Consider the following 72089-nt stretch of genomic DNA (forward strand, 5'->3'; position numbering starts at 1 on the left):
GGTAAACCTAACCAGGTAGAAACAATCCCTGCTTATTCAGCTTTTTTCCCGGATATCTGTAAAATCTTTACACTAGAAGGAAAGATAGATTCTAGTCTTCTGCACAAATTAGGAATTCTTTCTGTAGTATTCCTGATGAATGGTTATATGGACTTCTTTTGAATAATTTCATTTGATGCTTTGGTACAATTTGTGGTAGAACACTTAGGACATATGGGAGAGGATTTAAAAAGAAAACAAAAATATCCCATATTCTGACAACTGAGAAACAACATAGAGGTTCTTTCTCAAGTTGAGCTGACTCTGGGCTCTTTTGTGCAACGGCTCTGGTTCTTTTTTCTAAAGATGCATTTCTTTTTTTGAGGTATGCGGGCCTTTCACTGTTGTGGCCTCTCCCGTTGCGGAGCGCAGGCTCCAGACGCGCAGGCTCAGCGGCCGTGGCTCATGGGCCCAGCCGCTCCGTGGCATGTGGGATGGCCCCAGACCTGGGCACAAACCCGTGTCACCTGCATCGGCAGGCAGACTCTCAACCACTGCGCCACCAGGGAAGCCCTAAAGATGCATTTCTAAGAATTCATCTGCTCCCTTTTCTAGGTGACAGCCTCTGAACCAAGAAGTGAAGGCAGCTTTTATGTTTCTCCTTAGACTTCCCTAGATTAAGCAGAACTGTTAACTTAAAATATTCCTCAAAGCACACAGTTTCCTTTGGAGCTTAAGAAGTTTGACATTACCCATCTTAAAACCTGCCTCCAAATGATTACAATCTTGAGATCATAAAGCTTCCTATGTACTGTGTATTAGTCTGTTTAACATATTTATACTTTATTAAAAATTAATATTTTAAATTACTTATCAACAAGTAAAATGGGTGGTTCAGAAAGCCACACTGTGCTTTAGCTTTGAACATTGCCTAACATACTGCCAGATGCCAGCCTAAATGGTATGTTTTCAGAAGCAGTTGCCACAGTATTGTTATTATGTTGTCATTAAAACAAAGTTCTTCAAGTACAAATGTCATTCTCTTAACCACCTTTGATAAACATTTTTCTCTACTCTATACAAGGCACCAGGATAGATACCATGAGAACCTAACAATCTCAGTTCCTGCATTCCCAGAATTTACTATCAAGGGAGGGATTCAGACAAGTAAATGGGCAGTTACAGGGCAGTGCGTGTGACACTATGATGGGCCATAGGATCTCACAGGGGTCACCTAACAGGTCAGAGGAGGCTTCCTGGAGGAAGTGATACCTAAGTTCAGGTCTGAAGGAACAGTGAGAATTAGCCAGGGCATGGGGGAGGGCAGGGGAGGTGTGTTCCAGGGTGGTCTAGGCACAGAACACATGAGCACAGTCCCAGGGGCAAAAGAAAGCACATCATATTCAAGGATGGAAAGAAGTTCAGTATGACTGAGAATGGAATTAGAGGTTGGGGGTGGTAAGGTCTGCTATTTGAGAAGGCAACTGAGGCCAGAGCATGAAGGACCTTGAAACACTTGGTAATAAGTTTAGATTTTGTTCTAAAGGTCAGGAGAATCTGCTAAACAATTTTAAGCCAGGGAACAGATTAGAGGTGGTCCACCACCAGACTGTAGGTAAGGAGGCCAGCCTTAGGCATCGATTTATTTTGATTTTCTGAACTTCACTTTTTCATCTTTAAAATGAGAACAACAGCATATATCTCAAGGATTTTTATGAGATTTAAATGAGATATCAGAAAAAAATGAAGCTAGATCAGTGTCTGGCTTATATTAGGAGCCCAGTAATATCTCCTGACACCTCATAAGTCTATGGTGTTATATTTTTATTGGTATCTTATTTGTTTTACATGTTGATAATTGAATTGATATTGAATTACTGAATGATTCTTTAACTATAGCAAGGCCATACTGCCATTCAATGAATGACCATGACTATAAGCCAAGGGACAATCAATGTTCTTGTACAAGTTAACAGAAGAGCCACGTGTTAATGTTATCGAACCACGTTCCTTTTGCCCTACACGCGCTAGCCAAAACGTTGAGATGCTGAGGTGTATTCATAAGGCAACCAAGTCAGGAGAAGGTAAGTCTCAGATCTGCCTCCCTCAAGACAAGGGGCTTGGGTTATTTATGGAATAAAGAATAAAGAAGCAGAATAAAGGTTTGGGGTGTGGAGGGAGTGGGGAGCATGGGGAAAGGTGATTGGAAAAAGGTGTGGTAATTGCTGTAGCTCTGTGCAGGTGTAACTGAGCTATAGGCCTCTGCACCTGCTTAGCATGATATGAGCGTGGAGTTTTTGGTCCTCTGACATCAAAAGATTATCAAGGGGACACTCGCGCATGCCCAGCTGGAGGGTTGGTGGTCCTATCCAGTCTTAACCAGCTCAGCTCAAACTAAACATAGCTGACTCTAAGTACCTGGAAAACAACTGGGGCAAACATCTTATTGTTTAGGCTCCATGCCACTTGGAGGGCATGTAGGTCTTTTGTAGCAAAAATCAAAATGACCTTGATTAGTGAAGGCAGGTTACAGGTGAAATGGATTTAACTAATGATTACCCACATTTTGACTAACTTTTAGGACTATTGGAAGCAGCAACACTGGCTGTTTTTTCTTAGTCCTTTGTCCTTTTAACTAAGCAAATGTGTTACTTTCTCAAATTTAATATTTTCTTTCCAGTTTATATATTGTGTTTTTAAGACTGCTCAATTGTTGCTAATGTAACAAACCATATCCATGGTGGAACAGAGAAAAAGGGGGGGGGAGGGGAGAAAAGGTGGAGGGGGTGGGCAACCACAACTGAAGAATGACACTTTGTTTTGCTTTATGCAATGTAACATAAATCTTTCCTTTAGGCTATGGAAAACCATATGCCAATCAAAAATTTAAAATTACACAAAACAGTAACCTACTGATAGTTGAAATCTTATTAGCAATATGCATGTTTGAAGTGTATGTTTTATCAATAGATGAAATCATCTTTGGGAATGTGATTTTCCCTAGACCTATACAAGTAGATTTATATTTTTCTTTATTATTTTATCAAGTAAGTTTGCTTAGCAAAACCAAGCAATAGCAACTCTATTATTCTTGAGTATTACTTTAAAAATAATCTGGCTAGGGAGTTCAGCCTGGGATCCAATGTTCTAACCAGGCAGGGATTCTTATAAGGTACCCCAGGCTGTAGGTAATTCTGAAGTCATACCAAGATGGAAGGAGCATAATGAATTCTGTCCAATACCAGTGGGAAAGTGGAGAAAACAACATAGAAACAAAATTCTGGGACCTCTTTTTCCCAGGAATAGGCAAATTATTTAATAGAAGGCTAGATATTTAGCAGAAACCACCTGGCCCTTAAAACAGAAACTGATGCACAGAGCAAAACATTACATTCTGTGTAACTATAAGGTTAATGATAGTAATTCAAGGATTGACATTTATTTTTCACATTTCATGGGCAGAATTAGTACTGTATGGCAAACTAACCATTGGGAGGTTAAAAATCACAAGATGATAAATTTCTGCTTTTAAAATAGAAAGGATCAAAATGATTTAGGCTTCTCTTTCTTTTTATTCTACTTTCCTTTTTCCTTTTCTTTCCCTGGGAAGTTCACCATACAGTATCAATCACCCCAAAGACATTTAATAATAAATTGGTGATGATAAACATTATGTACATGTATATGTAAGACACGAGCTTGGGTTTACCAATTGAGGGGGAAGGGCCCTATCAAAAATACTCCTTTATAAGGGATTACCCACTTTTTTCACATTCTCCTGAAACTTTAGCTAACACCAAGCATTCTTTCTCTAGACTTTTAACAATTATTTTCTTCATCATTTGATTTTAAAGTAATATTTCTACTTATAGGTGCCCCAAATATCCTCCCTATCACTTAGTGCCCCAAATTACACTGTTAGAACTTTATTCCTTTAGTTGAAAACTAAGTGGCTTGCTACAATATAAATATCCCCATAAAAAGGTAGCAATTAGTCTTTTGCATCATACTGGGACTCATGAATCCAGGGTAGAAAAGGAAACTGAATGCCCCATATTATTAGGCATATCACTGCAGAAGGAGAAAGATCTGCTTATCTATGCAGCTGCCAACATAGATAAGCTGCTACCCAGAGAACTGGCTGAGCTCAGCTACAGGTGCAGAGGGTTCCAGGTAGATGGCTCCTTTTATCTCCATGGTGTGAATATTTGTAGGCAACAATGCTAGAAGATCTGCATTTGAGTCCTGGGGCAAAAATCTTCTAGGCTGCAACCAGTGGGAAAGCTTTTTCTGGCTGACCCCAAACAGACCCAGTGTTCAAGCCCAGGTCTGGGAAGACCCCACATGCTGCAGAGCAACTAAGCCAGTGCACCACAACTACTGAGCCTGCGCTCTAGAGCCCGCAAGCCACAACTACTGAGCTTGCATGCCACAACTACTGAAGCCCGTGCGCCTAGAGCAGGTGCTCTGCAACAAGAGAAGCCACCGCAGTGAGAAGCCCGCTCACAGCAAGGAAGAGTAACCCCGGCTCGCCACAGCTAGAGAAACCCTGTGAGCAGCGACAAAGACCCAATGCAGCCAAAAATACAATATCAATAAATAAATAAATTTATATAAAAAAATAGAATGGAACTTTGATGATAGAGCTAAAGATCTTTTTGCAATTAGTATAGCAGCTGAAAACAAGAAGTGACAAGAGGAGAATCTAGGGGAAAATCTGAGTGGAGACATTTGCCAGTATACCCAATCTAAAGACATTTTTAATATCCAGTGAGGTGGGCTCCAAAGTTAACACTGTTAGCACATTTTAAGTTACACTTATACATGAATATTTCCAATGATAGCCACCATTTATCAAGCACTGCAGCAGGTGTTACATTAAGCTTTTCTCAGTTAGTTTTCATAATAACCTAGGTATTGTAATTATCATCATTTTAAAGATGAGGACACTGGGGCTTAGATTTAACTAGTTCACCCCAAATTTTGGAGATAAGCAATTGTATTCATTTGCTAATATCAGAAAGCCATCTCGGTGGCTTAAATAATAGAAGTTTATTTCCTCATAGTTCTATAAGTCAGAAGTCTAAGATCAAGCTGTCATCAAAACTGGTTTCTTCTGAGGCCTCTCTCCTTGGCTTGTAGATGGTCTGTAGATGGCCGTCTTCCCTATGTGTCTATGTCCTAATCTCTTCTTAAAAGGACACCTCACAGTGAGATTACGATCCACTCTAACAACCTCATTTTATTTTAATTACCTCTTTAAAGGCACTATCTCCAGTAACAGTCATATTCTGAGGTACTGGGGGTTAGAGCTTCAACATATGGATTTTAGAGGGACACAATTCAGCCCATATCAGCAATTTTTTTTCCATTTTTAATGTAGGTATAGATTTACCATAGATAACATGATCGAATTACAACCATAAACTAGTAGAGAAGCCAATGAAACAGAAACTACTCTAGGTACATCAAAACAAGAAATCTGTTGCAAGGAAATGGTTACATAGGTGACAGAATCGACAAGACAACAAGAAGCCCAACACAGTCAACCTAGAGATGAATAAGCACAGGAAAGTATTCATTCTCCTAGGATTGGTGGGACAAAGGGGGTAGCAGGAATCCCTGGGGCCACCCAGTGGATCTGAACTGCTGTGAGCCTGCCCAGGACGAGCCGGGACTACAGAGGGAAGGCCTGCCCAGGGCGAGCTGCGACTACAGAGGGAAGGTCTGGCCAGTGATGGTGCCATGGAGGAGGCAGGTGCTAAGGAGATGCCACCTGAAACATCTTGAGGAGGAGAAACAACTTGACTTCCCCCCTCTGCTGGTGCCTGCCTCTAGAGGGACCTCCCCCAAAATTGAAGGGCATGAGAACCACAGAGATGTGGTTCCCGTAATTCCCTATGATAAAGAGCAGAGCAGGGGAAGGGCAAGAATGGCTATGAGGGCAAACAGCCAAAGACCAACACCACTATGTAGAGTTTGACAGGCTGCACATGATGTTTCCCGACTACTGGTTTTGTGGACCTTACAATGTTACCAGTTAAATCCCATAATTCAGCTTCACTGAATCTATTGTGAAGCAACAATACTGAGTTGTTTAGACCTGGTTTAAGGCCAGGATGCTAATGCTTGCTTGTATAGATCAGAAAAGCCCCATATTCTGTACTGATGGGCTGTTAATCCTTCCTAGTTTCCCTTAGCCCATGAGACTGTTCTCTAAATGAGCAAATGCTTGCAAAGATCTTTGAGACTGTAGAAATATGACTTATCTGACAATTGCCTGGTTCACTTGCTACCTGTCTTTTGCATACTTTCTCCTCTCATCTGCAGTTCTTTAAGGGAAGAGCATATCTTTGCGGAAACCTGTGGTTCCCAGCAGCATCAGGATTGATCATAACATATACGAGGAGCCCTTTGTGGGGAGGGGACCGGGAGAAGGGGAAGTACATGTTTCACGTGGCTAGAATCCTCTGCAGCACAGAAGATGCACAGGAGAGAGGCATGGAATGTCAGACATGTGAACAGAATCATCTAGAGCCACTGGTTTTCTATGCAGAGACTCTTTCAAGACCTGGGCTGGTTTTGCCTGCTTAATGTGCTCTGCATTTCCTGCAGTCAGACTCCACTGCATGGTTAATGACACAAGTTCCAAGAAGCTTGGGGATTCTGCTGGTAGACACCAGAGACGCTAACCTTGTCAAAGCAGAAAGAGACGACATACTTACGGTACTGTAAGACACTCAGTTCCTAAGCCCCTCAGGCAACTGGGAACCAAGAGATCTGATGCAGACACAGTAATCACACCCAATTTCCCTGAAGGCAGTAGCCACCAATCCTCCCTCCTAAAAATGCAGATCAACAGAGGACTCAATTCCGAGTAATCTAGTGAGACAACAGGTAACAGAGGTAATTGTCCTAGGGGTGGGTGGTGGTGAGCAAGTAGCCATGTGCATAGTAGAGCACACACCAAGTCATCTCTCTGGCCAGCATGCCTAACTATAAAAGGTATATATATCAGAGGGACAGCTCATGAAACCACTGCAAAAGGAGGTTCATTCATTAGTAAATACAATTCAGCCGTCAGGATACTGCCACACCCACTGAGAACTACTACATTCACAGGATCGATATTTGTGACCCAGGAGAAATACTAACTTAAAACAGGCGACTCAGTCATCACAAGTGTAACTCCTTGTTTCTTATTGGGTCTCCGCTGGTCAGGCTCAGTCTACACCGAGCTGCTTTCTCTGCTAACTTGCAATGGTCACTGACTCTAAGCTACCATTTTGGTAGGCTGTATATATATTTGTATTTGTTTCATCCCCAGCATCCAGCAACAATGTCTGGCACATGGTGGGACAAATTAATGTCTAGGATGTTTTTTGAGTCTGCACATAAAATGTTTGAAGTATTTAGTCATCATATTTAATGAACACTGTGGTTGAAATTATTTTTACTTTCTTAGCAAATGGAATCATAATGTGATTTCATAATGTGAAATCATAATTCAGCTTCACTGAATCTATTTTCAAATTCTGTCTCAGATTTTTTGGAATAAGGGTTATTTAAGTATAAATGGGAATTTGGGTAAGAGGCTTCAGGTTTGGAGTGTTCCAGAGTTCTGTGCAGGCTACAACATGTTAGTCTTCAATTTAGGACACATGGGAGTGGTTGATATTTAAACTGGTTTTCAAACATGGCTGCTCATTGGAATCACCTGGGGAGTTTTAAAACTTCTGATGCCCTGGTCCCAGATTCTAAAGTAATTGGTTTGAGGTGCAGCATGGGCACTGGGAGTTTAAAAAAAAAAGGTCCCAGGTGATTCTAATATGCAGCCAGAGTTGAGAACCAAAGTAAGACTCTTCTCTTCGGCAGAATACTTAATATTACTGAGGATGAGTCTCAAGTGACCTCATCAACTTGTTTTCTTAAGTTACCAATAAAGGGAGATATAGTCCATCCTTCATGGAAGTCAGTGTGTTTTCTCATGGACACCACGTTTGGCAGATCGGTGACACAGATTCATGCAGCCTGCTTTCCTTTCCTCTTGTTTTTTTTTTCTTTTTGCAGTACGCGGGCCTCTCACTGTTGTGGCCTCTCCCGTTGCGGAGCACAGGCTCCGGACGCGCAGGCTCAGTGGCCATGGCTCACGGGCCCAGCCGCTACACGGCACGGGGGATCTTCCCGGACCGGGGCACAAACCCGTGTCCCCTGCATCGGCAGGCGGACTCACAACCACTGCGCCACCAGGGAAGCCCCTCCTTTCCTCTTTATAAAGGACACCTCCCATGTTATGCTTTGGGGTTCTCTCCATCCTCCCCCACTTCCGCCACTTATCCTTGGCCCTCTGCCAGCTTTAGAGTGGAACATAATCCTGTATTCATCCCTCTGCATTGTGGGCTTCCAAGAGCATTTGATTTTAAGGAGCTTCCTACTAATCACTATTAGGAAACTGGTATAGAGCAATGAAACAGCGAAGTTACCAAGGTTCCAGAAGTTTCTAACGATCTTGATAGTGGCAGTCTCTTTCATAGCTCATGCCCCGCCCATCTGAGATGGTGACTAGATTCTGGGGCCCACCAAACCTCTCCCCTGACTTCCAGTTTCTTTCTCTCTTAGACAAAGATCATGCCAAGATTCAGCCACCAACTCACCCCCACCCCCACTGCCTACTGCAGCATCTGGGCAGGTGGATCCTGGTCCTAAGTGAGCCGTTTTGTTTGTATGAACCCCTCCAGCCCAGGGGACGGACACCCGCATCACTGCCTTTTATTGTGTCAGCCTGCCCGCCTAACCTCTTTTAAAACATTGCCTCGGGCTTCCCTGATGGCACAGTGGTTGGGAGTCCGCCTGCCGATGCGGGGGACACGGGTTCGTGCCCCGGTCCGGGAGGATCCCGCATGCCGCGGAGCGGCTGGGCCCGTGAGCCATGGCCTCTGAGCCTGTGCGTCCGGAGCCTGTGCTCCACAACGGGAGAGGCCACAACAGTGAGAGGTCCGCGTACCTCAAAAAAAAAAAAAAAAAAAATTGCCTCTATGGAAAAATGTGTTTCAAACTGGAAACAACTCACATACAAACAAACTTTGGGGACTCAATCTGTTTGTAAGTTGGAGATACTTATGATGAAGCAAATATTATTCAAAAGAAAGAATTATAACATGAATTAACCCATTGTTTCAGCCTTAAGTGATAAATAATATTAGCAATAAAACTAAGGTGCTGGAAAGTGTCAGAAGGTCTGTTGGGAGCATACTGTGTGGTGTTACTATATTCTACCACAAGCTACTGCCTACTATCAAGATATGAGGAGGTGCCTGGTCCTCAGAATTAGCATAAGTCTGTAATAATAGTGTAAAGAAAATGACCCTTACTATGAGTCAAACACATACCAAATACAATTTAATCCTCACAAAAACCACATGGATTAGGCTCTATTATTACCCACATTTTACAGATGAGTAAACTGAGACACAGAGAGGTGAAATAACTTTCCTACAGCATAGGGTTCATGAATGTTGAAGGCATGAGTTTCAGTGGGCAATAGGACCTCTGAGGCAGCACACATCACCATGTGCAGGTCATGACAGTCAGGCAGAAGATGTCATCTGAGTCATGTTACACCTAAAGATGAAAAAGGAGCACATTGCTTTGGCCCTGCAGTTCCTGCTGATGAACGATCAGAGAGGGCGGAGTTGTGTGTGTGACTGCATGCACAAGAGCTTGGAAGTACACAGTTAGACATTTGGCTCATTTAAATTTAACTGTACTGAAGGATTGGACTTTGAATGCCTTGCTTGTCTGACTTCCCCAACACTATTCTTGCTCATCTCATCACTAAGATGGCCATCTTAGAAGACACCCTGAAGTCTAGACCTTCTTCCAGTCTTGAAAACAACTGAGCTTTTTCTATTTAGGTTTTCATAAAATAGTGAACTTTGCCTTTTATGAATTTCCAAAATCAGCTTTAAATGTATTTCCCTCTCTGAGAAGAACACCCTTTAAAGGAAAGATAATCAAACCTCTAACATTAAAAAAATTATATTTTGGAAGTATTAGCAATTTAACCCAAAACAAACTGTGAATAAATAATTTATAAGCCTCTTGAATGAAGAATCCAAGTTCTTAATTTTTGGAATAGTTTTTATTATCTGTTAAGATTCAGTTATACTTCTCCGAGGAATAGGTTGTACATTTCTATGTCCTCAGGGCAAAATGATAATCACTGGTCCATTAAAATAAGTGACCAATTCACCATAAACTAGTATAGTTTTTCTTGGAGATCAAGGAATGAAGTATGAGTAAGATGCACATAATGTGAATAAAATATATGAGATCAAGGAGTTACAGATTCAAATTTCCACGTTAAAAAAACCATAGGTTCACAGTTTTAACCCACAATTTTATAATTTAAAAAATCTGCGAACACAGCATTTCCATCACTCTGTTGATGGCAGGCTTCATTTGAACCAGTGTGATGCCATTTGTGGGCTCTGAAAACCCCCTTTTGAATGCTTATCCATATGTTTTGCCTCAGAAATTTTAATGTGTTTGATTATTGGGTTGTACTCAGGTCCTGCTGTGGATGTCATATAATATGTAGCATGTATACAGTATTAATTTTTAAAAATGGAAAAATTCTAAACTGAAAAAAAAACACTCCAAGGACTTCAGACAAAAAATTTTAGACCTTTTAAAAAAGGAGCATTTGACTGACATATGAATTCAGCAAAATGCATCACTTAATCTGCTTTTAAAAATTTACTCATTCTTATCACAAAGAAAAATGCTTTTTTCCTATATCTAATGTTGTATCTATATGAGATGATGGATGTTCACTAGACCTATTTTGGTAATTATTTCATGACATTTGTAAGTCAAATCATTATGTTGTATATCTTAAACTGATACAGTGCTGTATGTCAATTATATCTCAATAAAACTGGATAAAATTCATTCATTGATTGAGTTAATTAACATCATTTATTGAATATCAAGGCTGGGATATAACTGTGATTAAAACTAGAACAATATAATGAGGAAAACAAAACATTAAATTGTCACACATAGGAATATACATACACAAACTCAGTTTAGTACTCTAAAGGACTTTTGATATCACCCAGCCTACAAAATACATGTTTTAAAATACTTTTAAATTGATTATGCTGGTATCAAGTCATCATGGTGATAGAGCTAAACGGTTCTTTCAATGCTTTAATGTAAATGCATATGAAACAAGGATGTGTTTGCCAGCCTACAACATGGAAATGGAAGATAGCAAATGAAAAAGCCATTTGCTCAAAAGAAAGGGCATTTGGGTGAGAGAAAATATACTGAATTCTATCTGGAATGGCTGGCATTTGTGTATGTTTATTTTTTATTCGTGAATGTTCATTTGAATGTCTAGTTTACAGTGTGTGTGTGGAACAACTTGTTTGACCCTTGCAGCCTAATGCAATATATAAATAGCAATCATATAAAATAGGTGTTATTATTACCACTGTCTTATAGATGTGATAACTGAGGCACAGAGAGGTTATATAATTTGCTTGTCTCAACTAACAAGTGGCGAGCCCTAAATTGAACACCATACTGCTCCTGTATGCTAACCATGCTTATAAATGTGGAGCATGAATCAATGGGGAATTAAGGTGAGAGGGACAGTGTGGGGGAGTGAAAGAACTTTGGAGAACTGGGTTCAAGTCCTAATTTTACTACTTACTAGTTATGTGATTTTGAGCCTTAGCCGTAAACTATAGATAATAATTACTGCTTCTCAGGGTGGCTGTTAAGGCTGAATGGACATCCACTAGACTGGCAAAATTAAAAGTCTGAAAATAATGTGTTGATAAGAACAGAATAATGGGAATGCTCCTTATATATTATTGGTAGGAGTGTAAATTGGTAAACCTTTGGAAAATAGTTTGGCGTTATCTTGTTAACCTGAATAAGTGTTTACTCCATGACCCAGAAACTCCACCCAGAGAAACTACACTAGTTTATATATACAAGAATGTTCTTTGCCACATTACTTATAATAGCCCCAAACTGGAAACAAGCCAAATGTCTACAGACAGGTGAATGGATACATCAGTTGTGGAATAGTGACACTATAGAACATAAGAAAATAGTGAAAGTGAATGAACGTGAGCCAGGCAAAACAACACGGTTTAATTTTAAATCCACTGTTGAGTAAAAAAAAAAAACGCAATTCTCAGGAGACTACATGTGGCGTGATACCATTTTTATAAAGGAATAAAACAAGTACATTTTAAAATATCTTGTTTAGAAATAGAGCCGTGTGAGGTTAAATTATTTTTGAATAGTAAGGGAATGATAAACTCAGAATTCAGATAGTTGTTATCTCTGTGGGAGATAGGGTATAGATAGATGTGTGTGGGGGGTGCTCATCTGAGATGAACACATCATATTAATGATATTCTGGTTCCTCTATCAGCTGGTGGGGTCAGAGATGTCAATTTTTAAAAACTGTTTTTCATAACATATATATTACATACAATCTTTTTGTAAATATCAAATGCTACATAGTACTCATTAAAAACCCTATTTAATGCAACTCTAAGTCTTTTGAGGAATCTCACTCCTTGCTCCCCCTGTTCTCAGCAACTTGTCCAAAAGTAGACACACATAGTAGATGCACAGGAAGGATTAATCAAATAAACTACTATTACTTTGCTACAAAGAAAATAAAAAGATACAATATTCATGAAGTGCTTTGCAAATGAAAAATGCTATACAAACAGTAGGTATTATTAAAAGAAAAAAATTTACAGTAATATCTTTTAGTTCTTGCTCCCTTAAGACTGAATTGCTTTAATTGGTGGTCTTGCAAGGAAAAGCCTGCCAACACTTTCCATCAGAGATGCATAACGCATTGAACCTGCGCCCTCAGACACACTAGTTTCTGGTAGAGCACCCAAGTTATTTCCAACCTGTTCCTTGTTTACGTTGTAAGAGTGAGTGTTTAGTAGTAGGTGGGGGTGTTCACAGTGGAAGGAACACTTGTCAGTCTGAGAATACTGAAAATGATGAGGAAAAAAGAACCACGCACTCTTCTTCAAAAACACTTTTCTACGTCCCTACGGGAAAAACCCAAGGTGGCTGTTAGGCTATCAACATTTTTAGAGACAAGGAGGGAAAAGATGTGTGTGGTGTGCAGAAACATGTAACATGTGTTTATAGTTTGTGCTCTGTGTCTGAACTTTGTCTTTCACCTACACGTTGCAAAGCGAGGTAAGAAGCTAGCCCTTCATCTTTTCACTGATGGCCCACTCTACCCAACTTTACTATTTCATATGTCTTTTACTTAGACTTTAAATGTATTCTCAGTTCGGCCTTTTTATTTTTGACTATCCCTTTTCTTATGCATCCAGGCATCATTCTTTTCTCAAGAATAAAGGGGAAGAACTAAGATAGAAATTCTTTGTATAATTATCAAACAACAATTAGAGTTTATTGTGTGTGTGCCTTTTAATCCTCTACTGTATTTTCCTTCCTCAAAACAGAGCCAGCCCTGAAGTGTGGTTATAAGTCTGTTTACACTACCCAGATATCAAATTGACTTGCTAATGGTAACTCTTCCTTGGTATCCATGGGTTACTGTGTCATGTGATTTGACATCAAGTACAGACAGTGCTGATTAGGAGCATCCAGCTCTGTCCATCTCCGTGCATCACTGAACCATCTGGTCATTTATTCACTAATAAGCCCCTAATGGCCCAAATATTCACCGGCCTGTCATTGTGACATGGCATAAAATGCCTACATCTTTCAACTTGCTTTGACATGTTGCTTGTTTCACATCAAAACCCGTCATTTACAGGAAAAGAGCTCAGAGGGGTAAAAACTTGACCTAATCTGCAGTGTTAACACAAAGACAGAGGCTTGGTATCTAGTAGCCTGACGGAAAGCATGTAAATGGGCAGGAATTCATTTTGTACATTTTTTTTCCATTCTCATTTTACAACATTCTTTAAGTTTAGTATCATTCCTAATATGGGATTTTATGTGGGCTCTGCATCGAAATATCTATCCTGTATCTGTTTAAAGAGTGCTTTAAAAGGAAAAAGCTTCCTGGATACATGGAGCTTGCCTGTTTACATTTAAATGGGCAGGAAAAAAAATAATACAGAATGGACCCAAAAAGCAGCTCTATGCGATTCTTAGAAGATTATGGTTTGTTATTTTAACCCTCTCTTATTCTCTGTTCTTCTTTTCCAGTTTAATATGATTTCCCCCCACATTATATCTGTATATGATAAGAAATTTGAGATTATCCATGTTTGGGGCATTTGATATTATCACCAGAGAAATAGTGAAAGGCTGGAATCCCCACTTTCAGTCACAACCATTAGGAAAGACAGCCCCAAACTCTACAAACAGACTGGCATAAGCAGAGTTAAAATAATAAAAATTAGAAAGGGGGTAAGGAGGGGGGAAATATAGCCTTCTAGTGCATTCAGTGCTGTTGAAATCCTGGTCGTTATGTGGAGTTAAAACATCACGTAACTGAGGTTCACTAGCTGCTTTTAGGTGGTTTATATTTTATAGATGTCACTAAAATGGACATTTTTCTAAAAAAAATCTCTCTACCCCATGTGTCTGTCTCCTTTTATTGTTTTCTTTTTTAAAATAAAGGTTTTTAAATGGCATGCTGGCCCAGTTTAGGTTTAGAACACCATTTTCCTATTGTCTTCCCTTACCCTTCACCGAGGTCCGGGGCCCCACCTCTTCCCCCAGGTCTGTAGGCTAAGAGAATGCAAGTATCTTTCCGAGGATTTCTCCCAGCCCATATCCAGAGGCCTGTGGAAACCAAAGGGGGTGGAGGTTGTGGTGGAGGCATATCTAGGTCTTTCTAATTTGGCATGCAAGATGGCAGGGGCAGCCTGGTTTATTTGCCACAGGCTGACTTCCTTCGCGGGCACAGTAGAGCCTAGATATAGTGCTGCTGGTCCCATGAAGCCCATTTGCTGGTGGGCTCACACACCTGTTGGGCTCAGCTGACCTAGCACTGCACCCATGCCAGCAGCCCTTTGCTTCCCATGGGACGAAGCTAGAACGAGAGCCTCACCTGAAGAATGATGAGCAAGGTAAAGTTCACCACCAATTCTTCTCCAGTACTCTCTCCACTCTGGTTTTCTGATTTATTGATGTAGATCTTTTCCAAAAGAGCAGCCCTTTTGCTTCACTGCTGACTGGAAAATAACCAAAGTGCTCTATTGCCCCAGTAGCAGCTCTTCAAATTTTAGTTTTCTTTTCCTCTATATTTAGAAAAAGTCTACTATGTTGGTCATTAACTTCCTCATCCTCCTGTGACCACTCATTCTCCATTTGTGGTAGCTTCATGAAAGTTTCAGAACAAATAAAACTGAGTCTTGATCATTCCACAGGACTGCAGCAAAGCCTTACCTCCTCTCCATGCTGTGAAACTACATCATGAATCTGAAGAGAAACTCGAAAGTGCCTTGTTTCTTTGGGACCTAGCATTCCTGATTCTTGGGATACTCCTCTTTTAAAATATTCCTTATTGTCGTGCTTTTAATCAGCTTTGCATAAAACCAACCACATGGCTTAATGCTTTCTGCAGACAACTTACATTTATTTATTCGCCCATTCAGTTGACAGGCATGCCTTGAGCATCCAGCATTTCTCTGGACACCAGGGAAAAAGATGACTGAAATGTTGCTCCAGCCCTTAAGGAGCTTACAGTGTAGTAGTCCTTTCAGAGTATGGGATTTGGGAGCAGGTGGGCAGAAATCAATAAATGAAGGTCTTAGGGAAGACAGAGTTGGCTATTACCAAAGCTTGGTCATAAAGAAACAAGTAACCCTAAAGCAATAACCCTAGTAACTCTAAAAAAGGAAAGTTGGAGGTAGTATGGGAATACAGGGAAGTGGCTAGAATACCTGTGTGTTCTTGTACCTTTATCCTTCTCTTGTAAACAAAGACCCACATAGCCCTCTTGATCATCTCCCTACTTCCTCTCCCTCCTGTTCATACCCTCTTCTCTCAGCGTGAGTAAAGGAATAGTGCCTCCGAAGCATAGAAGTACTCTAGCATGGAATGGAAAAAGAAGGAAAGAGGGAGGGAGAGAGGGAAGAAGGGAAAGGAGGAAGAGGGGAAGGAGAAGGAGAAAGAAGAGAAAAACAACTACAAGAGAGGTGAGGATGGAGGGAGGGAAGGAGAGAAACTCTTGGAAGAGCTCCAAGCCCTCTGAACTCAGAAGCCTCTGAATTAAATGCCTGGAAGTCCCTTACCTTATACGATAATCAGTGGCTTTCCCCACCAATTGCTCATCGTCCTTTGTAGATAGGAGGAAGGCCTGGCACAGGACGCCATCTACTCCTTTCTCTGTCCCATCGTCTCCCCAGTCTTTTCTGATATCTATGATCATTTTCATTTGCCTTTTCTATGGCTTCTCTTGATCTCCCCTCTTATTTTCCTCCAGGATGTATCCTCTATGCTTTTCTGAAAAGTGGGGGAGGGGTGGGATGGGTGCCATCAGAAGTGGTTATGTCCTTGGCTCTGTTCTTCCAGCCAGGGGAAAGAACTAGGGAGCCATTCATCAATGTGATTCCAAGATTCTGAAAAGATTCCTGGGGTTACCAAAATGATTAATAGAACACACTGTTTTGTTTGTTTGTTATTCCTGATATGTAGAATAATATGTAACTGGGAGTCAGAAGACCCATTTCTGTTCTGCCATCATCTAAGTGCGTGATTGTGAGAGGTTGGTCATTGTTCTTACATCGGACTGGCTGGGTGCTTGGAGGGCCACTGATACAACATTTAGGTGAAACGTATTTTATATTTCAAAAAACTTACAGAATCAGAGAAACTGAAATCTTAGGTACACAGTAAGGTTATCTAGGTAAACCAAAAATCCAATTTCTTTATTTTATTTTTTACTATGGTAGATATATATAAAATTTGCCTTCTTGAACATTTTAAAGGGTACAATTCAGTGGCATTAATTATACTCACAATGTTGTGTAATCATCACCACTATTTTAAAAACTTTTTTATCACCTCAAACAGAAACTCTGTACCCACTCAACAATAACTTCCCATTGTCCCTTTTCCTCAGCTTCTGCTTAACTCTAACCAATGTACTGTCTCTATGAATTTGCCTATTCTAGATATTTCATATAAGTGGACTCATACAATATTTGTCCTTTTATGTCTGATTTCACTCAGCATAATATTTTCAAGATTCATCTGTGTGTAGCATGTATCAGAACTTCATTTTTTTATGGCTGAATAATATTCCACTGTATGTATGTACCAAGTTGGGTTTATTCATCTTGCTGTTGGACACTTGGGTTGTGTCCACCCAGTTTCCTTAATTTTGATTAAAATATTATCAAATTATGCTAATCAAAACTCTCAGAGAAATAGATGTTACCTAGTTAGAAAGGCAGTGCAGTGTAATGATGAAGAACTTGAGTTCTAGAGTTAAAGTTGTGTTCAAATCCCATGACCTTTCCTATCACATTTTCAGTCTTATGCTTACTTTAGGTAAGTCAACATCATCTCTCTGAACCTTAATTTTTTTCGTTTTAAAAACGGGAATAATAATTCCTATTCCATTGAGTACCTGTGAGACTTAAACATAATAACATAAAGCACTTTGCATATTTTCTACATATGGTTAGCTCTCAATAAATATAAGCCATTTTTTATTTCTTAAATGAAGTCTGAAAGGCAAACATCTTTCCCAATATGGGGTTTGGAGGAGGTAGTCAAAGAACAATAAAGGAGGGCCTCAGTGATGAAAAGTTTGGGAACTAGTGAGACTTGGTGGTCTCTAAGGTTATTTCTAAGCTCTAAACGTCTGTAATTTGGTTAAGTTTTCAGCTTGGTTCCAATTATCTAGAGGGAGAAAATAAAATGCCTTAAAAATTAGAGAGGCATGTTCTATTGCATCACTGACTCCTCTGCAGCTGCCTTTAGGGTATGATTTAGAGGCAACAGACAAGCACATTGCCTTACAATTAACAGCATTAAAACAAATTCATAAATGCCCATCTATTTGTGTGGTACCTTCCACAGCACTGTTTGTGGATTATATTAGGAATTTTTTAAGTGCCAGGTACTGGAATTCAGAAATCAAATCTGTGTTTTTTAAAAGGTTGGTTGAAATATACACTGTTATCCCTGGAAATAAGAAATATTCACAAACAGAGATGGCTAAGTCTACCACCATCCATCCTTCTCCTTTCATGGCATTGTTGCAGCCAGAAACTCCATTTTTCCACCTCCTGTTTCTAGATGGGACCATACAACTGGTTCTTTCCAATGAAAGATAAGAAGAGGGTGAAACTTCTTTGGCCTCTTCCCCCACCGTCCCTCCTCTTGTCAGGATACAGAACCACAGGATGAAATCAGTAAGCAGAGGAAGGCCACCCACCTGCATTAAGTGTTAAATGAATGAAAAATAAATTTCTAATTGTGTTAAGCCAATGAAATTATGGAGGTGTTTTTTTTAAATATGTTACACCATTAGTAATACCCTAACTATATACTACTAGTAATAAAGAATGATTCAAATGTCAGAGAATCACTGACAGTTGTGAGTAAATTGCTTTCTACTTTTAGAAACTTGTGGTTAATCTTCTTTGACATTCAAAGATTCATTCATTTAACACTCTGCAAATTATTTAAAGTTAGCTCAAAGTCTCTCTTCTAGAGGGTCGCATAGTCTCTTTTGGGTGAAAAAACAAAAAATTAAGAAATCACACAAGGAAAATTGATGAAAATAAAATGCGTAGAAAAGAAAAGAATTCTGAAGGTATTCAGAAAAGGACTGGTTTACTGGTAAAAATTTGTGAAGGATGCCAGGACTTTATGAGTACCTTGCAAATGGAGTAGGATTTGGAAAGACAGAGATGACAGTATGGATATTCAAAATGGAGTTAACAGGGTAAAAAAATGCATAAAAATAGGAGTGAACAAAGATATATTTAGAGGACTGCAAGGATAAGGGATAACAACAGTTAAGAGGATTCAATTTGAAATTATTTAATATCCATTTAAAAATATTTATTGAACATATGGTTCAGACACTAAGTACTGGAGAGTAGAGTCCTTACTTTCACATAAGTTACAGTCTATTGGCATAGACAGCTCTAGATTCAACTTGTATCTCTTCCAGTTACTAGCTATTTGAACATGAGCAAGTCACTTAACTTTCTGTAATTCTTGGTTTTCTCATCTACATAATGAGAATGATAATAGCCCTACAAGGCAGTTATGAGGATTAAATGAGATGAAGAATTTGAGGCATTTAGCATAGTGCCTCACATAGTAAACTCTCAGTAAGTGTTAGTTGCTGTTGCTAGGTTTGATGGTGATGGTGGTGCTAACAGCAGTAGACTATTTGGAAAGGAGCAGAGAGTTTATGTTGGCAATAGTGGCGGCTGAGGTTGGAAATGGAGTTGTGACCAAATTCATAAAGTCCCCTGAATGTCAGATCAAAGACTTTGGATTTGATCTTTAGACAACGGGCAACCCTTGAGGATTTTTGAGCAAGGAAGTAAACTGGCAACACCAGACAGAACGGATTTGGATTGGAGGGTATGAAAAAAAAAAAACAAAGGCAAAGAAGTCTATTAGGATATCTACTAGGACCAGAGTAGTGAAAATGGATAATAGGATGCTCCAGGATAACTCTAAGTTTTCCAGACTGAAAAGAGATGCCAGCATAATGGTGGGAGAATAAGTTTGATTTTAGAAATTGTTGGATTTGAAGAAATCATAAAACATTCAGTTGGAAATATTTATCAGATAATTGGCTATATGAATTTGAAGTTTGGAAGAAGAATTGGAAATATAGTTTTGTGAATCATTTAAATAGACCTGATAGCCAAATGGATGACACCTCCAAAACAGAGTGTGTATGGATTAAAGATTGAAATCTAATTAAACCTTGGAAACTGTCCCCATTGAAACATAGGAGGAGAAAGAAGAACCAGCATAAAAGTTGTCAGTGTAGGAAGAAAACCACCATCACAGAGGTCAAGGGAAGAGAAATTTTCAAGGTAGAAGTGGGCACTTCTATCATTTCACTCAGTGTTCAGTCTCATGGAGAAGAGTCCAGCGAAGTCAATTGCATTGGTTGCTCTACCTGGTGGTGCTGCTTTCAGGGCCTCCTTGTGTTAATGATATTCTAATGAGAAAAACCAAATATAAATAAAATAAACCATAATCAGGAATTATGGTTTATTTTAGATAGACCATAATAGATAGACTGTGATCCATCTAGACTGTGATCTATCTAGCCCCACCTTCTGTGAAGGTCTGGGGAAGAGTTTGCAAGGGGTTTGTGCAAAGAATAAAGGGTAAGATTTTAAAAAGATAGACTTGGGTTACAAATAAAAGGGTTATACTGAGTTTGTGAATTTGAGAATTTCTTAAGTAATATATACCTGTTGTTTTTGTCACCATTGTGAGTGGGTCAGGGAAGATAAACTGTTCCTTCAAGAATCCACATTGCCTAACCTGTAATACCTGGTAGCCAATACTGTATCAAAGGAAAACCATAGGCTGGAAATGATAGAGCTTTTGTGAATTTGCCTGGCTGAGGAGCAGCCATGGGAGCTTGCTATCTGGATCACTCTTTCTATTCCTTGTTATGAAAGGGAAAGGAAACCTTATGTAAGCAAATTAACTTAGGACAGTGGTTCTCAGACTTTAGTGTGCATCAGAATCACCTGGAGGGCTTGTGAAAACACAGATTGCTGAGCCCTACTCACCAGAGTCCCTGAAACAGTAGGCGTGGAGTGAGCCCTAGGAATCTGCCTTCTAACACTGTACTAGGTAGTGCTGCTGCTGCTCGTCCAGGAACCACACTTAAAAAATTTTTTTTAAATTAATTTTTACTGGAGTATAGTTGCTTCACAATGTTGTGTTAGTTTTTGCTGTACAGCAAAGTGAATCAGCCGTATGTATACATATACCTCCTCTTTTTTGGATTTCCTTCCCATTTAGGTCACCACAGAGCATTGAGTAGAGTTCCTGTGCTATACAGTAGGTTCTCATTAGCTATTCATTTTATACATAGTAATGTATATATGTCAATCCCAATCTCCCAATTCATCTCACCCCCCTCTTTCTCCCTTGGTATCCATATGTTTAGTCCCTACGTCTATGAAGAGACCACACTTTGAGAACCACTGGCTTAGGCAGAAGAAGGAGACTACATCTATGGCTGCAAAGAAGTCAGGGAAAATGAGGACTTAGAAAAAGTCACTCATTGGCTTTGGTAACTGCCTTTTGATAACTTTTGAGATGGACTTTTTTTGGTATGAAAATGGCAAAGCGCTTCTAGTATATAGCTGGTGAAAAAATGGAAGTAACATGTATATACCATTGTTCAGTAAGTCAGTTTCACATGGGGTAACACAATTCTGGTGGGAAAAAAAAATGTTAACCTTTGAACAAAACCTGAATATGTCATTCATTCATTCATTCAACTTATTTATTTAGTATCCAATATGTACAGGCACTGTGTTAGACTCTGAGTGATCACAATAGACATTGTCCCTGACATCTCACTGAACTTACAGTTAGAGAGTATTTAGAAAAGAAAATAAGCAAATGCACACCCATATGATAAATACAGAGATCAGGGAACTCACAGAAGGGGCATCAAAATAGCAAGATTCAGGGAAGCTTCCTAGAGTAAATAATAACTAAACTGAGCATTAAAAATATGTAGGATTGGGCTTCCCTGGTGGCACAGTGGTTGAGAGTCCACCTGCCGATGCAGGGGACACGGGTTCGTGCCCCGGTCCGGGAAGATCCCACATGCCGCGGAGCGGTTGGGCCCGTGAGCCATGGCCGCTGGGCCTGCGCGTCCGGAGCCTGTGCTCCGCAATGGGAGAGGCCACAACAGTGAGAGGCCTGCGTACCGCAAAAAAAAAAAAAAAAAAGTAGGATTATCCATGTGAAAGTTGGGGGCATTGGTGTGGGGAAGATGGCAGAGGGAACAAGAAGTGCAATAATCCAGAGGCAAGACAGAGCATGCCAAGTTAAGGTAATGCCAAAGTAACTCAAGATGGTTAAAGTACTTGGGCATAGGGCACGAATAAAGCTGAAGCTGAGCATAATTAAGACCATCATGGATCCTGTCAACAAATCTCAGACTTTATATGAAGAACAATGGGGAGCCACTGAAGAGTTGTGTTTTGTTTTTAAGTAACAGGTTTTTTGAATATATAATTCATGTAACATGACTCACCTATTTACAGTACACAATTTAATGGTTTTCAGTGTATTCACAGTTGTCCAACCATCAGCACAATCAATTTTAGAACATTTTCAACGCCTTCCAAAGAAACTCCATACCCATTAGCAGTCACTCCCCATTTCCCCCAATCCCACCAGTCCTAGGCAGCCACCAATCTATGTTCAGCTTCTGAAATCACACAGCATGAGGTCTTTCACTGAAGAGGTTTAAACCAGTGCATGGCACCATTAGATGTGAGATACAGAAAGACCTATCTCTCTGACATATATAGCCTGGATTGGATCAGGGGAGATGATGGTGAGCTTGGAAGCAGAGAGACCCATTAGGGAGTTGTAGAAGGAGTCAGACCAGGGAGGTGTTTGTGGGGATGGAGCAAAGAAGATGGATTGAAGAGATATTTAAGAGGTAGTATGGGCTGGGCTTGGTAATTAATGGGATGTGGTATATGAGGGGGAGTGGGCAGAAGAAGATGGCTCTCAAATGTCATCCTTGATGGCGGGTTGCTGGTGGCACTTGTCACTGAGATGGGATCAGGAGGATCAGGTCTGTGATGAGATGGAGAATATGATGAGTCAGTGTTTACTACGATATACCACTGCCCACAATTAGGATGGCATCAGCATGTCATAAACATGGTGATACAGATCCTTAGGAAAAGAGGAAGATGGTATTATTTTTTCAGTCTTTCTTAAGGTCCCAGAAAGATCAAAGCAACTACAGATTTCATACTAATTCAATAAAATTAGAAGTTTATTGAAATTTTAATAGAAGTATGTTGGTACAAAGGGGAAATTTTAACTTCTTTGCCTTGAATAATTTTTCTGTCAATAATCTGTCACCTTTCAACATCATAACCAAAGGAACTTCAGGGCACAAGGGGCTTTGTGAGGACACAGAATGTATTCCTCTGGGCCTGGTGAGGAATTCACCTGAATTAAAAGAAATAGGGACTGATTACAGAGTCAATTTTCAATTACCTGTACTAATAGAGCAGTGTATGGGTAATCCCAACCTGTGGTTAACCAAAAATCACTTATATTTGCTTCTGGATTGCATTATTTAAGCTATTTATAGCAGCTGGGATTCTATCTACATTTTTCTTTTGTGATTACTAGCATTAACTTGCACCCTCTGACTTCACACTTATTTTTGGCAAATGGAAGTAGCCCAAATATGGTATATGAGAAGGATATATCACTTGGGGATTTTATATATCCCACACAGCATCTACAAATTTCATAATTCACATATATAGATTTTTTTAAAGGTCTCTGAGGACAGAGATTACAAATCTCCCTTGATATCCCACTTCTCTATTTAAGAACATTTAGCAATGGGGAATGATTTTCCAATGCTAATCTCAATCCTTTTGCTAAAATACAAACTGATATTTCCTTCTTTCCTCAATGGGCAAAAAAAGCAAACAGGCTCTGTCCTCTATGGACTTAACTCTGATAATGCTGAAAACTCCTCTTGAGTCTTTTCTTTTTCAGGCTGAACCAGTACCATTATATTTGTTGTCCTGATTTTTTAGCTGATCGCTAGCTGGTCCCAGAAACCAAAGATCATTAAAATAAAATAAAAATAAAAAAAGAACATGTCATTTTCTAAGAAACAAAATCATCTGCATTTTGTAAATAAAACCAAAGAGATTCTGCAATAAGAAACCAGTTAAGAAATTTTACCTTTCTTTTTCAATTAAGAAGTAATATATATTTATTAGAGAAAATAAGAAAAAAAATAAGCATAAAGGAGAAAATTTAAAGCATCTATGATTCCACGAGCTGATGGTAAAACAAACATTGAATCATGGAATCATCTAATTTCCACTGCAGCCCTCAGTTCCTGGAGGAAACATGGAGGGCAGGCACTCTAGGCAAAAACACTTTACTCAGTATTAGAATTTTTTTCTCAGTATTACAATTTTTAAAAGCTACACCTTCATTTAGAATCTTTAGACCTGATGATCTAGATAGAATCACATGGAAACCTCAAAGACTCCTTCTGTGCCTTTAGTCCAAGGTCTACACTAAAAGCAGATGGGGCAGCCTCCTTAGACCATGGTCCATTTCCTCTATGCACACAGCCTAATCTCAGTCCTTATGCCTTGATGTTCTAGGTGTCATCCACAGACCAGGTACAGTGGCATCACCTGGAAGCTCATTAGAATTTCAGAATCTCAGGCCCCACCCCAGACCTACTGAATCAGAATCTGTGTTTGATCAAGATCCCCAGATGTGACCAGATTCTCAGTCATTGGTACTGCTGCTCAGTTGAGATGCATTGCTAGTGTTTATCAATTAACTGTTGAGTGAAGAGGAGCCACAAGCAAAGAAGAGCACAGGAAGAACATAATCAAGAGAAGAGAAATTCTTCACGAGGCCTACAGCTGAGCTGCCCCTGGTGGCTCAGCCCTGGGCCTTCCCCTGCAGGGCACTTCCCATGTAGAAGATATAGCTAGCTTTATTGCACCAACTACATGTCAGAAAATGGAGAAATGAATTCAAGATTAAGTCATGGTCCACAGCAACTGGTTTAAACTGTTTGTTTTTTTACATTGAAGAATAACCTTCTGGTACCAGGGCCCAGTATCAAGCCTCTGGTCTTTAATTTAGACACCTTTGGGGGAGAACGGCATTGGGATATGGAGGGGGTCTTAGGCACCCCCTAGAGGCTAACAAAGGGATATAGACGCTCAGTCTTTTCTGTTCTTATGTCATCCTGTGAAAGTGTAACCTAGTGGTTCCATGTATCAGGGGTTTGCAATTAAGAAGCACAGTTTCAACAGATCCATGTCTACTTTTAGCCCACTTCACTGCTATTGATCCTTTCCCTCCCCTCCTCCCACACTATGTAAATTAAATTACTCTCTGCAAATTCCTTCCCTCTTCCTTTGTTCTTTCCTATCCTCCTCTGTTTTCTGACAACAACAGCAGCAAGAGCAACAAGACTTATTTAGGCAGGAAATGGAAGTAAACTGTGTGTTGGGGACAGAGGCAGGAAGGTTGGAAAGAGAAAAAACTAGGAAAACTCTCTTTCATTCACTCACATACACACATATGCACACAATTATGCTTTTTTTCCTTCAAAACTTGGGTCATACCATTCAAACTGTTTCATATACATTTTTTATTAATACTTTATGAGCATTTCCCCAGATCAGTAAATAGTCCTATAAAACATATTTAACAGCCTCATAGAATTCTAATGGATGGACACACCACATATCATTCGGCTAGTCCCCTGTTGTTGGACATTTAGGCTGTCTCCCTTTTTTCATATTTGTAAGTAATGCTGCAATGAACATACTTGTACATACAGAAATCTGTTTCCACATCTCTGGTTATTCTTTCAGGGTAAATTTCACTTGACTTTGATAACAACAATAAACAACTTGACCTTGGAGAATATCTTTGTTTGTCCAGTACTCAATTATAGTGTGGCTTTTCTCCAAAAGAAAACATACTGAAGGGTCTGAATGTCAGGTTTTTAATTAAGCAGGTTCTACAAGATTGACTCTTTTGCAGCTACCTGAAATTTTAGCCACAGTGAATTGCAGTAAAAAGATCTCCCTTCTACAGCTCAGATAGGACAAATTTATCCCTGAGTACCTCAGGATTGGGACATACTGCAAGATAGTGACTCTCAACTCAAGAGGTGACATTCTACCTTATGCCTTTATACCTTACTTTATACCTTGCTTTCAGAAACTCTGCTCTTCTAGGAGTAATGCTCATTATATTTTAGGCTAAAACATTATCCATAAATTAGCAAAGGCTCTTTGTGGTTCCAAACCTTCTTTATTTGGAAGTCTAGAGAGAAGTAGAGTGATTAAATCATCGGTATGTGATCTTCATGTGCACAAAACCATTAATAACAAAAGTAATAGTCATCTTTTATGGAGAATGTACTATGTGCCAAGTACTGTGCTGAGCACTTTGCAACCTGCATTAGTTATCTATTGCTGTGTAACAAAATACTCCAAAATTTAACATCTTAAAGCAACAAATACTGTCTCTCAGTTTTGGTGGGTCAGGAATCTTGGTGTGACTTAGTGCCTCTTATAAGGCTAAAATCAAGGTATTCACTCCCGATTGCCTTAAAGCTCAGCTGGGAAGATCCACACCCAAGTTCATTCATGTGGTTACTGGCAAAAATTAGTTCGTCCCAGACTGTTGGACCAAAGGCCTCAGTTCTTTGGTGGTTGTTGGCTGGAGGCGTACCTCAGATTCTTGCCACCTGAGTGCCTTGTAGGGCAGCTCACAACATGAGAGCTGGCTACCATCAAAGTGAGCAAGAAAGGGCAAGCAAGATGAAGTCGGAATCCTTCTGTCAATGAAATCTTGAAAGTGACACCATCACTTTTGCCACATTCCATGCACTAGAAGGGGTCACTAGGTTCAGTTCATACCTGAGAGGAGCACATGAATCCCAGGAGGTGAGAAACACTGGGAAATATCTTAGAAGCTGTCTACCACACAACCACTATCTCATTAATTAAAACAACATTTCTTTGAAGTAGATATTGTTAATCCCCATTTATAGATAAGGAAACAGGTGCTCACAGCCAGTAAGTGGAGTTTGAGATTCAAACCTGTTTCTCTGACTTCAGTGCACATATGCTTGTTCCCTGCACTCTCAGACACTTTATGTGTAAAGGTCATGAGGTCCCAGAAATATTTTAGTAGAGATTTGAGTCTTATTTTAGCCTCTTTGGTTTATTCTTGGCACTCTTCATCTTTTTCTCACTTTCTATCTTCTAGTATTTAAGTGAAATTGCCTAGCTTACACTAATAAGAGGACGGCACAATCTGAGGGTGTTAGGTTAGAGATGGAAGATCCAGAGTTGCTCAGTTGCCCGCCTTTTCTGGGTTCTGGTAAAAATTAACTAGCTTCTAAATCTCCATCCAGAATTCTTATATATCTTTCCCATTCCTAGCCTACATTGCATATTAGCATTAAAGATGATCTGCAAGATGAATATCATTGGGTTAAAATCCCCATGGTCAAGAATTAAACACACATGCGCGATTCTCGACATGTTCTCTAGAAGATGTCTATTCATTTTCTCTAACCAGTGGAGCTATAAATCTGGCCTGTACTCGGCACACTCTATGTGTTTTGCTTTATGAAGGCATAAATCACCAAGATACAATTTGTGTTTGATTCTTTGGACACTTAATTTGCTTAAATGTTCAGCAGTTCATAGACGTAAATTATGCTAGGCATAGCTCCAAGTGGAATAAGCTGAGAGCAAGAAAGCTATACATATTAGGATGTAATTCAGAAGAAAAATCATCTTAGCTGGTCAAGTAAGTCCTCTTTATAAGTTACTTATAAATAACTTTCCTCCAAAGGCAAAATAAACACTTAGTAAATACTCCTAGAGGAGGGAGCATTGTAGTAAATTTAAAGAAACCTCGCATATATTATGCTTCTACATGTTGGTAAGGGCGTAATGTTCAGGGGATGTACCATGCATGTCTGATACAGAGATCATATTGATTATTGTTGAATATTGGAAGAATACCTCATTGATTGATTATTGTTGAATATTGGAAGAATGCCTCATTGAGGATCCAAGCATGGATTTTCACCCTGTCTGCTACTAACTAAATGTGTGAACTTGAGCAAGTCATTTAACTTCTCTGTGCCTCAGTGTTCTTATTTGAAAATGAGGGGGTGGATTAAATAATCTCTGAATTCCCTCCCAGCTCTAAAATGTTATGGCTCTAAATACTTCCGGGCATCTACAAAATACCCACCTCAGTACCATGGAGAAGACAAAGGAAAGAGCTTAGAGGGCAAACACAAGAAGTTTTTGAAACTAAATACCAACAGAAGAGCTACTTAACTGTTTGAGTGTAATACCACAGAGAACTCAATATAAATTGATAGAGGCTGCTGTTTCCCAAAGTGTGCAGTGGATGTCTCTGGGCAGGAATGCCTGAAAACGGCCCTGGGAGCTGCCTGAGAATGTTCAGTGAGGCTGCTGGGATTCTGGAATGCCTCCTTTCTCCAGAGATGAGGCCACATCTGAGCTTCTTAGCCTTCAATGGGAATGAAGGCTCCTGCTCCCTGGCAGAGGTGGATGCAACTTCCCATACATGCTGGGTAGCTGGTTTTCCCAGACAACTCCTGGAAATAGCTGCACCCAAACCTAAACTGTCTTGTCTCCCTGCTGACAAGTTTGCTCACCTGCTTGCCTTTTAAGAAAGAGCAAAAATGGGGCAAGGTCCCTCCACCAGCCACAGATCCGTGTGTCCAGCAGCACCTGGCCCAGCACCTCTCTGGGAGATGATGGGAGTAACAGGGAAACAGTGCTGCTTCTTGCTGACCCTTAGATATGAATTTCCCCAATAAAATCTATTTCTTAACCCAGTGGTTCTCAAACTCTCCCATGTATCAGAATCATCTGAGGACTTATTAACACAGTTGCTAGGCCCTGCCCCTAGAGTTTCTGATTCAGTATGCTGGATTAGGCCCAAGAATTTACATTTTTAACAAGTTTGCAATGCTGCTTGTCCAGGACCCACACTTTGAGAATCTATGCCATATGATATTATAGAATTTGTCTTGAACTCTATTGTAAGACAACTGGAAATAAGCAAGATCATTTAAAGTGCTACACAGGTAAAATATTTTTTACTTCAATAGCTATATATTCAATGTGTATTAAATGTGTGCCTTCTGTTGGTTGACAAATGCTGGTTTTCCACTTACAGTATCAATATCAAGTTAATTTTATATACATTTCTTTTAGCAAAAAGGTCATCAATTTAAAGAATCTATCCAAGTATTCATGTAAACACCAGAACACGTGGTATATCATAACAAAATTCTTAAAGGTGGTAATATAAAATTGGATGAAATTTGGGAAATACTGGTATAAACAATAAATAGAAATTTCTACAGCAGAACTATTGGATCAGACTAACTAGTAAGGGTGGTTTTGCAGAGGACATGTACTTGTGGTGAGTCTTAATGTGGATAGACTTAGATAAGCCAAGAGACAGTGAGAATATGCAGCAGTGGATGGATAGTGCCTGGCAAGAGCCACAGGATATGCGTATGTCAATGTCAAACGAGTTGAACAGAAAAAACCTCTTCTGCTCAGTATGGTGTTTGGTTTACATGACAACAAACAACCATTACAGTGGATTTCCATTTTTGATTTGTTATTTTGGTAATGGACATTGGCTATAATCAGCCTCAGTAATTTTGTTCACTTTGTTTTCACTTGCTATTTGCTTATCTTTATCTGGTGAGTCTACCAAAGCAGAGTTCATGGCTCTAGGTTTCTTGCTTACTGAATCATCTTTAGAGGTCAGCAGCCCAAATGAACACACTCTCAGCCCAATAGCTGTACAGCCAGTATTGTAAACCATCAGATGTTACTTCAAAAATCTCTGAGGAATAAAACTGTTTCTCTGTTTTCAATTAGTTGAGCTTGCACATTTAAAAACTCCTACTAGAAGAAGATTCCAGTGAGAAGTGACCATGTGGTCTATTTCATTTGCTAGAATGTAATTTAATGTTTGGAAATAATAAGTTGTTGTTATAGCTGGATATAAACTAAAAGTATTATTTGCCATTTTCCTCAAACTTGTCAATAAAGAGCAATAAAACCATCCTACTGTTTTTGCAGCATACAAATTCATTTTCTTCCCATAATGGCCCACAATGAGAGCATTTTTAGGTCCCATGCAGATCACAAACAGGGGTTTGGAAACTATATGTTCTGCTATGCCTTATAAGTGGTCATTGAACTGCTACTTTCAAAAACAAATGCTGAAGACTAACAATCTAGTTAAAAGACTTCTGCACTTGCCTTTAAGAAAATCCCACTGCCTTGGCAATCTAAGATAATTTGCGCTAACTAGGTAACAGTGTAGGAAAAAACTTACAGAGTCTTCTCTGACTGTTGGCTACTTGTGACCTGGACCACTAGTTCTCAGTTAGACTCACTTGGAGGGATTGTTAAACTACAGGTCGCTGGGCCCCAGCCTAGAGTTTCCAATTTACCAGGTGTATGGATCAAGTATGGCAATTCTATGAAGTTCCCAAGTGGTGTTAATGGTGCTGGTCCTGGGACCACACTTTGGAAACCACTGACTTAGAGGAGCCTAGCTCTGGTTCGCCCTCTTTCCCTCTGCAACTTGTACCATCTGATACAATCATGACAAATATTTGCAGCAACTAAGCAATGCCATGCTTGATCCTTCTGTTTAACTGCCTTCCCCATCTTTAACTGCATGTCAAAATCCAAGCTCCAGGCTTATTTTAAGAGTCAACTCCTCTGAGAACCTCTTCTGACCGTATCCCATCTGTGGTTCACATATCTAGCAAATAGATCTACTATAGTATTGCAATTATTTCTTTAAAATTTTAGACTTCCTGCCATCATTACTGTGAGCCCTTTGAGTATCTTTACCTCAATTTTTTAATCCCCAATCCTTACATGTACTAGATACTCAGTAAAAGTTTCCTGAATAAATGTAAAATCTTTAATAATGTATGATATTTAATGCAAATCCAATTGAGAGGGAGTATAGCATTGTGCTTAAGCATACAGGTTTTTGGGGTGGGACAGACCTGAGTAGGTATCAGAACTGTGGGACACTGGGCAAGTCACTTAGCCACTGTGAATCACAACCACCTTATCTGTAATAGATAACTCAGGTATTCATTAGGAGGGTTACATGAGATTATTAGGCAAGGTACTTAGTGTAGGGCCTGGATGACAGAAATGATAAAAATTATCATTATTATTATTAATGATTAGTATATAAATCAAGTTTACATACTGAATTTCAGAGAAAACATATTCAAGATTTTTGGCTCCTGTCTTACCCATTAACAGGGTACTTTGCATGTGCAGAGATTTCTGTATGATGTTTCTGGTAATTTAGATAACCAGATAGCTATTTGCACATGAAATTGCTTACTATTCCCATTCTGACCACTATTTTCATTCAGGCCAGAATTATCCATTCAGTGGATATTTTTTTAATGCCTGTAGTGTGCCCAGCACACTGCGCTCAGCTTAAAGGAATAATTAGTCCCTGCCCTCATGAAGCTCAGTTCAGCAGGGACCTGACAGTAAACACATAATTAATGAATTAATATTAAAATTCAACCATGATCAGTACTTTGAGGCAAAGACAGTAGATGTTTAATCTGTATATTCCTCTCCTGCATAACTCACTCCTCCTCAGCTAGGTTTTGAAACTTCATGTCTAACAATCCACACAGGTCAGTTTTGTCATCTGAATCTCCCAAATCATGGAGGCTGAATCTAGGAAGTCTTTCCTCACTAAGTGCTAAAAAGCTGGACCCATTTTGACTCAGTAAATGAATGACATGTCTTGGGTGTGGCTTTCCCTAGAATGTGCTTGACATGTCTGGATCAAGCAACCATTTAAGGGAGACTTCTACAGGAAAAAGTCACAAAGGTCATACTGAAAGAAATAAGTGGAAGAATCGTCCTATCTTTGTGTCTAAAGAATGGTTGGGGGGGCATATTTTTTGGTCTTTTTTTTCTTCTTTCTGGGGGATGAGAACCTGAAGACTCATTTAGCACCAGCTACGGAACAATATCTCTTCTTATTGCTTCACAAGGTCTCTGCTCAGCACCAAGATGTGCAGACCACCCAAGAGCAGACCTGTGTCTGTCATGTGGTTCTTCCCACCTGAAAATGTCTGGTTATGACCAGTTGGGGAAACCTGTCCTTCACTGATGGGAGTGTCTGACATCTGACTGATGGAGAACCCTGTTCAAGTAATGAAAAATCATCTAGGCCTACTTAAAATCAACTCATGAATTATGGAGAACAAAGTCCCTTCCAAATGGAAACTTGTCCTTTGCTAATCTCTGTCTTCCAAGTCACCCAAACAAAGTTGCAATATCTGTATAATTTTATATCCCAAGACAAATGTTACCATCTTTGCTCTGTGAAGTTCAAGCCCAGGGAAAGTTGACTTCAGGGTCTCTATATGACCTTTTTAAAAATAATATTAATGTTTCTTTAGGGATTTTATCCCTATCTTAATGTGTGTGTTTGTGTTTTATGTGGTGATAACTCCCCATAGTATCTATGGTTATTGATTATAAATAAGATTTGGGTAAACTACATCAATATATCAACAAATTTTGTGATCATAATATGTTCTATATGCTCCATGAAATTAACAAAAAAATAAAATAGAAAATTTAAAAATCTATTATTCCGTCTCCCAGAGCTAACCATTATAACTGATTCAAAATTTTTAGAATTTATTTAATAGATGTTTAGATAAAACAACAATAGTACCGTGTATTTAATGTGGGTATTTGTGTGTGTGTGTGGGGGGGGCTTCTCATTTTCCTTAAAAAACTGTAATTTTTAATGGCTAAAAACATTTCACTATATAAAACTATGTACGTACTTTTGAAAGTAGAAAATAAGCTGGAATTCAGCGAAGCTTCTCTTAAGATATCAGTGAAAGTACTCCAGGTACAATTCATTGTGGAGCCCTAGGCTCATGAAGTTGGAAAGGACCTATAAGGTCATGCATGAACATAAGAAGGCTCCAGAGAAACTCATGAATTTGGTTATCTTTTTCTCAGCAGTATAACCATTATCACAACTTCATTTGAAAAGTAAAAGTAATTAACCCTCACTGTAGCCATAACTTTTTATTTCTGTATTTTGGATGCTGGGTGACTGATTTTAAGCCAATGTACATTTATCCCAGATAGAAAACCTAACTTGAAATTTTGCCTGAAGAAGTTCAGGTTTGTCAACATTTTACATTGAAGTAATTACTACCAAACAGTGAAAGAAGGACCATGAGTTATTTCTCATTAGACCTTTCCTTCAAAGTTCGTGAAATCTGAATTCATACTAAAATTTAAGTATGAAAGTATCTGATAACTTCAGTAGTTTCTTCCTTTACCTTAATAGACACTGCCTGAAACTCTACTTTCAAAAATATGCCAATGATTATCTTTTCTATTACCCCACAAACCTCACCACCACCTTTTATAGCCATTATAGGTTTGCTGAGGGAAAGCAAGATAATAGAAACAATTTCCATACAATCTGAGGCAGGTTGAATAGAGGCAGGTTGAATCTACCCCGTTGAAATCAGTCTGGTTCCAAGGGGATTTTTATAAAAGAAAATTATAGATCTATCTACATGATATTGATACATTATAATTAATAATATTAATTGAACCAAGATTAAATATCTTAGTAATTCTAATAACTAAGAGATAGATATGTCATTAAATAACAATGATCCACACAATAATATTTTTGCTCACTGGTGCTAAGTATTACCACATTTACTACCACAACCAATAGGACAGGTCTGGAATTTGTATTTGTCCAATTCTTCATGAAGATGAAGGAGTTTTAGATATTTTTAAGTGTTCATAAGGAGGAAATCTCAGCTTTCCAATCCTAATCAGCTATTTATCAGACCATGCGGCCTCATCGGTGGGGCATATAAACAAGTTTAATTTTTTTTAAAGGCATGAAACTTATTTAAGAATATCATTTAAAAACTTTGCTCATTTTTTTAACAGTTTAATATTAAATTCACTTTATTTTTTCTACTGTGAAGAAGCAGGACAGATAACTTCATGTTATTGCTCAGGCATATTGCTAGATAGGAAGGGGGGACAGCTTTCCTGAATTAATCTGCAACAATGCCAGTCTGATATCCTGAGGTCTAATCACCACCAGGTATCTGTATATCAATATGTTAGTCTAAGTGGATAAAAGGGATTAGATTTCAACTCCCCAAAGTGAATCCTCTTTGGGGGTGTTCTTTCCTTATCCTTTCTCCTTAATGTTCTTTGAGGTTTTATCCTTGGTCCTCTTCTTTCTTCTGACATTCCCTCCCTGACAAATCACTGTCTCTGAAAGCATCAGTAATTCCCCAATGTAGGTGATTCCAAACTGTAATTTTAGCTTAGTTCTCTCTAGAGTACACTGCTTGCTCCCAGCATTTCAAACTCAGCATTTCTCAAATTGAACTTTTCTTCCTTAAACTTGCTTCTTCTCCTGGCTTCTCCATTTCTGTAAATGGCACTGCCATTCTCCTAGTCATCCTATCTTGAAAGGAGTCTTTGAGATCTTTGACTCTTTCCTCTCCTATGTCCCCTATATCCTATCCATCTCCTTCCACAGTCTCTCCCATGTCTGTCTCCTTTTCTTTTGCCACAGTCCCAGTTCAGCTGCACTAAGGCTGCACATTAGACCATATGATGAGCTTAAGCCACAGCAGCAGCTGCAAAACCATACCGGCTCCCATCCCAGACCAACTGAATCAGTAGCTCTGAGGGAGGAATCTACATTTCAGTATTTTTTAAAACCTCCTCAGGGTAGAATAATGTGAAGATGTGCTTGATAATCCCTGAGTTAGATTCTCTGCAAAATAAATCCTACATGTTTTCCCCACCTCTGACTCTCTCGAGTCCAAGCCTTCCTCTACATCTCAGTTCTAGCATTAACTTTCTTATCGCACTGCTCTGACCAAGGCAATAAGTTGCTTAAGTGCCTTCCACATCTCCCCACCATTGCCTTCAAAATAAAATCATGTTCTTTATCCTAGTCATGGAATTATTCCAGAACTTGGCCTGTACTCTCCAACCTTATTTCAAGATAGCCCTCTCCATATACTATAAGCAATTGCCAAAATAAGAATGCTCTCCTTGCCCTTACTGAATTTCTTTGCTCCTTATGTTTTCCCTGTCTGAATGAATTTCCCTAACCTTTGTTGCTTCACTTAGGATGCTTTCAGCCCCAGGTTACAGAATATTCAAATAACAAATAAAAAATTGTTATTGCACATAAAACGAAGTTTGAAAGTTAGGGAGTTCTGGGATTGGTTTTTTTAATGTGTTGGATGAAAACTGGTTTCCCTGAAATTCTCTTGCTTTCCCTGTAATTCTCTTGCTTTCCCCACAGATACAAGATTGTAGCCACTACTCCAAGCTTCACATCCTTGGCTGAAAACGTTCAAGCCAGGAAGGAAGCACAGCTTTTTTTTTTTTTTCTAATCAGGAAGTAAACCTCTTCCCAAAGGCCCCGTATCCGATGTCTCTTCAGTACCATTCACCACTGAGTCAAAAGACCACACTCTTGCTTCAAGGAAGACTAAAGAAATGAATGCCTTGCGTGTCCTCTAAACTGGGAGGCTGGCTCTTCTAGCCAAGAAGTGAGTTGGGAAGGTAACAACACTGGGAGGCAAACACCAGGGAGGGTCTCTCATATTTGTCTTTTGAAATACAGTATTTTCAAAATTCCATACAAATGGAATTTGAATTCCATACAAAAGGCCTTCATGAAGTCTTTCCCAATCCTGACCGGGCAAAAGTCTTTACTCTGAATTCCCATGATATTTTTGTTCAAATTTCTCTTCTTGATCTTTGTGTGCTTCTGTTGTCTGTCATGTGATTCGTGTATGTCTTATTTCCCATATTGAATTATAAGCATCATGAGGGCAGGGGCCATGTCTCAGTTGTCTTTGTATGTCCTGTAGTACCAAGTCAACTGAAAAATATTTTGTTGTAAGAATGATACAATCTGGCACTTACTGCCTTCACATTATTTGTTCAGCTGCTTCCCTTTTCAAACTTGTTTCCAGTATACTTATTTTAGGTGGTCAGTCAGCTGATGGAGGTTGAGTCATGGTAATATCAGGATTCAATTACTGTCTTCTCCTTGGCCATCTCCTTCTACCCAGTCACCTGAGGGGAGCAATCGCCCCATTTCCATTTCTGCCAGTTTCAGACAGAAGAGATTCAGTGGTAATAAACCAGTTGTCACACTCTGAGCACCTCTCTCTGTAAAATATTTGCAGTTCTCTGCTTAGAGCCCCAGGCTAACCAGGCTGCAATACATGCTGCCTGGAGGGCTAATGAGAAAATTCCCACCAGGCGGTACCTCACCCCCACTGGGATCTCCAGGGAGGGTCAGCCCAGCAGAGAAGGGTGCTACATCTTCACTCTGCTCAGGGAGACACTAGCTGCAAAGACCAGGCTCTGACAGGAAAACAAATGGAAACTGGTGGGAGGGGGTAGCACTGAGGCAACGGGACTCATTTAAAGAACAGTAATAATGATAGTTTTCAAAGCTTTATTTATCTGAGAATGAAAGGACAGGAATTTCATTGGCCTGAAATGCCAGAAGCTAGGTTGCTCTCAACCACCCCTGTGGTGCTTTAGCAGAACTCACATGGAGTGTTCTGTGGGAGCAGCTTCTGGGAAAGAGGAAGCTGCTTTTACACCCTGGTTATGTTTTCCTGCACATGATGTATGGAACAGACATGGTCCTTGAAAATTGTGTTTCTGCCCTCCCTGTGGCAGAATCAAAGGGGGAAATGTGCTCTAGATTGTTGAGCGTGTGTACGTATATGTGTGTCTGTGCACACGCATTGTCATGAATAGTCTATTTGGGTTCGCTGCTTGAAAATGGGTTCATAGGCATTTTTTCTGTCTTGGATTAAAGGCTTATCTGGTGCAGCAAACACAGAGGAATTAAACTGGATTTTCCCAGAATGGGGAGGTGGCAATGCTAGAAGCCTGGTAGAATTAAGTAAAGCAGTGGGGGGGGGGCTGCCTGTTTCCCTTAAGGAGGGTTGAGGCTTGTTGACCAGTTTTAAACTATTGTGACTCAGAGGAAATCAACTGGAAAACTTTAAATGTCTTAATTTGGCCATTTGAACACGGACAGGGGCTCCAGAACAATTTGATATCCTCTGTGTCCTGTCAGAGGATGCTGAGGGGCCTTCTCCACTTCAGCTTTTTTCTTGAGCAGCAATTCTTTGCGGTTCTTTCCTTTCCCACTTAGGTAGCTATGGGCCTAGAAGATTGTTCCCTGCACAGCACAAATAGTGATTGCTTTCTGAAATCCATCTTTTCTAGTGCCTGAGGGACAGGGATAGGACCTAATGGGGTAGACAGGATTCGTGCTTGGCTCTGGCCAAGTTACAAGGACTCTGAAAGGATAGGGCTCAGCTGGGTGAGCTTGTAAATTTAGATAAACCAAAGGAACCTCTTGTGTGAGTAACCCAAATGTGCCATAAGATGGTGCCAATACTGGGAATATTTTCCCAAAGTCACTAATCTGGCAAAATGAAACAAACCAAGTTATAACATTCACCCTTCAATAATTTTACTGAGTGACGGATATGTATGAGGCTCTGGACTAAGCACTATACATTTATCATCTAATTTCATATTTGAAACAACCCCTTGAGGTTGCTACTGTTAGCTTTGTTTTACAGATGAGGAAACTGAGATTCAAAAAGTTTCAATCAGTGATTTTTGAACTTCAGTGTGCCTCAGAATCACCTGAAAGTCTTGTTAAAACACAGGTCTCTGAAATTCCTTCCTGTCTGACTGCCTGGGAACTGGAACATCAGATTTTTCCCCTGCCTTTGGACTTGAACTGAGACATCGGCTCTTCCCGTGTCTTGAGCCTGCCAGCCTTTGGATGGGAACTCCACCAGTGCCTCTTCTGGGTCTCTAGCTTGCTGACTCACTCTGCAGATCGTAGGACTTGTCAGCCTCCATAATCATGTGAACCAATTGTAATAAATCTCTTTCTCTAGGTATAAACATCCTATTGGTTCTGGAGAACCTTGACTAATACAGATTTTCTGATTCAGTAGGTCTGGGGCCAGGCCTGAGAGTGTGCATTTCTAAAGAGTTCCCTAATGATGCTGATGCTGCTGGTTTAGAGTCTACACTTTGAGAACCTTTGCCTTAGGCTAAGGAAACTCAAACAAGCTTCTTTCAGCCCAGATTCTATTGCCTAGATTCTCCCAAGAGACCCAACTTTCTTTAAACACACACTTAACTTGTTGTGTACTTGAGATGAACAAGATACAACTCTTTCTTTCAAGGTGCTCACAGTCTCTCCAGAGCTGAGAGTAGGAGACAGAATACAATATGTGAATAAATCATTTCACTAGAATGTAGTAAGTGTCTATACAGAGTTCAATGGGGGCAAAAAGGAGAGGAGTCAGGTTTATCCCAGGGCAGATTATGCCTGAAGTCTTCACAGAAGAAGGAAGACCAGGGCAGGAGAGGAAAGATGCAAGAAATCAAAGCTCAGAAAGTGTAGCCAGTCCCTGCTTGTATCTTGTTTATTTTCAGTTTGGCCTGGTTTCTTTCAGCTCTGCTGGGGCCTGATTACTCTGGTTGGTGCTTTCAGCATCTACCCTGAAGTGCATTGGTTCCCTCCCTGCTAACTATCCCCACACCTGGTCTGTTCAGGCCCATCCAGGAGACACTCAGGAGGAACGCATGCTGACCCCCTTCCTTGTCAATTGTTCTGGGGATTGAAAGAGGCTCCATGAGCTTTACAACCAGCGAAAATTGTCGCCAGCTTCACAATTCTGGCCAACATGTCTACGCTTTGAAGTCTGGTTGCTGCCTTTTACAATTCTATTTTTAAAATGTATTAAAGATGTTTAAACGTGGCAGAGACTTCCAATAAAAGTCGGGCTGCTTGAGAATCAGGATGCTGGTCTCAATTTAAAGTGCCTGTTAAATAATAGGATACCCATGTAAAAGGGGCTCTGAAAGACTGACCAAATAGCTCTCATGGAAATCAAGCTCACTCACCAACGCCCCTGATAGGATTCCAGAGGTCATCAGGCCCTGTATCTATCCTCTGTTTATGCCATAAAAGTGTCTTTTAATACAAAGTGAATGAATTTTTGTTTGAATCAGTCACTAACAAAAAGGCACCAAACTAAAACAGGAAAAAGTCTCTAATTAAATATTTTGGCATAAACTTTGGCTAAAAATCAAGCAAGGGCTAATAGGTAGTTCCCATTATTCCACAAGGCCTGGCTCCCAGAAGAGGAGTCTGGGGTCATACTATACATCCACAGAATCACAACTCTGAACATCATGTGGGGACCAATCTTTCTTGACAGTCTATTTTGTCTTGAGAACTTTATTAGACCCTTCAGGAGGCTACTAAAAAGATAAGATGTGGTTCCTGACCTATGCCCTGACCATCACTGCCACCCTCAGTTACTCAAAGAGCACTGTTGAGTCCAGCTTCAATCTTGTCCCCTTTAATCCATCCTTCCTGCTATTGCCTTAGTTCACATCTTTATTTGTGTGTCAAACACTGTAGGTTGATTTATCCCACACCTATTTCTACACCCTTTGTTCAGTGTCTCTTTATACTTTACAGTCTAGAAAGCTGAAATTCCCATTCCCAGACTCTTGAATTTAGGAGAGCCCATGAGACAGTCTGGCCCATGAAATGAAAATGAAAGTTGGTTGGGGATTTCTGGGATGCTCTTGCTTTCCTGAAACAAGCACTGACTCTTCCTTCTCCCATTCTTTCCTCCCTTCTACTGCCTAAAATGTGATATGCCAGCTAGATCCGCAACTGTCATCTTGTGATTATGACAGAAATGACATGAGAACTGCAGAGTTAAGCTACTGAACCAATGTCTGCAATTACCAACTTTTGGACTTCTTCTTATGGTAGAAAAAATAAAATTTTGAGTTTGTTTAAAGTATTATTTTTTAGTTATTACTTAAAGCCACAGATACTTCCTAACTGAGCTATTACATGGGCTCAGTGTGATTAAGTTACTGGCTGGAGCACACACAACTAGTAAATGGCAGAACCATGACTAAATCAGATAGATACCAGGCTAACTTTAAAACTTGTCTTTACTGAATTTTCTTCTCTGAATTCCTTGGATAGTGCAGTGTCTAATTGGAACATTAACGTTTTTTCTTTCCTTCAGGAGAAGACACCTTCGAAAATCTGCTGCAATCTTTCTAGATAGATATGGCAAGTTGCCTTGCAACAGAACTTGTTCTAGGACAGTCACTGGAAAGATGCCTCTTGATAATGTAACTGTTAGGCAGTTGGCCTTGGCTGCACTGGGGAAAGAGTAACAGGCCCTTTTTGCAGCTTGGCAAAGGCAGCCCCTCCAAATAACAACTTGGTGTATAGATCTGGTCATTCTGGGAAAAATGAGGAAATCGTCACAGACATCAAGGAGCCTTGTGGGAGAAAATTGTGGCACTGCCAACTCCAACATTCTCCCATCTTTTGAGATTCACAACTTTAGATGCCTCTGCTGGATTCAGAGAGTTTCAGCTGAGGTCTACTTGTAGGAAAAGAAAGTGAAGACAACTCAAGAGGAAAATCCTTATGGGGGAAAGCTCTCTAGAGTGGGCCTCCTGGCTCAGTGGCAATACCTAGATGCAGAGAAGGGCTGGTTCTGGCACAATGAGGACCTGCTTTGAGCTGAACATGTCAGTGTGAACCAAGCACTGATAAAGTCTGTAGACATATCTGAAACAGCAAGAGAACCGCTGCACAAAGATGCATCAGAGTATTGGACCAACAACAATAGTAAGTCTTTTTCAAACTGTGGCATCTGGCAGATTCTCCAGTTTGCTTTCTGAGAGACATCCAGAAGCAGGACTTGGCCTCGTTAGACTGGGGGGAATACCCAGGGTTCTTAGATAATGTAAAAGGATGCCCTCAGAAGGATCCTGGGTTCTTGTTATTCTGATGAACGGGGGATAGAGCTACTCTGACTTGAAGAATATAAGATGTGATCAAATTTGTTTCCTGAGTTGGTGAAATGGGTCATAACAGCTAAACAGGTAATAAGGTTAACAGACAAACATCAAGGGAAAATATTATAACTGAAATGACCAAAATATGGGTAATTAAATGGTTGGGCATTGTTAGTAAAATGTAGAAATCTATTTGAATTCAGAGCACACTGAGTCAACTAACTCATATTTCAAAGACTGCTTTTATGTTGAATATTTCCTCCCATGGTCAAGAGTCTCTGGAATCAAGAATTATACTGGAGAGGGGGTGGGTCACTGGGGAAGTCTGTATTATTTTCAGTTCCATGTTATTCACCATGACTTTATATGCCAATAAATATTCATACTGGCTAGAATCAAAGATAGTATCAACCTACTGGTATGTGTAAGAGAGAAGCTTTGGTCCTAATGCTAATGACCTTTGCATTATTTTATCAAGATCTTAAACTTTGGACCATTCTGAATCACAGTATTGGGCAGTCAACACCAACATATTAAAAGTAAAAATTGTATATATAGGATAGTGGCAGATGAGCCCAGCAAGAGTAGATTAGATGGATTAATTGGTGTTTGGCTTAATTGGCAATATTCATAATACTAATGTTTAGGATTTTACTAATAGTGCAAGATTTAGAGTTATAGTTTTAGAGATCCATTCCAGACATATAAGGAAAAAACAATGAACTATAACTATCTTAAAATTCTCCAAAAGGCCTTAAGTTTTTAACTCCAAGTGGGGATCCTAATGAAAAACATACTGTGCCAGATTTAGTTCATCAGAATGCCTCCAAAATTAATTGGGTAAGGAGAGATCTAATGGGTTTTTAACAGTTATGAAGTTGTGCCAGGCACCCTTCATATTCCTTTAATTAATCCCCAGAATAATCACAGGAAATAGGTACTATTATTATCCCCATTTTATATGAGGAAAGGTAGGCATGAAAGGCTTTCATGGATTGCCTCAAATGACACAGCCTATAACAATCAAAGTCAAGGTTAAATTCTGATTGTCTCTGTAAAAGTGCTTGGTTAAGTTGCACCTAGTACCATCCTCCATCTTCACTTTCTCTCCTCTCCTCTCCTCCCTTCAAATACTTCTCCATCAGGATTAAGGAATCATCCATAATCCATGCTATTAAGTCTCAATGAGAAAGGAAATTTTCCAGAAACATGTGGTTTTCCTAAATTCCTATTCAAGTGTCTCAAAGGAAATATCTGCTGAAATTTTAATGGTTGGTCTTTACCATATGGTAGGAAATCTATATCCACCCCTACCACTAATGCAGATTCCTTGAGGCCAGAGCCTTGCTAATTTTGAATCTCTTTAGGACCTGACAAATGGCCTCACTAGAAGACACTTGACAAATGTGTTGAATTGGAAAGCAGGAAATTGAGCTTATTTGATGTTGGCCAGTACTCTTCTCAGGCTGGGGATCAGAGCTAAACTCAGGGGTCCTTGGCTACTGGGTACATGCTGATGGTTGCTTCCATGTCCTCTTGACAGGAAGCTGGCTATACTTCAATCTTGGTTCTCTTCAAGTGTGAGTGAGAATTTGGGACTCTATGAAGAAAGTGCATTAAATTACTTCTACAAAATTAATTGTACTTGATCATAACGTACTAGCATAAAAATTCTGCATAGAATAGCACTCTGGCTTTAACAGTTGTATTAGTTTTCTATTCCTGCCATAACAAATTCATTTTATGTAAGGGAATCAGAGAAATGTGTCATTTTGTGTCAGGCTTCTTTCACTTACCATATTTTCAAGGTTCATCTATATTGTAGCACAAGTTCATCTATATTGTAGCACAAGTATTCTTTTTTTTTTTTGTGGTAGGCGAGCCTCTCGCTGTTGTGGTCTCTCCCTTTGCGGAGCACAGGCTCCGGATGCACAGGCTCAGCAGCCATGACTCACGGGCCCAACCGCTCCACGGCATGTGGGATCTTCCCGGACCGGGGCACGAACCCGTGTCCCCTGCATCGGCAGGCGGATTCTCAACCACTGCACCACCAGGGAAGCCCAAGCACAAGTATTCTTGTAACAGTTTTATAGTTTTCCATTTAGGCCTTTGATCAGTCCTAGCCTCAAGAAACAAGAAACAAGTCCTAGCCTCAAGAAACAATAGAATCCTACCTCAAGAAGCAAGAAAAATCTCAAATAAACAACCTAAACTTACACCTAAAGCAATTAGAGAAAGAACAGAAAAAACCCAAAGTTAGCAGAAGAAAAGAAATCATAAAGATCAGGTCAGAAATAAATGAAAAAGGAATGAAGGAAACAATAGCAAAGATCAATAAAACTAAAAGCTGGTTCTTTGAGAAGATAAACAAAATTGATAAACCATTACCCAGACTTAGCGAGAAAAAAAGGGAGAGGACTCAAATCAACAGAATTAGAAATGAAAAAGGAGAAGTAACAACTGACATTGCAGAAATACAAAGGATCATGGGAGATTACTACAAGCAACTCTATGCCAATAAAATGGACAACCTGGAAGAAATGGACAAATTCTTAGAAAAGCACAATCTCCCGAGACTGAACCAGGAAGAAATAGAAAACATAAACAGACCAATCACAAGCACTGAAATTGAAACTGTGATTAAAAATCTTCCAACAAACAAAAACCCAGGACCAGACAGCTTCACAGGCGAATTCTATCAAACATTTACAGAAGAGCTAACACCAATCCTTATCAAATGCTTCCAAAATATAGCAGAAGAGAAATACTCCCAAACCCATTCTATGAGGCCACCATCACCCTGATACGAAAACCAGACAAAGATGTCACAAACAAAGAAAACTACAGGCCAATATCATGGATGAATATAGATGCAAACAGAATCCAACAGCACATTAAAAGGATCATACACCATGATCAAGTGGGGTTTACCCAAGGAATGCAAGGATTCTTCAATATATGCAAATCAATCAGTGTGATACACCATATTAACAAACTGAAGGATAAAAACCATATGATCATCTCAATAGACGCAGAAAAAGCTTTCAACAAAATTCAACACCCATTTATGATAAAAACTCTCTAGAAAGTAGGCACAGAGGGAACCTACCTCAACATAATAAAGGCCATATATGACAAACCCACAGCCAATATCATTCTCAGTGGTGAAAAACTGAAACCATTTCCTCTAAGATCAGGAACAAGACAAGGTTGCCACTCTTGCCACTATTATTCAACGTAGTTTTGGAAATTTTAGCCATAGTAATCAGAGAAGAAAAAGAAATAAAATGAATCCAAATTGGAAAAGAAGAAATAAAACTGTTACTGTTTGCAGATGACATGATATTATACATAGAAAATCCTAAAGATGCTACCAGAAAACTACTATAGCTAATCAATGAATTTGGTAAAGTAGCAGAATACAAAATTAATGCATAGAAATCTCTTGCATTCCTATACACTAATGAAAAATCTGAAAGGGAAATTAAGGAAACACTCCCACTTACCACTGCAATAAAAAGAATAAAATACCTAGATATAAACCTTACCTAAGGAGACAAAAGACCTGTATGCAGAAAACTATAAAACACTGATGAAAAAAATTAAAGATGACACAAATAGATGGAGAGATATACCATCTTCTTGGATTGGAAGAATCAACATTGTGAAAATGACTCTACTAGCCAAAGCAATCTACAGATTCAATGCAACCCCTATCAAACTACCAATAGCATTTTCCACAGAACTAGACTGAAAAACTTCAGAATTTATATGGAAATACAAAAGACCCCGAATAGCCAAAGCAATCTTGAGAAAGAAAAACGGAGCTGGAGGAATCAGTCTCTGTGACTTCAGACTATACTAAAAAGCTACAGTAATCAAGACAGTATGGCACTGGCACAAAAACAGAAATATAGATCAATGGAACAGGATAGAAATCCTAGAGATAAACCCATGCACATATGGTCAACTTATATTTGATAAAGGAGGCAAGAATATACAATGGAGAAAAGACAGCCTCTTCAATATGTGGTGCTGGAAAAACTGGACAGCTACATGTAAAAGAATGAAATTGGAATGCTCTCTAACACCACACACACAAATAAACTAAAAATGGGTTAAAGACCTAAATGTAATGCCAGACACTATAAAACTCTTAGAGGAAAACATGGGCAGAACACTGTATGACATAAATCACAGCAAGATCCTTTTTGACCCACCCCCAGATAAATGGAAATAAAAACAAAAATAAACAAATGGGACATAATGAAACTTAAAAGCTTTTGCACAGCAAAGGATACCATAAACAAGACCAAAAGACAACTCTCAGAATGGGAGAAAATATTTGCAAACGAAGCAACTGACAAACGATTAATCTCCAAAATTTACAAGTAGCTCATGCAGCTCAATATCGAAAAAACAAACAACCCAATCCAAAAGTGGGCAGAAGACCTAAATAGACATTTCTCCAAAGAAGATATACAGATTGCCAACAAACACATGAAAGGATGCTCAACATCACTAATCATTAGAGAAATGCAAATCAAAACTACAATGAGGTATCACCTCACACCTGTCAGAATGGTCATCATCAAAAAATCTACAAACAATAAATGCTGGAGGGGGTGTGGAGAAAAGGGAACCCTCTTGCACTGTTGGTGGGAATGTAAATTGATACAGCCACTATGGAGAACAGTATGGAGGTTCCTTAAAAAACTAAAAATAGAACTACCATACCACCCAGCCATCCCACTACTGGCATATACCCTGAGAAAACCATAATTCAAAAAGAGTCATGTACCACAATGTTCACTGCAGCACTATTTACACTAGCCAGGACATGGAAGCAACCTAAGTGTCCATCAACAGATGAGTGGATAAAGAAGATGTGGCACATATAGACAATGGAATATTACTCAGCTATTGAAAGAAACGAAATTGAGTTACTTGTAGTGAGATGGATGGACCTGGAGTCTGTCATACAGAGTGAAGTAAGTCAGAAGGAGAAATATAAATACTGTATATTGACACATATATACGGAATTTTTAAAAAATGGTTCTGAAGGACCTAGGGGCAGGACAGGAATAAAGATGCAGACATAGAGAATGGACTTGAGGATATGGGGAGGGGGAAGGGTAAGCTGGGACGAAGTGAGAGAGTGGCATGGACTTATATACACTACCAAATGTAAAATAGATAGCTAGTGGGAAGCAGCCACATAGCTCAGCACCAAGATCAGCTAGGTGCTTTGTGACCACCTAGAGGGGTGGGATAGGGAGGGTGGGAGGGAGATGCAAGTGGGAGGAGATATGGGGATATATGTGTATGTATAGCTCATTCACTGTTATAAAGCAGAAACTAACACACCATTGTAAAGCAATTATACTCCAATAAAGATGTTAAAAAAATAAAATAAGCAAAAAAAAAGATAGGATTTATGCTTGCCGTTTTCTTGTTTTCTATATGTCTTATGTCTTTTTTCTCTATTCATTACTGTCTTCTTTTGTCTTAAATAGGTATTTTGTTCTGTATGATTTTAACTACTTTTTAAAAATTATATATTTTCAAGTTATTTTCTTGGTAGTTGCCCTGGGGATTACCATTAACATCTTAATTTATAGCAATCTAGTTCAGATTAATACTAAGTTAATTTAAATAGTCTATAAAAACTGCTCCAATAATAGCTTAATTACTCCTCTCCTTTATCCTGGTTTCGTGACAAATTACATCTTCATATATGTTGTGACCATCAACATACATTTATAATTATTGCTTATGAAGTTGTCCTTTAAATCAGAAGAGGAAAAGTAAGTAGAAACACAAAATGCATTATTACTGTCTTTTATAGTTACCTTTACCAGTGTTCTTTAATTTTTATGTTGAATTGAGTTACTACCTAGTGTCCTTTCATTTCTGCTTGAAGAATTACCTGTAGTATTTCTCATAAGCCACATCTACTAGTAACAAACTCTTGTAGCTTATATTTATAGCAGTGAACTCTGTTATTTTTTGATCTAGAAATTCTAAGTTTTTTCCTTTTTTTCTTATCTTCTTCATGTTTATAGTATCATTTTACTGAATATGAAATTCTTGACTGACAGCTTTTTTCCTTCAGGAATGCATATGTTATGCTGCTGCCTTTTGGATTCCATAGTTTCTGATGAGAAATCAGCTGCTAATTTTATTGATGATCCCTTACACATGTTGGGATCTCTCTTGCTGCTTTCAAGATTTTCTCTTTGTCCTTGAACAATGTGATTATAATGTGCCCAGATGTGAATCTAAGTTTATCCTACTTGGAGTTTATTGAGCTTCTTGGATATGTAGATTAATTCTTTTCATCAAATTTGGACAGTTTTCTGCCTTTATTTCTTCAAATATCCTTTCCATCCCTTTCTTTGTCTTCTCTGGGACTCCCATTATGTGTATGTTTCTATGCTTAGTGGTGTTCTGCATGTCTCTGGTCATTTTTCTTTCTGCTCGTCAGACTAGATAATCTCACTTGATCTATATTCAAGTTTGCTGAGGCTTTCTTCTGCCTGCTAAATCTGGTGTTGAGCCCCACTTGTGAATTTCTCATTTCAGTTATTGTCATTTTCAACCCTAGAGTTTCTATTTCTTTTCCTCTTTTTAATTTCTACCTTTTAATTAATATTCTGTATCTGGTGAGACATTGTTCTCATACTTTTCTTTAGTTCTTTAGACATGGTTTCCCTTAGTTCATTGAATATATTTAAAATGCCTGACTTAAAGTCTTTGCCTAGTAAGTCCAACATCTGAGTTTCCTCGGGGATAGTTTCTATTGATTACTTTTCTGTTGTGGTTGCTGTATACTGACCATACATTTTTGTTTCTTTGCATGTCTTTTAATTTTTAGTTGAAAATTGGACACTTTAAGTACTATAATGTGGTAACTCTAGAAATCAGATTTTTTCCCTCCTTCTTGTTACTGCTTGTTGAAGTTGTTGCTCTCTGTTTAGTGACACCTGAACTAATTTGGTAAAGTCTATATTATTTGTCATGTGTGGCTACTGAAATCTCTGCTCAGTTGGCTCTGTGGTCAGCTAATGACAGAGATTTTCTTAAATGTCTAGAACACTAAGTTTTCCTTTGCCAAGGGGCTGTGTGTGTGTTTGGGCACATCTTCAAAACTGAGTCAGGCAGTTGACAACTCTGCCTTAGTCTTTACTTCCTGATGTGCAGACCCTCAAGGTCAGCCAAAGAGGAGTGGTTAGGGCCTTCACAGGTTGTTCCTAAGCATGTGCATGGTCCTATGCCTATACACGGACTTCTAGACTTCCAGGAACATGTTGAGGTTTTTCAAACTCCTATTGACATTTCATTCCCCTCTTAAGCTTTTTGGTTAGTCTTACAGTTTACACCAACTGTAACCCACTTCCTCAGGCAGTTAGGAAGTTAAACAATTACCTGTAACTATTTTCAACAATCTTCCCCAGGGAAAAGCATTTTTGTACTGGGTAAGCTCTGATTCAGGGCTAATAAAGAGAGCCTTGCAAATGTGGTCTTCCAGGGAACCACCAGAAATGTCAAGGAATGAGTATACTCTGGGAAAAGGGCTTTGAACAAGCTCTGCCCACTCCGATGGCTGCCAAGCTGTCAGCTTTCACTGTGATTATAGGCTGTTGATTTTCAAGGCTGCCACAGAGCTGGAGAAAGGAGGATGGGACTAGGGCAAATTAAAACACCACAAGGCAATTGTTCCTATCGAGATTCAACTGTTTTTCTTGAATAATGGTCCCTGGATTGTTGCAAGCCTTTGTTTAATTTTCAGAGTTCTAAAAAAGTTGAGTCTGACCATTTTTGCCAGTTTTCTCTTTGCTTTTATGGAGGAGAGAATTTTCAATGGTCCTTACTCCATAATTTTTGCTGATATTACAGGGTTTTATATTTATTTTTTTTAATTCTGGAATTTTGATTGGTTCTCTTTCAAATCTACTTGTTTTTGTTTCAATACTGCCTATTTTGTTTAATAATTTCTTTTTTATTTTTTGTTACATTATTACTTCCTTAGTTCCTTTCAGGATCATAAACATCCGGTACTTGAAATTTATCTTCAGATTACTCTAAATTTTAAATCTAGAATGAATTCCTCTTTTGAGTGTTGATTTTGGTGTCCTCTTTCTTAGCTGGATTACTGATAATCATGTGTTTTGTAATTGTAGCTAGGAGGCCCAAGGGAGTTTATGTCTCTTCCTCTCACTCCCTTTTGCTTTTACCTTTCACCTTTCTCTGGTGCTCACTCATACTTATTTTTCTCTGTAACCTCCATATGGCCTTGAAGTCCCAGAACCAGATCTTACGTTGTCTACTCAGTGTAAGGTTATAACAGATACATCCATTAATTAGGGTTGGCCCAGGCCCCACTTGCCTCTTTGCACCTATCTTCTTTCTTCATCTTTCTTTTCTGGCTTGGCATTAACTCCTCAGTCCCCAGCTTGTCACAGTGGGACTGGCTCTGGTCTCTCTTGGATATAAATTCCTGGTTGCCTCTGACTTCTTCTGGACTTCATGCCCAGCAGACTAGTGCCTTTGGCTCTGCGGACTGCATTGTGCTTCTGTTTAGTTTTTGTCTGCAAATATTTATCTTGTTTTTGAGTATAGTATGTTTTGTGCATCTATTATTTTTAATATTTTATCTGTTATTTCTATGTTTGGGATGTTGACAAAAGAGAAGAGGGATAAAACATGATCTTATGGTGACCTATTGACTGGAAGTTCTCCAAAAGGGTTTTTCATGTTTGTCCCCTAAACAGTAATTTAATTTTCTGCAGGTTGTTTCCCTGAAAAGGATTTTAATTTTAGCATTGCTCTTTTTATTTTCATGAAATCTGATTTTATCATCTTTTTTATCTTAAGATGTTCTCCCCTAATAGACTGCTGTTCCTCTTCTATAGAAGCTATTTCTTCATCTTCTCCTTTTCCTCCTCCTCATGCTTGTTTCTTTTCAAAAATTTTTAGGTGCAAGGAGTTTGCTTCTGACTCTTACAGTAAATTATATCCATAGATCTGATCTATATCCCAATCATTCAGATAGTATTCTTTACTCCTGTTGTAATAATCTTTTCAGTGGCCTCATGTTGCTTTGATTTTCTGTTCCTTCAACCTTAAACAAGAAGAAATCTTTCAGATTTGGTGTTTGTCAGCAGTTTGGTTATTTGGATCACCCTTGGCTCCACTGTTGCCGCACCCCCCCACCCCCCCGAAGCTGAATATGCAAAACTCCTAGACCAGTTTTTAATGTTAAGCAGGTTTTCATCTCACTTGGCAATGCTGGCAGAGAGGATTTTCTCTCTCCATTCCTTGATTCTTTTATACTCTTAAGATATTTAACATAATTAAAACTATTTTTTAAAAAATCCTTTACACGTTGCTTCCAGTATTCTTTTCCTTGCTTTGATCTGTAAACTTTACTTTTTGTACTTTGCCTCCCAAAATAAAAAGTATCACCTCCATTCTTCCCTTATTTTCACTGATCATTTTCTAGAAGCTGAAGTCTCAAATGACACATTAGGGAAAGTGGACAGGAGTACAGGATATCAGATGACTTACAACGTGGCATTCATTTAATGAAGGGATGGCTGCTGAGCGTTTTGATTGGTGTAGTTTTTATGTTTCTCAATCATGGGGCAGACAGATGGAGAAGAATATGTTATTCCCCCATTTACCTTTTTGATGGCAGGTGTCATTGGTTTCTAGCGCATAACACTGTGAAGTCCTCAGTTTTGTTCTTCATTGTAGCACCACTGGGGGAGCTACAGCTTTGAGGTTATTATTCCCACATGCCAGAATAATCACTATCTTTGCTAACATTTGGGAGGTATTATAAATTTTCGTCCTTTTTTGGTATCTTCTTGGATAATCTTAGAGAAAAGTTGAGACAAGCCAGATCAGACATTTGAAATGGAAGTCATATAGACAAATCCAAATTCCTAAGAGCAAATTCTGGCTTCTTGGTGGTGGTGCTGGAGCTTTGTTTTGTTACAAATTTTACAGATTCTTTATTACCAATGCACACTCAAACATCAACTCTCCTTAAGTATAGGACTCCCAAAGAAGTTCTATGTGGGAAAACTTAGAATTTAACTTTTTGAGAAGAATTTTCAAAGAGTAAATGTAGAAATCTAGAAAGAGAGTTTGAAATTTTTGGATAAATTTTAAAAGTATGAGCTCCACCAATGGTGGTGTTTAAACTCTTTCACAACTGGTAGATGTGAAAATCAGGAAGAGAAATCAGAATGGACACTGGGTAGAATGCTGGGCCAGGGACATGGGGCCCCTGATATGCCAGGTATTTTTTTATTCTTTTGTTGCTGGATTATGGTGGATTTGAAGAAGTCATGAGGGAGGGCCCAGAGAGGCAGATGAGGGAAGCAGATAGGGTTCCACTTTTGGGGGCTCAGAGCAGGGGCTATTTATCAGTATAGAAGTATGTCAATATATTAACATCTGGCATGCTGACAGTGGTACAATAAGCTGAACATCAACACCTAGCCCTGGATTTTAAGCAGTGTGTGGACAGGAACCACACTCCCTTGCTACTGTGCTATCCTCAGGATATGTATCCTTCCTTAGTACCTGTCTCATGATAAGGACACAATATGTATGGAATCAATGAATAAGTGGGTTACAAATAAATATACACATAAAAATATGCCTCACCCAAATAAGAGTGCATAGTGACAACAGGAGACAGTTTTCTATCAATAAAACAGGATTATGATACTTGCCCTTTGTTTTATTTCATAGAGAGAACTCTGAAGAGTTGCTTAGGAAAAACAATTCATTTTACTATCCATAGGAGAAAAAGCCTGCTGAATAAATCCTGGGTGGTGTTGTTGACACCATGCCTGGCACCCGTGGAAGCCAGTGTAGTCAAGACAGCAATGATGATATAATGGTAATGTTGCAGTTGCTAATTTACTTTTCAGCCAGAGTTAATAAGCAGAGCAATAGTCTGAAAATTACCATTCATTTTCTTCTGGAAAATATTTTCAATGTCTCTTCAATGAACTAGAGAGTGAACCAAAGGCAGGCAAACATTCCTTTTAGGTGGTGCCTAGTTTATATCCAGTCCTCTATCACTGCTTACTCTCCACCCCCACTGCTCCCATGCAAACAACGCAATTAATATGCAACTCTGGGAAGCTCCCCAAGGCCCAAGCGAACACACCACCAAAGGAAATTCTTTGAATGGTTGCATGCTGGCCTTGGAGAATCAGCTTGTGTGTGCCCCTTCTCAGCGTTCCCCATTCGCTACAGTCTTCCCGGCCCATATGGGCAATCATAGCACTTCATTGTCCAGTACCATCATTACAATATTGTTATCATCTGAGCTGGAGTCTGACACTTTCTCTAAGACCTTTCAAATAACCCCTTTACTAGGCTTCAGTACCAAACCATTCAGGGCAAATCTCTGCTTTGTGCTTGTCAGCCTTAATAGACTGGATGTCACTTGAGCCTGTAAAAAGTGCCTGCTCCTCAGCTGTCAGTCAGTCCTGGTAGTGTCAGCTGAGAGCGTCGCTGGAGCTGGCTGGATTAGAGGGTAGTTACCATAGCTGTCAGATTACTGACAGCCTGACACCCACACTCCCAACTTCCTTTTACTGTATTTGGTTTCTATTGAGCTCTCTGGACCTTTCTTAAGGTGGATCCCTCTGTTGGAAAAAGATCATAATTTGGCTAGCATCTTCAGAAGTTGGGCTCTTTTCTCCCCTGTTGTGATTTGTAGAAAGTGCCTTACTTTGAGCAGCTTTCATATCTCGGTAAATATTTTAAACTCCATTTTAGCAAAAAGAGTCACCTCTCTACACTTTCCAAGTTTATGGAAACTCTGTGTGTGTGTGTGTGTGTTTCAATTTCAGCATACCAATTACTCAAGGATATATAACGCTCACCTGAAATGTTTCCTCTTACCTCCAGTATTTTTATCATCCTCTTTGATAATATCTTTACTCTTGCCCTTTGTGTTAGATAGGAAGCTCATTTTTAGTGTGCAGGTGTGGTGGTAGTGGGGGGTGTATACAGAACTGTGGACTTATGTACGAATGCTTGTGGATATACATTCATACCTAATGAAAGGCAGTCAGCTAACAGCCAAGGCAGGAAGAACAAATTGGCAAGTCTCCAAACCATGCCTTCATTAATATTCACCTTCAATACAGCCAATTAGTGAATGAAGTTTCTCTCTCTCCTTCCCCTTCTCCCTCTATTTCTCATTCACTCATTTAATTTCTCCCTCTCCCTTTTTTCCCTTCTTTACTCCATTCCTCATTTGTTAAGGGTTTACTGTCTTGCAGTCCCCAAGACAGACACCAGGCAAACAGAAACAAATGTGCCTACATCCTTGTCACAAGTTCACAGCTGCCTGCTCACATTCCTCAGGTATGTTTGAGTTTCACGGGCTTTTATTTCCAACCAGGGAGCTGAGCTTAATTAAAACTTTCATTTACTTAGGCAATAATCAAGGCTGATTTGCTTTTATTAAACCAGGCTTTGGGACCAGAAATGCAAGTTTTGCACAATCTTAAATTTGCTTACTATTCTAACCTGCTACAGAATTGAACTTGAGTCTGCATCCTGAGCACAGCTTTTAGCACAGACAGGTACATGCACATTTGCTGCTGTGTGGTTATGGGGGAGATAAGGCACCAGGCTTCAGAAAACCTACTTAGACCACAAGAAAGTCACTTCATTGTGTTCAAACTGTTATCCTTTCTCTAAATTAGGGATAATGATACTCATCTGCCAACCTCATAGGTTCAACCTATTGTTCTAATGTGACTATACACACACACACACACACACACACACACACACACGAAAGTACTTTCCAAACTGCAAGGTACCACAAGTACAAATTATAATAAGAATTACTCTATATGGTTATATATAGGATTGAAATCTGCACTAGCTTATTTACGCTATTTTGCTTATTCTTATTTCCTTGGCCACACATATTTTGCTTTTTTCTTTTCTTTTTTTTTTTTTGCATATAATCACAGGGCTGGAAAAAAATGTTCCCCAGTAAAAATAACAGATTACGTATTGATTAAACTTACAAACTCACACCCAAATCAGGAGACTTTAGTGTCCTCCCTGGTCCTTACTATACTTTTAAAAGTGTTGTGGCTTTTTAAGAGCATTGTTGTTTTTCAGTGAGCCTCGCAAAATGGTTCAAATTAAAATGAGTCAGTATCTACCTCAATTGCTAGGAAATTTTGTATTCCTTGTAATTCAGAAATTGACAAACTAAAGTTCAAACCAGAAACTGAAAAATGTAGTAAACATATTAGAAAAGGCAGGGGGTGGGAGAGAAGGTACAAGAACTTTATGTTTTCAGTGCCAAAGCCAAAGACGTATTTTTTCCAGTACTTCCTCACCATTCCAAAAAAATTTTTTTAAATAAAAAGACCCTTATATTTCACCTCATTAAATGTTGGAAAACAGGCTTTCAATTATTTACAAGCAACCAGAAGTTTTAAATTCAACCAACTCTCCCACATTCTCACTTTGCTCTAACACACGTTCTTTATTCCATGTGCCGTTGAGATTGTCTACTCAGTGCCACGATAACCATGGGTTCAATTATTCAACTACTTTAGTGAAAAAATCACATCTAACAAATAATAAGTGGGTTGTGAAAATGTTTCATTTGCAAACCAAGTGTTCTGGCCACATTTTTGCTAAACTTCCTGGGCATGGGTTCTACTCTACATCAGCAATTTGAATGCTTTTTAAAACCCAATACTTTCCTGAGCCCCACTCATGAATGAAGGCTTGCAATTTTGCAAGGTGACTGTCATAGGTAAGGGATTCATCTGTGGTCCCAGGGTGGAGAAAGATAACTGACTGATGGAGAAATAGAACCCCCAGCATAGCTTGGTACCAAACCTCCATCTTATTTTTAACCATAAAGTAGTAAGGGTATTCTTCATACCTCCTTTTCATGCTCTACTACAGCCTAAATTCCAAAGCGTAAACCTCTCAAGACCATACCTATGACAATGCAGTCACTGTAAGCCTAGTATTTTTACTACAGACTTTGATGTAGGCAGGTATTCCTAAGTTCATGTCCTGACTCTATCGTTCACTACCTATGTGAACCTCAGTCTCCTCATCTGTAAGAGACAGAAAACTATATTTATAAGACTTAAAATGGATTAAATAGGATAATTTATGTAAATTTTGCCTAGAACCTAGCACAAAGTGAGGGCCTAATGAATGGTGGTGGCTATCATCATCATCATCCTCATCATCATTACTGATATTTCCCGTCTCATCCTGACATAGGCTGAGTTCCCTAACGCTTTGTGTAAAGTTGAAGAAACCTTTAAGACATTAGTCTTCTTCCTAGCTATCCCTATACAATACATTCCTATTCATTCATTCATTCTTTCATTCATCCTTGCATTTATTGATTGATTCATTCATTTAATAAACATTTAAGGTCTGCTCTGTGCCAGGTACTAGGCCAGCTGACAAGTTACAAAGATGAACATTACTTGCCCTCCAGGGATTCCAGGTCAAGTGGAGTAGACAGATATGTTAACATTCATAGGGATATAATTAGAGCTATTATAGAAATCTGAAAATGTGACGCCGGGAGCACTTAGGAAGTAGCATTTTCTTCTGCTTAGAAATGTCAGAAAAGGCTTCCTAGAAAAGGAGAACTCTGAGGTGAGTCTGAGAATTACTCGGGTGGGCAGACTAGGGAAGAGCATTTTACATACACGTGAAAACTTATAACTAGACCTGTGACCAGAGCAGGGGGCCAGTGGGGCAGTGGGGAAACTGCAGCCCGTGGTTCTGTGGGGGAGACCAACAGGCAGGTCCAGAAAGGGGGGCTTGGGTCCACCCGAGAGAGCCTGACCAAGCTTCCCTCAAAATTTTGGGATCCATTGAAGGTTCTGAGCAAGGATATGACAGGATCAGATTTGCCTTCTAGAAAGATTGCCCTGAATGCAGGTGAAGGGTGCACTTGTACCAAAATTATCCCAGCAGGGAGATAACAAAGACCAGGGAAAATGGAGTGGAAGGAATGACTATAGAGATTTGAAGGAGGAGGACACAGCCAGGCTTCCTGAGAGCCAGGCTTGGGGAGCTAAGGGAAGCAGGGGTCCACAGCGGTTTCAAGGCTCTGACTCAGGTTACCCAAGTGAAGAGTGGAGTCTCCACTGAGATGGCAAATACAAAGGAGGACCTGGTTTAGAGGGAGAACCTAGGGTGGGAAGGGGTTGGGTACAGAACAGATGAGTTTAGAGTTTGGAGCAAGTTAAATATGAGATGCCCACAGGACATCCAGTGAATATGTTTGATAAACATGTGAAGCCTAGGTCTGAGCTCTGAAAGGAAATGTGGGCATCTTTAGAGTGGGCTTGGTGGTTGAAGCCATAGCTGTAGATGAGGTTGCCTAGGACATGGCAGCTGCAGAGGGCACAAGCTAAAGACTAGAGGTGGAACCCCTTGAGACTCAAGTGTTAGGGACAATACAAGGAAGAAGGGTCTGGACAGAGCCCACGAAGAAGCTGGGGAAGCAGAGAGAGTGCTGGAGAAGATGGGTGGAGGTGGGGGGATGGGTATTTAAAGATGATGGCTGGGGGCTGGCAACGTTCATTTCTGAGAGAAGTTTGGGAAGCTGAGCGTCTGTCAAAGTGAAGATTACCAGCAACCCGGGTGAGAGGAAATTCCATTACTTCTGAGGGACACCCAGATGCTAGGTAGAGGGGTCAGAGAACAGAGGAGGGTGTTAGAAGCTTGTGGGGGGAGGAGTGAGAAGGACCAGCTGAGAGTGAGAGGTGGAGGATTATGAGGTTACAGATTCCTGCTTTAGGGTTAAAGTCACACCTCTTGTATAGTGCTTTAGTTTTCTTACCACATCCTTGACTGTGGCTTGTAAATCTTTAAATCTGTTCCTTTAACTCTCTTAGATACTCAGTTCAAAAATATGTAATGAATCAAAAGAATCAGCATTTGTCATCTTTGAGAATCCCAGGTGGCTCAAAAAAGTCCTGAGTAGCTTTCAGTTACACATTTTTGTTCTGAAACCTCTCCTTTCAAACTGATTGCATCACTGCCTCCTGGAAAACCCGACAGGTATGATAACTCCCCTTGCCTAACCCTGCTTTCTTCCTCGCAGCAGGCAGGAGTGATGAGCTGCCTGGAAACGGCAGCTGAGGCACCCAGAGACCCGGTGTCTTTGAACAGCATCCAGCGCCTCCTTCCCCAAACTGCACCAGCACCTGCCTGGGCTGAGTAGCAAGACAGAGACATCTGTGATATCTGATGACAATCATCTCTGATTAGACTGTCACTACATAACACAGGCAAGCCGGGGCCACAGCTAATTAGCTATGTGAGGCCAGCACTCTGTTTACTGGAATTGTACTAACAAGTTGCAGCTTTTCCAAAACAGAAGAGCCATCGCACAAATGCCAGCCAGGAACCCTTCACTCCAACAGTTTAGGGACAGAGCTGCTACTTCCTTTCTATATTAAAACCATGAAACATTAATGTCTCTGAGCTGAGAGCCACTTTTAGTCCATGTTCCCACCTTCTGTAAGCTGTCACTTCAAGAGGTAGTAGTAGAATACGTTGCTTTATAGAATGCGATATTATTCTAAGTGGGGTTGTGCTTTTAAATGAACGTCTCTTACTTTCTCTCTCTCTCTTTTTTTTGTTTAAGCAGTTCTTGGGCTATGTCGGAGAATAAGCTAAGTCTGAGAAATGTAGCTAAGATTGGCCTCCTCATTTGAGCTAAAAGGACGAAAGGAACAGACAAAAACTAGAAGCTTGTGGAATTAAGGACACAGCTCTATCTCATCCCATTGGTGTCTGATAGATTTGATCTATTCATAAACATAACATATTTAAGGTAGATTTCTAATTTTTGCTATAGAACCAGTATAGCTGGAATTATTTTCAAAATATTTTTCTAAGCTTTTTTCCAACATAAGGGAAAATTTCCATATAAGTTCTCATTCACATATAAGAAGAGTTTCTCTCATAACATTAAGAAATTATATGCTATTTTTGTAGCTTTCATTGCCTTTAGAAACAAAGGTATCTAACTTATGACAAGTGAATTAGGAACATTTGAGGGGGAGGAATGCTGATACATCTCTGATCGTTATTATTATTTAAGCATGACTTCAAAATACTTTACCTTGTATAAAAACTGTAAAACTTGAGAAAATTGGACTATTTACAAAGTAAGCGAAAATTAGCAATATCATTCTTTGGATCACTTCTGCCAGAAGCTCAAACCCCTACAAGTGGACCAATTTTTTCATATGACAAATCTATCACTTACTCTTCACAGTCCCCAATTTTAGAGCAAAGTAAGATCAGTGTTTTGCTGAATTCCTACTCTCCTTCTCTTAGTCAAAACAGTTTGTTCAGGGACTTTCATAAAACAGAATTTCAGAATAGTTCTAAAAACCTGCACATTGTTAATAAGTGAATGACTTTTCACAGGCTCTAACACTTGAAATTGGTAAATATTTTTATTCATTTTCCAATGAAAACTATGGATTATATCTTGAAAATATGTATGAAGTTCCTAGCACCATAGTATAAAATGCAATCTATTGGGAATAAAACATTTTTAATAAGGTCTATTTACTAATGGATGTGGTATTTAATTTTGGTGCTGTTTAAAATCAATTCATTTACATTTATCAAAAGCACAATTCAGAATGTGTTTAAGTAAATCTCCATATTTAGAAATTCAAAAATTGTCTTAGACATGTTCATTCATTTTGTTTATGTCCATAATTTAAAACAAGCAACTTTTTCTCTTAATGAAAGTATCTCAGGTTTTTTTGTTTTTTTTTTTTAATTTAAACAAAATTCCCTCTCCAGGTGGAAAGTTGATTACCAATCTCTGGTCTGGACGTAAATTTTACAGCTGTTTTAAACCCATGAAAGTGGGTCTTATATTAGAAGTGCTGACACAACCATATCCACAATGTATCGACATGGACTATACCGCTGTAATAAGCAGTTATTATGTATGTGTAAAAATAATGAGCGGCCGTGTCTGAAGAGAGTTAATGTAAAATGCTAAGCAATTATAGTTGGTTACACAGTATAGGTTAATATTCCTTCATATAGCTGCACTTTTTTCTTCTTTTGTCCTCCAGAACTCCTAATGAAAATTTTGAGACCTGACTGTAATGATAAGCAGCCATTCACACGTCCTTTGTGTCAAGGCTGTTGCATTAATGCTTCCCTTCATATAACATTTTGCATAGCCTAAAGCATCTATTAAAATCCTTTGTAAAATTCATGAAACAAAAGTGGTGGGTTGAGTCTAGGGGGAGAGAAAGTAAGCTGCTTATTAGCAAAAAGTCAAAAACACAGGGCCAATTACAGATCCGAACAAGCAGGGCTAAGGACCAGCGCAGGGAGTAATTCTTTCTTCAGCCCAATGGGCTCAAGCGAGGGGCAGGTTGGGTGAAAATATAGCAACAGTCAGAGCAGTAATTAAACGGAGATGTTTGCAGTTAGAAACAGCTCTATAACAATGGAAGGAAATGCTCAACTGACACCACTGTCTGCCCTCACAAAGATGCTAAATTGGAAGGATTTAGGGTTGTTCCCTAAAGAAGAAACAGGGAGTAGTGAAGAGGAGCAGGGGCTCAGGAGATATGTAAAGAATCTGTTTGGTATTTCAAATGTTATAAATTAGATTTTTTACAAAAGACAGAAAGAGCCTTCCTACCAACCCAGCAACATAAAACTGAATAAACCACAATAAGATTGCCCTTTTTCTGTTATAAACTTGATATTAAGCCTGTCATGTTCAATGACAGCCTACTAGGCCTCATGCTTTACCCTTTGGAATTTGAAAGATTGGCAGGTGTCATGATTCCCTTAACATAAAAGACCTTGTAGATAATGTTCACCGTGCACATTTATACTTCCCTAACTCCACTTTCCGCATTTCGGAATCAACGGATGTGCTTTCCAGGCAGCTGGTGGCGCAGGGGCTGCCCAGAAGCGTATCTGGCCCGAGGACAACGTATGCTGCCAAAGGAGCTGGCGGTCGAGGCTGTACTTTTATGATTTGCCTTAGTAGTCTAAACATGCCCCATCTACAATGATGAGCTGCTTTGTAGAACGCGGCTCTCAGAGCATTGTTACATTTCTTTGCAATGTTGAATGGAACCAGAATGTCTCCCGTCTGAGTTGAGACTAGAAACAGGGTCACATTTAAACAATAACCCCCTCTCTGTAACTGCCCACCCCAGCTAGAGCCTTCCAATAATGCCAAGTGGGAAAAAAATCAACACTCAGGGAAGAACAAACCCCTATTGAAGGCTAAGAGTTCCATTTCAACTGGCATCACTAACGGCACCTGTTTGTTACCACCCAATGTTACTTTAAATTAAACAAATGAGTCTTTTCAGAGGAATCAGTGGCCAGAATGAGAATCTGACATTTTTTTCCAACCCAAAGAGGGAGAATGAGTAGTTCTAGGAACTATTTAACAGAATAGTTTCATGTAAGAAATTCAGTAACTCTGTCCCCATGTATTTTAAACTTTTTATTGTAGAAAAAAAACCTGAATATACAAAAAGAGACAGAGTAATAACCCCCATGTTCTTATCACCCTGCTTTGACAAATATCATCTCATGCTCATGGCCAGTCTGGTTTCATCTATACTTCCTCTCACTTCCCACTTCGTACTGTTTGGAAGAAAACCCTAGGTTTCATTTATCACACCTGTATACATTTCAGGAGGTGTCTCTAAAAGATAATTATTCTTTGGCATCTTTTTAACAGGTCAAGGAAATAAATTGAACCTCAGACCCTTTAGGATTTTTGTGGGCATATTCCCCTCATGAGCTGCATTTCTCAAAATAATACCATTCTACTATATGTTGAAAGTACAAAGAAAAATTCAAGAGCATCGCTAGTCTCTGGTTTGTTTCAGAAGAGGGTTTTTCTCACTTATTTCAAGGATTTAGGTAGCTGAACTTTTCTTCTGTGAGCCATTGTCATCTTATTTGTAAAAGTTCACTTTTGGCATTCAAATATAATCACATATTTCAGGGTATCTATCTTTGTAGAAATTGGCACCACAAAAAGTTTGACTCAAAAGTATGTGTTGATTGCTTACTAGATGACATGATCTGCATTAGGCACAAGAAGAAAAAAAAATGGCCAGGCAAGGAACGCAAGATACACAATATTGACTCATCTTTTTCGCACTGACCTCCAAACGTTGTTGGACATCTTACGGGGATTATACTCTTCAATTGCCTTTTATATTGGTAAGTGTTGCTAAATAAGGAAGCTTTTTGGTAAGAATGGCAAAAATTTGCCCTTTCCAACCCTTATATCACTGTTGTTTCCTTAACTGCCCCAAAAGATAAATCTGCTACTCAGATGTAAACTACTCTCTACTCATTGTAGAGAGGAGTATAGAAGCCTGGAAAAGAGAAATACTCACTTATGAATACACTGTAAAGAAACAAAAGTGAATTATTGTATTTGTTAAAACTTCTACATAAGATTCCTTTTTTCAATTAAAGAAAAACATTTTTTCACCTTTAGCTTTTACATTTATATTCTCAATAATTACCCAAAACAAAATACAATTTTAAAATAACAACATTTTCTCTCTGATTTCCTTAGAAAACCAGAGGGGGGTAGACCTGGTTATTTGACTTGGCAAGATGATGTAATTTTTAAAGGGATGGAAGATATTCATCTTTTTAAAAAGTTTTGTTGTAATGTACAAAAGAATATGTGTAGCATAAATTTGAATTATAAATCATAATATTAAAATAACCACCCAATTCAAAAGCCTACAACCACCAATGCTTTTGACACTCCTATGTGCCCCTATCCCACACCTCCTGAGGTAACTTCTATCCTGAACCTGGTATTTATACCATGTCATAGGTTTTTAAAAGTATAATTTTGCTCTGTAATTATATATCGTTACAATTGTTTAGCTTTGTTTATTTGGGGGCTTTATAAAATGTTATCATATCATATGCAGTCTTTTGAAACTTTCTCTTCTCACTCAACGTTTTATCTCAAAGATTCATTCATAATGTATGTGCCTGAATATCATTCCTATTCCCCTACTGAATAATACTCCATTGTGTGACTATAACACAATTTGCTATTATTTGCTATTATTACAGATAATGCTGCTATGAACACTCTTGTGTTTGTCTCTTGGTGTACAAGAAATGCAAGCATTTCTCCAGCGCCGATTTTCTTTTTTTCCTTCTAAACATCCCAAGAATGGTAGTGGGGGAATGTATTGTTTCTGTTAATAAAGCCCTATTAAGTTCCACTAATTAAATTAATTCCAAGTTTAAAATATATATATATATATATATTCAGTTCTTAAATTATAGTTTTATGTAGATAGGACAATGGGATGATGATTCAACAGCAGGAAGATTTTGCATGGACTGAATCATGAAGCCCTTGAACCACGATAGATATGTCAGAAGTTTCTGAACTGCAGGACCCAAAAACCTGCTCAAGGCAGCCATGCTGGTAGTGGCTTAGTTCCATTTGCTAAAAGTGGCTGAGTTAAAAGGAAGACAGCACGAAAGGAAATAGTCATTTCAAGCCAGATGAACATGGGAACTTCATTTAGGTTACTTTTTTTTTTTCCAAAAGAACATCATAAACAAAACAAAAGGAAAAAAACCCACATAGCTTCTATCTCTGGAATATTAAATGAAAAAGCATGTTTGGCAAAATACCTCAGAACTTTCTAAACTATTATCTCCCTATAGTTTCACTAACATGTTAACCTACTTAGAGCAATTAGTGCTTCATTAGTAAGGCTAACTAACTGTTGCCGGGCCCTGTAATGATTTGCCAGGCTTTCCAGATACAAGTGCATAATCAATGTTTTCCAATTACTTCTATAGTGCAACCACTATTTCAAATAAACTAGATAATAATACAAACCCATTACTGGAGCTGCAGTAGCAGAGGCATTTAATTGCAAGGCAGTTCTTCTCAGCTTTAAAAATTTTTCACACTAATGAAGTGTCATACAAAAAAGTTGTATTGATTTTTCCACCACATGGCTTCAACCACAAATATGTAATTATCCCTTTTATATCTAGCTGGGGGATTAAAATAATCTATAGTATATAGCCTTTACTTATCCCTGATGGGTTTGGTAGTACTTTTACCCTTTTCAAAATATGCAGCCCTTTGATGAATGAACTTTAGGCAAAATGTTGCTTTATCTGTTTCAAATCTTTGCTTTTTAAAGTCAGTTTGTGTGCAGGCATTAAAGTCTGAAATCTCAAGCTTCCCAAACCACCTAAAGAACACCTTTTGATATAACTGAATTTGCTGAGAGCATCACAGATATTTTTCGCTACTGAAGAAATCAACAAGAGTGTACAGTACTACACACTAGCAGTACCCACATTTGTATTTCACTATATTATGACGTTTTTATTCCTAGCTAACATTTTATTAACCATGTTATATTTTTACACAAATAAAGTGGCCCTGGCATTAACTGGAGCCAGTTCTTTCCCAGGTGTTTAGAAAAAAAAAAAAAGGAGTAACAATCCATTGATGTTAAATTTCTTATTTTCTCATTACAGTTTGGCCAATAAATCAGGAAAAAAGTATTTTCTTTACAAAAAGAGAAAGTCATTATAAGTATAAAATGAATTTTGCAGAGATTGAGAATTAATACTGGGAGCATAGGGCTTTTTAAAAATTAGCCTGTCTTTCTTGATCTTTTTACACATAAATCGGGCCCTTTCAACATTTTTGCTGAGAATTCTTTTGGTTACACTTTAACATTATTTCAATTATGGTCAGTGTAAAAATAGATTCAAAAGGGTAAAAAACACAGCTTAAATGTCTACAAGACCTTGTTCTTAACATTCATGTGTCAAAAACTGTATCTCCCTATAGTTTCAGTAACATGTTAACCTACTTACCACCCTGAGTTTTCCCAGATGCAAGGATTTTCGAGATTTTCTGCCTTTCTGTGTTTTGTGGTTTAAGGAAACATTCACAGTCAAATTAATACACCATATTTCAGAGTCTGAAAATTCTGTCAAGGCGACTGTGGATATTTTTAAAATGTTATAAGTCAACACTGGAAAATCTTGAAGCAAAAATTTAGTGGCATAGAGATATAACCTTAATTTTTTGTGTGACATTTTAAACCTAGGTATTTCATGTTAACTTTAAAATTTTTCCAAGCAGAGCATTTCTGGACAAAGAACTGTTTAAAAGGGATTGCTTCATAACAAGAAGAGCAGGCTAAAAATAAAAATACCCAAAGTTACTATGTGTATGTAGATTTCAATATCTATTATAGCATCCTTAATTTTAAAAAACACCTTTTTATCAAAAATACCTTTTTATCTGTCAATTTTATATATTCTGCTATACTACCAAATTGTGAGAGAAGCAAAATGTCAACAAATATATCTTTAAAATAAATGAAACTAATGAATTTAAAGGCTAGCTATGTACAATATTTGGATCTAACATCCATTTAAAATATCCTTCGTGGTAGAGATATTTGCAGGTAAAGGATAAGAGGTAAATGAAAAAAATTGATGAAGTGGGGCAGCTTGGCTATTAAGGAGAGCTGCAGTTTATTTTTAAATTAATTCACACACAAAATGTTTTAATATTGATTTCTAAAAAAAAAAAATGCCCTTGAGATTTATTTCACATGATTCTTCCTATACGTAGAATTAGTTTTGCTGGCCTTCTGTGGTTCGCTTTTCTTATATTTTAAAATACTGATCTATTTGTCTTTTGGGATTCAGAGGAGCAGTGGTCGTGCCCATGCTAAAACTGGCTGGGAGGTGAAATACTCCTTCTAATGTAATGGACAACATTCCATCCAACTCTTATTTCCACATTCTATATATAGTATATGAGCAGCCTTATGTGGTGGTAAAGTATAAGAAATATGACTGTATTAAAAACAGATTATCATCAAGAATTGTGAGAAAGATAAAAAGTGAAATTTCTGTCAAGGGGGAAGAGGGAGATGGGCTCCTCACTGTGGATTTCAACTCTCAAGTCCACATGTAGCTGGTAGTAGCGTGTGTTTTCAAGATACTAAGCGCCATCCCCTTGACCGTTGACATGAAGCGATCAGAGTCATATTTATTGATGAAACTCTCAGCCCCCATCCAGTCGCACTGAGTGTGCATCATACAGCTGTCAGCAGAACCGGGGCACCACAACGCTGAGCACTGGTGACATTTCTCTCTCATAATTTATGAAAACAAAAGAACTCAAAGTTTGTAGGACACCAGAGTAATTTTAAAATAGTCTCCATGAAGGCTATATTGTGGTCCGTTAAATAAGCATTTCTCTGGCTTATGGTTTTTAGGAGAATCAATTGCAAACCGAATTAGAAACATAAACACGGCAGTTATTTCAAGAATTTTAATCCTGATGTAAGGGTTATAAGTCTGACAAGCTATTTGGGGATGTAGTTAATTACCGTAATACTAGAGCATAATTCTCTTCATGATGTGTGATGGTTTCACCTACAAGATTTCACAGGTGTTTTATAAGTTTAAGACCCTAAAAAGCCACTTAATTATTTTACGTCTTCAAGATAATGTTTTGCATTTTTGACATTGTTTGGTAGCTAGAAGATGCAGTATTATTTAAAACTAAAAACATTAAGCAAAGAGTAAAAGAATTTGAGTCTCTAGCACCAACTGTTACATTAGATTTGACTGAACTAGTGATTCAGTAATGACCTTGAAAAGTAATTTAAGAGGGAGATTCCTCAATAAGAAGGAAGAATTACTCCTGCATGAAGAGTAACAAATTGCACAACATTGTGGGAGTTTTTGTGTGTGTGTGTGTGTGTTTGTGTGTATGTGTGTGTAGGAAAAGCAGGATGTGTGACATAATGTGAATACATGCATCTTGGATGTGACCTTTGTACTCAAGTTGTTAAAGTATGAACTTAACCTAGAAAAGACCTAACAGGAACTCTAACCGATTGCTTGGGGTTTTTGTGGGGGAGGGGGAGTTGTTTGTTTTTGTTTTGTTTTATGGTGGGGAGATGGGGAGTAGGGGAATGAAGACTGGAGAGAAAGCATCACTGAAAGTGAGACAGAGGTATAATTTTCATATCTCCATTCAATTCTGCTTAGGATACCCATGGACTTACCTATGAAATAGATTGTGGATTATAACTATACAATGACAAAATCACATCAAATGGAAATATACTACCTATAAATGCATAAAACCATTTCATTACTAAAATTAATTTCATCTTAGTGTCTTCTTATACCATCTATTCCAAACAGGGAGTGATTTACATTTCCATTTTACTACCAGGAAGCTAAGGTAGAAATGCAGCGAACGTTTCTAAAATGAACAATTCAAACATAGCAGAATTCCTAAAAATGACTTTGAAGTAATTAAGGATATGTGCACAGTTGACCTTTGAACAACCTAGGTTTGAACTGAGAGGGTCACTTATATGCAGATTTTTTTCAATAAATACAGACCACAGTATTACGGGATCCACAGATGCCGGCCAAGCCTCAGAGAGGAGAACGGACTGTAAAGTTGTTCATGATTTTTCCCGGGGTGGAGGGTGGTGGTGCGGGCAGTGTTAACTCCCACGTTGTTCAAGAATCAACTGTACTGATATACTGAAGGCTAGGATACCTTCCCCAGGAAAGGCCTGAAGCGCTGCGCAAGCAGAAAGGCAGGGAGAAAAGGCTGTCTTACATTACGTATATGTAAACTGGCGCTAGGATCTCAACTTGATAGACACAGGTCTTCCTACTCTGACAAGTAGCCCTGGAAACACTGGGATGACTCCTCCTAGGGTGCAAGTTCAGAAAGAATGACCAGAACCATCTCTTCTCCTCCTGGTGGCATCCCTGATAGGAAGGCAGGCAGTCCTTATGCCCCACACTCCGAGCCCTAGGCCACATTTTTTATGCACCCCCAACTCCCCACCTGGATGAACGTACAGTGATGGAGAAGTGCCTCTGGACCTGAGAGTGAGCAACGCTAGTACTCGCACCTGAGACACAAACCCTACAGGGCCACCTGTCCCTATATGACTCCTTGAAAACTGCAACTGTTGAAAGTCGGTGTCTAGGGGGGGATAACCTCTTGTATATAAAACTGAGAGTAGGAATAATTTAAAGCAGGGACATTTGTGACCAGAATGCTGTGGACCTCTGGAACTGGTCTCTTTTTCATCTCAACCAAGGTTTATATCAGCTTCCTTATCTGTAAAATGAGCCTCATAGAGATGATCTGAGGATTGAGACAACGCTTTGTAAAGCACAGACCATGGTGGCTGGTACATAGCCCTTAATAAATAAATTTTAAAAATAGCCCTATTTTATTAAGCTACTACTATTATTTTTATATTTATTATATATTATTACTATTATTATTTTTATTGTTCAACGCACAAGATATTAATGCTCCTGTGAGTGTACATGTGTATGTGTTTGTCTCTCTGTGTGTGTATGTATGAGCATATATGCATGGACATATGTGTATGTGTGCATATATATGCATATATGTGTATGCACCTATCACATTTTCTCCTGCATCCAAAATCTGTGTGCCTATTATCCAAAGAAGGGTAAGAAGGAGAGAAATGGGTTTAAAAACTGACGAGGGAGAGAGAAGGAAGGAGGAAGAGAGAGCAGAGAGGAAGGAAGGTTAAGAAAGAAAAAGAAAAAAAGAGAAAAAATATAAAAAGTCTTGGCACCTGACCCTCCTCCATGAAGCAGACATCCTTTCAACCTTTCCCCTTCACCCCCTCCAACTGTGGCACCAGCACAATAGGTTGGTGATGTCCCATCCAATTTATGCTGTCAGTTCATTTTTCAGATCCACTCCCCCTTACATGTATCTCCCAGAGAAGAAGCCAGAGGAGCAATGTTGCAGGGGGGTTGAGATGAAGCCTGTCAGATAGCATCAGAGCTGAAAATTACAGCTGATTAAAGGAATAAAAAACCTCCAGGATCATTTGGTATTCTCAAAATTGACAAGTTAAGGTGCTACCCCTTTAAATATCTGCTGGTCTCTCAGCTCTGAGATGGAGCTTTTTCTGGAACCGTGTTTATAACCCTGAGAAACAGAAAGGAGTGAACTCACAACCTTTTATGAAGCTTTAAAAGCTTTGTATTCCCTCTCCAGTGTTTTTTAATCTTAAAAACAAAAAACACCGGGAAACTTGCGTTTGAGCATAAACAGCACATTTTCCTAACAGAAGTGAAGCTCCAAAAGCCTCAGAAGCTGGTGGACTCTGAATACTGAAGCTGCAGTTTATTTTCCAGGGGGTTAAAAAAGCTGCAAAGCCCGCGTTTTCTCTTTCTAAAGGAGCAAAGGAAACGATCTCCTTCGCAGTGGAAATTAAAATGTGAGTTCGGTACTTACCGACAGTCACACTAATATAATGCCCTCTAAAAGGACGGCGATAACCATATTCACAGCCATTAAACTTCAGGGATACAGTGGAAGCTCGCAGCATCGTCGACCTTACAGAGACTATTGTTGCACGGCCTCAAATCTTCCTACTACTTACTGTGATTTCTGTTTGCTGCTCTTTATGGGAGCGCACGTTTTATCTTTTTATGGATGTTAAAACATTTATAACTGTACAAGGTCAATGTAGAGGGGCTGCATCAAAACTGAAACTGCACAAGTAGCCACAAGGTTTGGATTAAGGCTTGAAGTTCGAGTGAACATCGCAAATGTCTAGATGCCATTTCAGGATGCGTGCATCAAAATGGCAGCCTGGAAGCAATGAGCCAACAAACAGGAACAGTGTCCTAAGAGCAACTTGTGTGCAAGGCCAGGGTGGTGGGAGGAGTTCCCATGGTCTGGCCTGGTGCCCTATGGGGGCCTCCATTCCTCTTTCTAGTCAGTTCTACTCCCGAAACCCCCACCCTGCCCCATTTCCTCACAACTTACTCGATGCTCACCCTTCCCTTTCTCTCCACACATGGTATTTGTCTCCTCCTCTGGCGTCCAGCCAGGACCCAGAGTAGCTGTTTATCTCAAAGACACGTGGACCTTTACTTAAAGACGTCTACTCTGAGTCTCCAGTAGCCTGGTACATGTTTGGTACTTAAAGGATTTATCATTAAAAGATGAGGCCCTTCTTTGAATTTTTTTCTTCAAATATCGGAGAGAATCAACTTATAAGCCAACTGAGAAAGGTTATTTCTGGTTAGCCTTCAACCAACATTCCAGGATGTAGGGTCTCAGTTTTTGCAGGTTGAGTCAGAGAAAATCAACCAACCCAGTGAGTTAACTAACAGGGTTGTTTGGAACTATGAGAATGTAGTAAGCTGATTAGGAGAAAGGAGAGCAGCCCTACTTAATACGCCAGGTTTCAGTAGCCAAAGCATGTGAAGAAGGCTTTTGGGAAAAGCAGGAGTTTCTCTTCCTGAATTCTACCACTTACTAGCCAAGCAACCATGGACAATTCACTGTACCTCTCAGATCATTAGTTTTCTTCTCCATAAGATGAGAATAAGCCTACCTGCCCCATCTGCCCAACTGTACAGCAGTATGCAAATGTTAGATTTTGTTCTATTTATCCAAAGGTAAGAAAAATAAGCTTCTAGAAAGTCTACTGGTCCAACAAGTAAAGAGCAGCATTCTAATATCCGCTTTCTCACTGATTGAGTTAACCTTTCTGTCTCTATTTCTTTACCTGTAAAATGGCATAATATGCCAGCCCTATTGCTTTACAGAAGACAGAATAAAGTATTATTGATGAAAATGCTTTGAAAAATGCCAAATGCCATACAAATGTACAGTATTATTATTTCTATTATGCAGTAAAAGCGCTTCATAAAAATTTTCTCCCGGTGTCTGAATCTGATATCTTTAGGCACTGTTTTCTTTAAAACCTGATATTTCAACCAAATAAATACACGAACGTTTAACAATCTTCTGGTGATGCATTTGGAGTCTCAAAATATCAAGTTATCCATTCAGAGATTTCTCTTTTCAAAGTGGCATATCTTCTGGCTATCTTCCTTCTATGATTAGTCATAGACTTCAAGGCAATGTCTAGACCATGCCAACTGTTTATTGAAAAGCAAGAAGTACAGGTTTTTGCCTATGTCACTGGAGACAATGAGCTTGACTGATTATGGTTACTAAAGTAGTCTATTCAGTGCATGAACTGGTCCAAAGATCAGACGTTTTATTGAAAATAGAAATGTGTGGCCCCTGAGAGGTACCTGAGATTGCAGAGACGCTCACACCTTCAAGAGGAGGCAGTCTAGCTGGACAGAGGGACACACATACACAAAAAAGAAATTAAACACCCCTGTCACGTGTACAAGACTAGACTTCTGCTGGAATTTTTCTTTTCTTTTTTTTTTTTTAACTCCCAACCACTTTCTGAAGGATAAATTTGTTTCAGCACCCATGATAATTATTGGCAGTATTCCTAAATCCTCAAACCTTTACCTGTTGCACTGGAAGATACATATGGGATTGAGGATAATAATTTATGCCCAGCTGTTTTCCTCTTTTGACTTTAGTTTTGATATCACATCATGATTCAAAGCTTGGTGCACTATAAATTTTCTCCAAATGTGTAGTAATTCCTAGGTGCAGTCCAAAGTTATGATTCATTTATACTGGAGTGACAGCATAATACCTAGGTGTCAGAATCCATTAAAACTGTTCAATGTCTTCTGTTTATTTTTAGAACCAATTGAGACTTAACTGATGGTGAAAAATATACAGTCAAGTGTGTTTACTTCACCTTTACCAAGAATCCGTTATAGTCCCAATTAATTTGTTACTCCTGTCACAACAGGTACTGGATACTTCAAAACTGTCATTACTGTTTCTGCCTTTTTTTTCCTGAGGGCCTGTGATTATTTTTAACCCATTCAGAGGTATCTGCCTATTATGAGCTAAGGATTTCTGTGTGTGTGTGTGTGTGTGTGTGTGTGTGTGTGTGACAGAGACAGAGAGAAAGAGAGAGAGAGAAGTATATTCTCAGAACAACATAACCTGATACAGATTCTGCACCAGAAATCCTCTTCTTACTGCCCAAACAAGATGTTCTCCTCTATACTAACTTTGAAGATTTCTCATAGAGGACAGAGAGAACCAGTCCTGGTATATTAGACCAGATAGAGAACAATGAAATTTGAAATGTTCTAAATATGACAGTCATTGCCATTGAGGTATTTTTTCTGCATAATAACTACTGTCATTTATCATTTATTCCTGAACATTTTATATATGTAGTTTCTAACGGGAAAGTCTACAGTGCACGGAGAGGAGTGGCTGTGAGCTCTTTCAGGCAAAAGCCAAGTCCTGTTCATTACTCTTTGAAGGAACGAATTATTGTAAGGAATATTTGTAAGGAATAATTTTTTTGTAATCTGAAAATATAAAGCATACAAAAGGGGGTTTCACAACAAGCATGAGAATTATCAGAAATAGTATGCAGAAGATAATTTTCATCGCAAAAGTTCCCATTTGTACTCAAGCTAAAAATGACAAAACAATAAAAGTAATTTAGATATAGGTGTGTGAGACCACCACCCATCTCTTCCCTGTTAACTGCTCCAGGAAATTGATGGAGTATTGACATTACCAAAATTCGATGATCAGAATTTTCTATGATCACTCCTTGGCATGGAGCACACCCGGGGATGTTGTGAGGCTTTTGAGTGGGCACTCAAGAATCAGATTGCCTTGGGTTAAGCCTCAGTTCAACTTTTGGCTTTGATCTGAACTCACCTAGCAATGTGCCCTTGAATAGGCTACTTAATCTAAGTCTCAGATTTCTTTTCAAAAATGGAAATGGTAATACTTCTGAACTCCTAGGAGTTCAGTGAGAATATATCATATTGGAAGCACTAAGCACAATTCCAGGCACATGATAAGATTATCATATGTTTTGGTTGTTAATGTAAGAGGACTTAGGGGGAAGTACAAGGTCGAACCTAATCATGGGTGTCAGAGCTCATTAGCTGTTTAGAGCCCTCAGGGAGTTTGGCATAACCAAGAGGATTTGTTCTACAAGGAGAACAAAGGGAAAGTGCTAGCAGTTCTTCCATATCTTCATTTCTTGGTACACTTGATATTTATAATTACAATTATCATTGTGTTGTTTGCATGTATCAATGTACAACACATTACACTGTATTGTAATTATTTATAAATATGTCTGGCTTCCTCACTTAAACTCTTGGAGAAGAGAAAAAAGGTCTGAGTGCTTGATAATAAGTGTAGG

This window comes from Kogia breviceps, chromosome 2 (genome assembly GCF_026419965.1).
Source record: "Kogia breviceps isolate mKogBre1 chromosome 2, mKogBre1 haplotype 1, whole genome shotgun sequence".
In the NCBI taxonomy this organism is placed as follows: Eukaryota; Metazoa; Chordata; class Mammalia; order Artiodactyla; family Physeteridae; genus Kogia; species Kogia breviceps.